The 72,089-nt window shown below is 34.1% G+C and overlaps 1 pseudogene; it reads right to left on the minus strand.

The window, feature by feature from the left end:
* Nucleotides 1-30,069: 30,069 nt before the first annotated feature.
* LOC116810932 (large ribosomal subunit protein uL3-like) lies at nucleotides 30,070-50,914 on the minus strand (annotated as a pseudogene).
* Between the last annotated feature and the right edge of the window lie 21,175 nt (nucleotides 50,915-72,089).

The raw sequence follows: 72,089 nt of genomic DNA on the forward strand, positions 1-72,089 counted from the left end.
ACAGATTACAATACAATAATAGTAGGGGACTTCAATACTCCACATTCAACAATGAACAGATTATCTGGACAGAAAACCAACAAGGAAACATCAAAGATAACCTGTACTGTAGACCAAATGGACCTTAAAGACATTTACAAATCATTTCATTCAACAGTTGTAGGATACACATTCTTTTCAACTACACATGGAAAATTCTCCAGAATAGATCATATGTTAGGCCACAAATCAAGTCTTAAAAAATTTAAGAAGATGCAGATTATATCAAGTATCAAAGGTATGGAACTAGAAATCAACAACAACAATGCCATATACTTTACACATACATGGAAATTAAACAATGTACTCAAAAAATAACCAACGGATCAATTAAGAGGTAAATTTTAAAAATTTATTGAGACAAATTAGAACAGAAACTCGTTGTATTAAAAGCAATGAGCCACAACAAAAGCAGTTATAGGAGGGAAGTTCATAGCAATAAATGCCTATGTCATAAAAGAAGAAAGATTTTTAAAAACACAACCTCATGATGTGTCTTAAAGAACTAGAAAAAGAGAAACAAGCTAAACCTAAAATTTGTACAAGGAAGGAAACTATAAGGCTCAGGGAAGAAATAAATTAAATGGATCTCCAAATTTCAAAAGACCCCAAAAATGAAGAATTAGATTTTTCTGAAAAGATAAAGAAAATGGATAAACCTTGAGCTGGACTAACTAAGAAAAAAGAGAGTGAAGACTCAAATCTCAAATAAGTAAAATCAGAAACAACAAGGGAGATGTTACAACTGATACCACACAAGTACAAAGGATTATAAAAGACTGTTATAACTAACTGTATGCCAAAAAAATGATAACAGAAAAAGTGGATGAATTCCTGAACACACGCAACCTACCAAGATTAAATTATGAAGATATAGAAAATCTGAACAGACTAATAACAAGAAAATTGAATCAATAATAAAATGTCTTCCATCAAGGTAAAGCCCAGAACCTGATGGCTTTACTGCTGAATTCTATCAAATATTTAAAGAAGAACTAATACCAATTATTTTTTCAAATTATTCCAGGAAATTTAAGAGAATAAAATACTTCCAAACTAATTTTAAGTGTCCAGCATTATCCTGATTCCAAAACCAGACAAAAATACAACAACAAAACTATAGGCTAATACCTCCAATGAGCAAAGATGCAAAAATTCTCAACGAGATATTAGCTAACTGAATTCAATAGCACATTGAAAAGATCATTCATGATGATCAAATGGGATTCATTCTAGGGATGCAAGGATGGTTCAAGAAATGCAAATTAATAAATGTGATACCCTGCATTAACAGAAAAAAAGACGAAGGCCGCATGATAATTTCAATAGACAGAGAAAAGGCATTTGATAAAACTGAATATCTTTTATGATAAAAACTCTCAACACATTAGATACAGAAATTATGTACCTCAATATGATGAAGGCCATATGTCACAAACCCACAGTTACCATTATACTAAATGAGAAAAAGTAAAAGCTTTTTCTATAAGATCAGGAAAAAGACAAGGATGCCTACTTTTACCACTTCTAATCAAAATAGTACTGGAAGTTCTAGCCAGAGCAATTAGGTAAGAGGAAGAAATGAAAGGCATCTAAACTGGGAAGGAGGAACTCAAATTACCCTTTTGCAGATGAAAAACTCCACCAAAAAACTGTTAGAACAAATAAATGAATTCAGTAAATTTGCAGGATACAAAGATCAACATACAAAATTTTATATCATTTCTGTATGCTCATAGTGAACTATCTGAAAAAGAAATCAAGATAACAATTCAATTTACAATAACTACAAAAAAAATACCTAGGAATAAACCTAAAGAAATTGAAGAGGACACATAAAAAAATGGAATGATGTTTTGTGTTGATGGGTTGGAAGAATTAATGTTGTTAAAATAGCCATACTATCCAAAGCTACCTACAGATTCATTGCAATCCCTCTCAAAATACCAACAAAATTCTTTATGTAAATAGAAAAAAAAACTATCCTAAAATTTACATGAAACAACAAAGGACTCTAACCAAATAGCCAAAGCAATCTCCAGTAAAAAGCTGGAGGCATCATCATCACACTACCTAACTTCAAAATATACTACACTACAAAGCTATAGTAACATAAACAGCATGGTACTGGCATGAAAACAGATGCATAAACTAATGGAATGGAATTGAGAGCCAAGAAATAAATTCTCACACCTACATCCAACAGATTTTCAATAAAGGTGCTAAGAGAACACACACTGGGGGAAAGATAGTCTCTTCAATAAGGGGTGCTGGAAAAATCAAATATTCACATGCAGAAGAATGAGACCCAATCCCTACTCTCACCATATACAAAAATCAACTCAAAATGGATGAAAATTTAAATGTAAAACCCCAAATTATGAAACTACTACGGGAAAATGCTTCACAATGTTGAGCCAGAGAAGGATCTTTTAAGACCTCAAAAGCACAGGCAACAGTAAAAATAGACAAATAGAATTACATCAAACTTAAAAGCTTTTGCACAGCAAGGGAAACAATGGAGTGATGAGACAGCATACAAAATGGGAGAAATTATTTACAAACTATGTATCTGACATGGAATTAATGTTTAGAATATGGAAGAAACTTAGCAGCCAAAAAACACATAACCTGATTTTAAAATTGGTTTTAAAAAAAACCTTAAAAGGCATTTCTCAAATAAAGAAATACAAATGGCAAACAGGTACTAATATATTAAAATGCTCAACATTACTACTCATCAGGAAAATGCAAATCAAGACTGCAATGATATACTACCTCAATCTAGTTAGAATGCCTATTAGAAAAAAAAAGATGAAAGAAAACAACTGTTGGCAGAAATATGGAGAAAAAGGAACACATACACACTGTTGATGAAACTGTGAAGCAGTATAGCCATTATGGAAATCAGTATCAAAGTTCCTCAAAAAATTAAGAGTAGAACAACCATATAATCTGGCAATCCCATATTAGGCATATATTCAAAGGAAATGAAATCAGTATGTTGAAGAGTTATCTTCATTTCCATGTTTATTGTAGCACTGTATACAACAGCCAAGATATGGAATCGACTTAAGTGTTCAACGACGGGTGAGTAGATAAAGAAAATGCAGTATATATACACTATGGAATACTATTTAGCCATAAAGATAAAACTTTGTGATTTGTGACAACGTGGGTGAACATGGAGGACATCAGGTAACATGAAATAAGCTAAACAAGAAAATACAAAGACCACATAATCTCGCTCATATATGGAATCTAAAAAAAGTTTATATCATAGAAGTAAAGATTTGAACAGTAGTTACCAGAGACTGGGGAGAGAAGGGAGAATGGGAGAATGGGGAGATGTTGGTCAATGTGTACAAAGTTAAAATCAGATGGAAGGAATAATTTCTGGTGTTCTATTGTACAGTAAGGTGACTAAGGTTAACAGTAAAGTACTACACATTATAAAATAACTAGAAGATAGGTTTTTGAATGTTCTCACCACAAATAAATGATAAATGCATGAGGTAATGAATACACTAATTACCCTGACTCAATTATTGTGTAACATACACATACATGTATGGAAACATCAGATTGTACCTGTAAATATGTATAATTACAATGTGTCATTTAAAAATTAAAAAAATTAAAGAGAAGTCTTTCACTAAAGATATTTTTTAGTTACCTATCCCTCCTCATTATCCAAATCATTAAGAAAAGAAACAAACATCTTTGAGTGTATTGGCACACTGGCACAAACACTAGTTATCTAAATATGTTTGAGTATTTGGGAAAAAAAAGAGAATAGCACTGGCATTCCAAGAAGTTAATTTGCTACATGCTTTATGGCAGAAGCACTATTTCTGGGAGGAGAGGAAAGATGATTAGTCCTTAAATTTGGCATAAATATAAGCTGTCAAATTACCAAATGCATCTAGAGAAAGACTGCCTTCCAAAAGATGGACAAAAGAATGAACTAAAATAATGAGGTGTGACTGACATTTCATACTGGGATTCATCATGTTGTCACTTTAACAATCAAAAGTTGACTCTCTTGAGTATATGTCGGTAATTGTTCAATTGCTGGTCGATTAGCTTCTACAATTTATCTTGGAATAAACAAGGAGAGATGTGGAGGTATTCTGTCCAGCTCCACCTTTAGCATATTTGCAACCCTAACTGACCTTATTAAACATAGGCAAACCATCTCTAATTGCAAGCTTTTAGCTTGGAAGTTGAATAGTCAGAAATAATGGTGCTTGACCCATTAATTGACTATATAATTTGAACTTATCCATAAATACAATAAAAACAACATCTTCCACAGCTTAACCTATTCACCCACTTCTATAACATAGTCACAGTTATTCATGAAAAAGAAAAAAAAAGCCACCTAAAATAGTTTCAAGGTGATTCAAATATTAACTAGGAGTCTGAACAAAAGTTCCTCAATTAAGGACACTATCGCCTTTAAATAAGCCTGTCTATAATATTTTGAGTACTGCTAATATACTCTAATAAATGAGCATGATATAAAAAATACTGTCAAAAGAAAAAAATACAGTATTTAAAGAGACTGAATCATCTTTCTCTTTATTGCATTATAACCTTGAATATGAATTCAACTAAACCTTAAAGTATAATTTATTTTTGTCCAAATATAAAGCACTCAGAAATGTTTTTCCTTTGTTAGGTTAATATCTCCATAGTTGACATCCTTTCAGATAGTATAGGGCTTTGCTCCTGATTTGCCAATGAAGGTAGGCAATCAGTGCAATTATAGTTCAGTGACACTTTTGTGGTATGGAGAGATGTAGCTATTATTTTACTTAATACCTGGAAAAATTAATTATCTATTTCACTAAAAGGGTTTCCAAATCATTTCCAAATGTAGACACCATTTTTCTGTAAGCCTCACCTTTTCATTTCTGACTCTATTTCAGTGCATCTACCACGAGAATAAAAAAAAGCTGTTAAAGATAAAAAGATCCTCAAATATGCACTGAACTTCTATCATGTGCCTTGGACTATACTTTAGCTCCTTCTGAAAATAAAGAAAAATATGAGATAATTATGTGAAATATTCAAGGCTCAAGAGGCAAAATCAGTTATAAAGAAATATTTTAATAAATATTTTGATATTTTAAAAATATTTAAAATATTCTAATAAACTCTCTAATACATGCATTTTACATTATTGTTTATTTGGTGATTGTCTTTATAAACACAAATTAGTAAGAAAATACATCCCAAATTGCAATAACATATTCACAGTGATTCATGAAAAAAAAGGAAATAATTTTTATCGTACCTAGTTTTCTTAGTTTTATTGTGTACCAAATGACTCCACAATGTAGTGGCTTGAAACAACCCATTATATTGTATCCATAGATTCTGTAGGTCAGGAACTCAGACAGGGCATAAAGGGAGTGTTTTATCTATGCTCCCTGGTAGCAGGGGTTTCAGCCAGAAAGAGTCTAACATTGTGAGTAACTTGATGGCTGAGGCTAGAAAGATCTGAAGTTCATTCACTTACATGTCTGGCACCTGGGCTGGGATAACAGGAACACCAAGACTGCTGTTCAGAAGATCTGCGTGTAGTACTTTTATATGGCTTGGCTTCTTCACAGCCTGGTGTCCTAAGAGTAGTAAGACTTCTGACATAGCAGTTCAGGGCTCCAATTGTGAATATTACAGGAATCAATGAAGAAGGCACATCACCTGTTTTGATCCAGCCGCAAAAGTCACACATCACTTTTACTATACTCTAGTGTGTGAAACAGTCACAAGCATACCCGAATTAAAGGGAATGGGACACGGACCTTACCTATCTGTAGATATGTTAAAGTATTTGGGAACCATGGTTTAAGATTGCCACACACCTGTGCTCCTGGAAATGATTATTCATAGTGCCCTCTTGCAGTCACAATAAATTATATGGTCACCCTATGAATGACTAACACACTTCTCGAAAACTGATAATTTGATAATTAATTTTTAAAAATATATGCTCTCAGAGGTGTTTACGGCATATTTGTTTTTAACAAGAGGTTTATTATTCTCAAGAAATGGTACTGCAAATTAATGTCTGCACTTATATCCATATTGCTATCTATCTATCCATCTAACTCTCTAACCATCATCTATCATCTATCAATTTAGTATTCAGTATTTTCCTTGAATTGATTAATTCAGTTAGTAAAGGTTTTTTTTTTTATTTTTATTATACTTTAAGTTTTAGGGTACATGTGCACAACGTGCAGGTTTGTTACCAAACACCGCATGTTCTCACTCATAGGTGGGAATTGAAAAATGAAAACACATGGACACAGGAAGGGGAACATCACACACCTGGGCCTGTTGTGGGGTGGCGGGAGGGGGGAGGGGGGAGGGATAGCATTAGGAGATATACCTAATGTTAAATGACGAGTTAATGGGTGCAGCACACCAACATGGCACATGTATACATATGTAACAAAAGTTTTTATTATTATTATACTTTAAGTTCTGAGATACATGTGCAGAACATGCAGGTTACATAGGTATACATGTGCCATGGTGGTTTGCTGCACCCATCAACCCGTCATCAACATTAGAGATTTCTCCTAATGCTATCCCTCCCCTTGCCCTCCACCCTGTGACAGGCCCCATTGTGTGATGTTCCCCTCCCTGTGCCCATATATTCTCATTACTCATCCCCCAATTATGAGTGAGAACATGCAGTGTTTGGTTTTCTGTTCCCATGTTAGTTTGCTGAGAATGATGGTTTCCAGTTTCATCCATGTCCCTGCAAAGGATATGAATTCATTATTTATTATGGCTGCATAGTATTCTATAGTGTATATGAGCCACATTTTCTTTATCCAGTCTATCATTGATGGGCATTTGGGTTGGTTCCAAGTCTTTGCTATTGCAAGTAATGCTGCAATAAACATATGTGTGCATGTGTCTTTATAGCAGAATAATTTATAATCCTTTGGGTATATATCCAGCAATGGGATGTCTGGGTCAAATGGTATTACTAGTTCTAGATCCTTGAGGAATCGCCACACTGTCTTCCACAATGGTTGAACTAATTTGCACTTCCATCAACAGTGTAAAAGCATTCCTACTTCTCCACATCCTCTCCAGCATCTGTTGTTTCCTGCCTTTTTAATGATTGCTATTCTAACTGGTGTGAGATGGTATCTCATTGTGTTTTTGATTTGCTTTTCTCTAATGACCAGTGAGGATGAGATTTTTTAATATGTTTGCTGCATAAATGTCTTCTTTTGAAAAGTGTCTGTTCATATCCTTTGCCCACTTTTTGATGGGGTTTGTTTTCTCTTGTAAATTTGTTTAAGTTTTTTTGTAGATTCTGGATATTAGCCCTTTGTCAGATGGCTAGATTGCAAAATTTTTCTCCCATTCTGTAGGTTGCCTGTTCACTCTGATGATAGTTTCTTTTGCTGTGCAGAAGCTCTTTAGTTTAATTAGATCCCATTTGTCAATTTTGGCTTTTGTTGCCATTGCTTTTGGTGTTTTAGTCATGAAATCTTTGCCAATGCCTATGTCCTGAATGGTATTGCCTAGGTTTTCTTCTAGGGTTTTTATGGTTTTAGGTCTTATGTTTAAGTCTTTAATCCATCTTGAATTAATTGTTGTATTAGGTGTAAGGAAGGGATCCAGTTTCAGTTTTCTGCATATGGCTAGCCAGTTTTCCCAACACCATTTATTAAATAGGGAATCCTTTCCCCATTGCTTGTTTTTGTTAGGTTTGTCAGAGATCAGATGGTTGTAGATGTGTGGTGTTATTTCTGAGGCCTCTGGTCTTTTCTACTGGTGTATATATCTGTTTTCATACCAGTACCATGCTGTTTTGGTTACTGTAGCCTTGTAGTATAGTTTGAAGTCAGGCAGCATGATGCCTCTAGCTTTGCTCTTTTTGCTTAGGATTGTCTTGGCTATATGGGCTCTTTTGTGGTTCCATATGAAAATAAAAGTCGTTAAACATTACCTTCATATACACAGACAAGAAATATACCACATTTTCGTCAACTAAACCATCCAGATGATCTGGACCCTTAGTACAAAACACAAATCACCTATGCAGTTATTCAATTCAATCTTGCTAAGAGCATCAGCTATGCACTCCAATCAAAGCAATGAGCTATCATGTAGAAAAAAAGAATTTTCTGTTGTATTAAGTGGTATTATAACTCACACACATAGTTTTTATGAGCCTTTTATTTTTATTGTTCACAAGGGTCATCAAGTAGTAAATGTTGCTTGTGTTCCTCAGAATGTTGTAATTTCTAACCAGGACTTCCATAATTCTTGCAAGGTGGCACAATACATTTGACTCAAAGGAAACTTATTCTCAGCTTGGCGGTCACACACAATTAACCTGAATATAACTTATACAGGTTTAACTCCTGTTTTATTTCTGACTGATAGGATTCACAATTGTTATGCTAACAAAATGCACAAGAAATTAAACATTTGAAATGATACCTGAAAATGTTTGCCAACCATATATATGTATAATGTCTGTAATAAGGAAAAGGGCAGACGTTTGTTTTATAACTACAATTTCAACTAGCCCTCGGTATTCATTTTCTACTAAAACACCCGTCCTCACCTCAATGTTTGTTCACTCACAATACTATCTGTAACTATATCTGTTCTCTCTCACCAGTTTAATACTTTTACATTTCATTTATTATTACCTCCCATTATATCCTAGTGTTTCACTTTGCTTATTTAATTATAATTGGATAAATAGAAAATAAATAGCATGACATCTTCAGTCATACAAAAACATAAAACAATAAAACACACAAACTGTCCCTTGAATATTCCAAATTCCATGTATACTTGTTATTTGCTCACTATATAAGTTTGTACACTTTTATCTTCGTTCAAATTTTTCCCTCTATATGGAAGTGTCCTTTGGTATTCCTTGGTTTTCTAGAGGGGAACATTAATCATTACAAATTAATAAGCTAGAATTATAATTTTAATAAGTCACAAGTTAGTGTTGTTGCCTTCAGTCAAAGCTGCAGTTTGGGATCATTTTGTGTGAGCAGAGGATTAGATCCCGGGCTCTGAGGTAATACCGTCAACTAAGTAACACCTTGTCAAAAGCAATGGCTTCTTCTGTGTTGTCATCTCTATGTATCAATACTCAAACTGCTACAACAAATCAGAAGCATGTGTATTGGGAATATATAGCCAATCTTTGGAAATAATTTTTTACTTAGACACTTCCTCATGTGCTTTACTCATCATCCACATATTCTTTTTAGTAACTCCTCAGTTACTTATTACACACAGAACAAAATCCAGTCTCTGCCACTATAAGCCTAAAAAGCCATGTGTGTGTTGTTATAGTTTATCCTGCTTGTTGATATTTTTAAATAGTTTTACCATTTGTCTTCATGAATTGACTACAATGTCCACAAAAACTAGGACTTTTCGGAGTTGTCTATTGTCTTATCCCTAGTCCTAAATTAGTACCTGTTTTGTGGAAAGAAATAAATATTATTTACATTAATTAATCAACAATGTGTAGGCCAACTCAAGAGAAGATCAAGGCTCTATTACCTTTAGGGACTGCTTATCTGTCAGAAGCAAAAACATATTGTTTTTTGAGTGTGTAACGGAAAAAGCTGATTATGCATGGCAAATAAAGCTTATGGGTGGCTGAAAAGACACTGGGCCAGATTTTCAAAGGAATTAAGTATAAAAATGTGTGTGCTCAGCCAAATTAAAAACATGGCTAGCATTATCGTTATAAAATCAATCTTGTGCTAATGTTCCCAAGAATCAAACAGTAGCTATTTAAGGGCACTTCTTGCAGATATTTGATAATAAATTGAGCTTTGGTGACAGTATTTGCAAAAAATTTATTTAGGCATTCAATGTTATAATAACATTAAAAAAAGAGATGTCATACATTAAGAAGATGGAGCTAAGCTTAGAGCTAACACACACAAAAAATTTAGCTAGTTCTGATGCATGCATGAGATTGAAGTGAGAGAAACGGAAAAAAAATAAAATAAGAGGCCAGGCATGGTGGCTCACATCTGTAATCCCAGCACTTTGGGAGGCCAAGGCAGGGAGATCACGAGGTCAGGAGATCGAGACCATCCTGGCTTACATGGAGAAACCCCGTCTCTACTAAAAATACAAAAAATTAGCCGGGTGTGACGGTGCGTGCCTGTAGTCCCAGGTACTTGGAAGGCTGAGGCAGGAGAATAGCTTTAACCTGCGAGGCAGAGGTTGTAGTAAGCTGAAATGGTGCCACTGCACTCCAGACTGGGCGACAGAGTGAGACTCTGCCTCAAAAACAAAAAGGAAAAGAAAAACATGAAGTTTAGCCCAAGAGTCCAAGAGACTATCTCTTAGAGTGGTTATGTTCACAGAATGGGAAAGCCAGTTCAAGAAAGAGCCAACTTTATACAGAACATAATTAATTTGGCTTAGAATTATTGATTTTAGGGGGAATATTCAGGTGGCAATATTCCATTGAGAACTGAAAATATTTGACTGCTCTTGGATATTGGGCTAAAGATACACATAGCTGTTATAGTAAAATTTCAAAAGACGTGCTCCCCTACGCTTCCCTGTAAGATTCCTGTTCCCTGGTTATTTAATGAAACAGTGATCTAGGTATTGTAGTAAAGAGTTTTGAAGATAGAATGAAGGTTGCTAATCAGTTTCATCTTGAGATAGAAAGAATATTCTGGATTACCCCAGTAGGCCTAGCATAATTACATGAGCTACTAATAGCAGAAGTCAGAAGAGTTAGAGAAATTTAACTGAAGAGAGAGGCAGAGGAGAGCTGAGGCACAAGGGGAGGTCAGAAAGGTTTGAGCCATTAGAATGACTCAATCTACTGTTGCTGACTTTGAGTATGAAGGAAGAAGGTCATAATGCAAGGAATGAGAAAGGCCTCTAAAAGATGAAAGTGACCCTACCCAACAGCTAGCAAGGAAATGAGAACATCAGTCCCACAATTGCATGGAACTGAATTCTGACAACAAACTAAATGCGATTAGAAGCTGATTCATCTCAGAGCTTCCAGGAAAAAAACAACCATGCTGACACATTGATTTTGTGAAGTCAAGAGCAAAGAACAAGCTGATCCACATTATGCTTAGATTCCTGACCTACAGAACTCTGAGACAATAAAATTGTGTTGTTTTAATCCCCTAAATTTGTAGTAATTTATTATGGCAGCAATAGGAAATTAATAAGATTGTTAACATAGAAGTAATTCAATGAAGATCACTGAAGTGATAATGTAACTGAAGCACATAGAAAAGAGAGAAGAATTTATCGCTTAAAATTAAGCTTTGCTGGGTGCAGTGGCTCGTGCCTGTATTCCCAGCTGCTTGGGAGGCTGAGGTGGGGAGAATCACCCGAGCCCAGGAGTTTCAAGCCGCAGTGAGTCACATTCGTGCCACTGCACTTCAGCTTAAGTAACAGAGATCCTGTCTCTAAAATAATAATCATAATAATAAGCTTTGGAATAAAGTGAGAAGATGATGGAAGAGAGTGGGGCCAGTAAAGCCAAACCAGGCAAGATGGAGGCTAGGGAATGCATGGGCTATCAGTGAACAAAAGGGCCATTTGACAATTATAGGAACTCTTCAGGGTCATCAAATAGAGTTAAAACTGCAGTGAATGGTCAATAAGTTCAATTCTACAGAAAAGTCAAATAAATAAGATTGAAGAAAATATCACTATTTGAGGAAATCATTGGAGGTGGAAATCATATTTCAGGAATAAGAAGGGGGTGGCAAGAAAATGGTTCTGACAAGTATAGAATGCTTTGGAGTTTAGATGTGAATTTTATAAAACAGTGAGTTTGAAAGAACAAAGACTTAAGTAATAACTGAAATAAACATGATTTTAGTACAAAAGATGACCATTCTTAAAGAAATGTCAATTTTAATTATTAAATGTTTACATTATGCTTTTATATATATATATTTTTATTATACTTTAAGTTCTAGGGTACATGTGCACAACATGCAAGTTTGTTACATATGTATACATGTGCCATGTTGGTGTGTTGCACCCATTAACTCGTCATTTACATTAGGTATATCTCCTAATGCTATCCCTCTCCCCTCCCCCAACCCCACAACAGGCCCCGGTATGTGATGTTCCCCTTCTTATGTCCAAGTGTTCTCATTGTTCAATTCCCACCTATGAGTGAGAACATGTGGTGTTTGGTTTTTTGTCCTTGCACATTAGGTGAAAGTGAACCCTGTTGATTCTCAAGTGGTCAGACATGTACAGGAGGAGGTATAGTAGAGGGAACAGATACTGGGGCTAACCTGGACTTTTCAACCTGAGCAAGTTCCTTAAGGTCCCTATGTTTCAGCTTTCTCAGCAAATATATAACACTAATGATACGTGCTTCATAAGCTTGTCATGACAATTACATGAGAAAAGATGTGCAAGTCACTTAGCATAGATTCAACAATCTAAGCCAACTGCAAAAGTCTCAAACTGAATACCGCTTATATAGTAAGGGAAGGCTTAATGTCTGTCCCAGAAGGAGTTTGAGAATAGGGGATATTAAAGGGGTCTACAACTGGATAGAAAGAAAATGTTTGGTCTGGATAGCGCCCCTACTCTTCTAATATTACCTAAAAAATAAATGGGGATACTCCTCCTGAAGCACAGTGTCATAACCACCAGCTAGGCTGATCCATCTTTACATTCATTCTTTTTCTCTCCTTCGTTTTGGTTATGTGAGTAAGCTTTCTCTTCATAAAGGGTGGCCTTGAGCAACTGCTCAGGGAAAGCCTCTTTTAGAAACCATCATTGTGGAGCCCACAGATGTACAAATACGAGCAATGAAACTCATGTCATCATATGAGGAGCTCTACATTGTGAATATATCAAGGACTGTATTTCAAAATGTTAAATAGATATGAAAATATCTATTTCCTGAAAGATGTTAGCTTTTTGTCATATACTATCAAAAAACCTCCATTAACATTGTGATAACTCTGTAACACATTTAAAATTAAATAGTGATTATATATTTCAAGTATTTTCTTAAAAAGATGATTTATTTGATTTCAGATATTCTAGGTTTAATTGTCTACTCAGGTTTTCATTCTGTAGGATATCATTTAGGGTTCACTATTAAAATATCACTCTTTGATTAAGAAAGAATTTCCAGTAAGAGGAAGTTTATGCTGTTGTGTTTTGTTTTTAGGTTATCTTTTATTGAATATATATACATTAAATTAGATTATCCAAAATATGTACATTATATTGTACCGTTTTAAGCTACAGTTAACCCTATATGAAAGAAACTGCTTTTGCAAAAATTATAACAGTGAGAAAAATCTGACATAGAAGATTATGACAGTGAAATAAATCCGACCTAACTGATTCCATCTTGCTTTTAACTCCAAGCTTCCCTTGTTCATTTCTCAGCAGCGACCAATGTAATTATAGGAGGAATTTAGTTTATTGTTTAACTTTGAAACAAAGACGATAACAGCTTTTTCCTGAAACAAAAACCCTTCTACCCTGGAGACCAGACTGCCTTTGTAAAACTAATAAATTAGCCACAAGATTAGAAATTATGGCTCAGGAGTCATGTAGCCAGAGGTCACAACATTCACAATCTCCCCAATTGCTCCTATAGATAAAATTCCTGTCGTAAAATGTAAGGTGGGTGTTTGAAGTATTTTTCAGACCCCGCATTCTGATGGACCAGCTGGCACCACCCAGACTGCTAAACCTGGTTATCTGGTGTTTGGTCCTTACCCAGGAACTGACTCGGGACAAGAAGACAAGCTCTGACACTCTATGATTTCATCCCCAATGCAACCAATCAGCATTTCCCATTCCCTAGTCCCCTGCCTGCCAAACTGTCCTTATAAAAACCCTAGCCTCCTAATTTTCAGGGAGAGTGATTTGAGTATAAAACTCAGGTCTTCTGTTTAACCAGCTCTGTGTTTATTAAACTCTTTTCCAGTTGCAGGAATACTGTCTCAGTAAATTGGCTTTATCTGTGCAATGGATAAGAACCCATTAAAACATGAATTTTATGTAAGCAATTATGAATGTGATTTGCCTATTTTAGCAACTATGATTGTTTGTATGCCATTGAACCTTCTGGTATTCTGCTGTTTCTAGAATTTTAATGAGTCATGTTACAAATTTTTTTTGGGGGGGCGGTATGAATATGTTAGTTCAGTATTGCTTTACCTTACTGTTTAAGGCATCAAAATCCAGAGTGAAACTTTATAGATTCTCCATAGTTTCTATAATGACATGAACTGATTAAAGTCTCTATATTTCATTGTTTTTAATCTATATATGTAATTATTGTACTGCATTGATATAAGGAGGAAAAATTCAATATATTTTAAAGTAACTGGCATGTAATAAAACTTCAATAAGCATTAGGTATTTAATAATAGTAATATTTACTTTTATTAAATAATTGACAAAAATCTAATATAAACTCAGCTCAGCTCTAGTCCTAAAAAAGCAATGCACTAAGCTCATTGTAAAAAATCAAAAAACAGAAAAATAACAACAATAACAACATTTTATTCTGTGTAACTAGGTGCATATGCTAGACTGACCTGACATACATGTGCCACTTCCCCATAGCAAACACACAGCAGTGTTGGATAAAACACAAAACTAAAAGTATTTACATGTATAACTGCCATTGAAGAAAGCAAGCTCATTTTTGGGTGCTATGGAAAAACAAACAATTTAAAGCCAATGTCATTAATGGAATTTCCATCATGAAATCCACTTTGTGAAGCCAACAGCATCAAAGGACTGCTCTCTACATGAAAACAAGACAAAAATAATTATGTACTTGGACAAAAGCATTGCAAAAAATACTGTCATCTTCACAGGATTCTAAGAGTAAAAGAATAACTCATGAGATGATAAACATAAGAAAGTATCAGTTGTGAATGTGAGAATGCAGCAACAACTCTAAATAAAGGCTAAACATAAAATTTGTTCTAGAAACAGCAAAATCAATAGGGCATGAGAAGAGGCAAATGCAAATTTATAAAAATTATTTCACAATCCCAAAACATAGTATTCTTTCAGAAAACAAATCGTTCTTAAAATGACCTGACAACTTAAAATTTAACAACAGAAAAGTATCAGACCATCATAAAGAAGAGCCAACAGATGCATTTAAGAAAAATTAGCATGATAATAATATGTATAAACATTTAAAAAGACAGTTTAAAATAAGTACACTTATAATGCTTAGGTAATAAAATCTCATTTATAAAAATAATGCCAGATCACACAGTATGAAACAGAAAGAAAAGACAGATTAGAAAGAACCCAATTATAGCTTCCGGAAATTGTAGATGTACACAGACACATGCTTATTGTCATTAAAATTTTGAAGAAAAATGCAAGATAGGTTGTAAAATAGATTAGATAAGCAAAAAGAGCATTACTGAATTATTTTCTCTAGCATCTGTTAGGATAATAAAATTTTATAGGATCTTTTGTCTCCCTTTCCTAAGTCCAATCCTGCAAAGAAAAAAAAAAAGGAAAAGGAAAACTAGAGGAAATCTGAGGAGTCCTTTTTTAACATAAAAACTGTAAGAAACACTTAAATTAATAGAAAGCAGATGGGTTGTGCTAATGTGGAGAGAATATAATAGTGTAAAGGATAATTTAGTATCAATAAAAATATGCAAAATTAAAAATACAATAGTGAAGATAGTCTATTTGCTAAAAAAGGAACAATTTTAAGAAGTTATAATAATTATAAATACGTATGCAACGAACATTACAGCCTTGAATTATTTAAAAATACTGATATATAAAAACAGACAAACCAATAATTTTAAATGAAAAATTTACATTAATCTGGAAACCTAATATATTAAGAAAAAAATGAGTAAACAAAATAGAAATAATAAAATCAATAAGTAATGCAGAAATAGAAAGCAAATACCATGAGCACTAATATACCTACGCATACATGTATTTTATGGTGTTTATATATATGTTATGAACTATATATGTGTATTATACATATACATATATAAACACACACATTCACAAAAGTCTTGAGGAATAAAGGCAATCAAAGGAGCCAAAATAATTTTAATAAATCAGTATTATGCAGAATGTTATAAAAACGCAACAAATGATAAAAACAAAACTGAAGAAAGTAAAAAGTCCCTGAAATTTAAAAGCTATACATTAACCTATTTGTACTAAAATAATGAAAGAAATAAGAAATATTTTACAGTAAGTCACAGTAAAATGACTAACACCCTAAATTTGTGAGTCAGAGTTAAAGAAATGCAGGGAGAAAACTTCATACTTTCTCATAGATTTATCAGAAAATAAAGAATGAAACAAATGAACTTACTGTTCAATTCAAGATCTAGAAAAAGGCCAGACACTGTGACTCACACCTGTCATCCTAGCAATTTGAGAGGCCAAGGCGGGTGGATCACTTGAGGTCAGGAGTTCGATACCAGCCTGACCAAAATGGTGAAACCGTGTCTCTACTAAAAATATAAAATTAACTGGGTGTGGTGGCACATGCCTGTAATCCCAGCTACTTTGGAAGCTGAGGCAGGAGAATTGTTTGAACCTAGCAGGCGGAGGTTGCAGTGAGCTGAGATAGCTCCACTGCACTCCAGTCTGGGAAACAAAAGCAAAACTGTGTCTCAAAATAAATAAATAAATAAAAAATAACAACAACAACAAAGAATCTAGAAGGAGAGCAACAAAAACAGAAAATAAAAGTAAGAAGAAAAGGGAAAAGGAGAAAGAGGAAGAGGGCAGAGGCAGAGAAAGAAATAAAAACTTCTAGCCAGATATACATAAAACCTCAGACTTGTACCTCAGTTCCTTCTACCCAGCACATCATGCCCTGCTTTCATAAAAAACAGAATTACAAGACATATTCAAAAAGAAAAAAGAGACAGAGCAAGCATCTGACTCAGACTCAGGTATGACAATTATTTTGAAATTATCAAACCATGAAAAGAAAAATGTTAGATAACATTCAGTAGTGTGATGTTTATTTTTTCCCAAAATTCATAAGCTGAAATTTTTACCTCCAAGGTCATAGTATTCAGAGATGGGGACTTTGGTAGGTAATTAGATTGCGAGGTTTGAGTCCTCAAAAAGTAGAATCAGTGCCCCTAACAAAGAGGCCCAGGAGAGACCCTTTGCCCCTTCTACCATGTGAGGCTAGAGTGAGAAGATGGCTGTGAGACAGCAGGACCTCATCAGACAGTCAGTCTGCCTATACTTTGATCTTGGACTTCCCAACCTCCAGAACTGTGAGAAATACATTTCTACTCTTTATAAGCCTCTCAGTCTATGATATTTTGTTATAGCAGTCCAAATGATCTAAGAAAGAATAAATGAAGGTAAGATAAAATCTTTTATTTTTGTTATTCTTAGTTGATAAGAAAAATAAAATTGATCTGTGTCTATTCTTTCACCAGTATCACACTATCTTCAATATTGCTACTGAATTGTTAAGACTTGAAGAAGGTAGTATCAGTCCTTTGAATTTGTTCTCCTTTAATACTATGCTGGCTATTTAGAGTCTTTTTTCATTTCTATATATGCTTTAGAATCAGTTTATCAACGTGCACAAAATAGTAAGTCAATTACTTTCTTATATTCCAGCAATGAATTGGAATTTGGAATTAAAAGCACAATACCATTTACATTAACTTCAATAAAATAAAATAATTAGGTATAAATCTAGCAAATATATACAAGATCTATCTGAGAAAAACTACAAAACTCTGATGTAAGAAATCAAAGATCAAAGTAAATGGGGAAATAGATACATAAATAGGAAAATTTGATATTGTCAACATATCAGTTATTCACAACTTGATCTATAGATTTAACACAATCCCAATGAAAACCCAAGCAGGTTATCTTGTGTACATTGAAAACCTGATTCTAAAGCATATGTAAAAAACCAAAAGACTCTAAGTAGCCAGCAAAATATTAAAGAAGAACAAATTCAAAGACTGATATTACCTACTTCAAGTCTTACAATTCAGTAGTAATATAGAAGATAGTGTGGTACGGCTTTAAGAATAGACACATGGATCAACAGAACAGATTAGGGAGCCGAGAAAAAGACTCCCACAAATTAGTCACTAATCTTTTACAAATGAGCAAAGACAATTCAATGGAGAAAGGATAGTTGCTATGACTGAACTATGTCCAACCCAAATGCGTATGTTGAAGCCCTAACTGCCCATGTGACTCTATCGGTAATAAGACCTTTAAGGAGGAAATTAAAGTTACATAAGGTCATAAGGGTAGAGCTCTGGTAGGATGGGATTCATTTTCTTATAAGAAAAGACACCAGGGATTTTGCATGCTCTCTCTTTCTCTCTCTCTGCCTCTCAGCATGTGTATAGAAGAAGTCATGTGAACACATGGCAAGAGCTAGTCACTTAAAGGAAAAGAGGCCTGACCTGAAACCAACCATGGTGGCATCCTGAACTTGGAATTCCAGCCCTAGAACTATGAGGAAAACAAACATCTCTGGTTTCAGTCACCCAATCTGTGGTATTTTGTTATGGCAGCCTTAGCTGTGTAAGACAATAGCCTTTTCAGTGAATCAGTGAATAATGCTGGGAAAACTGATAATCCATAAACACACGCACACACACACACACACACACACACACGATTCTAAACACAAACCTTACAAATTTCACAGAAATTAATTCCAACGGTATTATAGACCTAATGTCAAATGGAAACCTATAAAATTCCTATAAGATAACACAGGAGAAAACATAGATGACTTTCAGTTGTTGAAGATGTTTCAAACATAACACAAAAGCACAATCTAAGAAAAGTTGGATCTCATTAAATTAAAAACCTCCTGTTCCACAAAGACACTATTAAGAGAATAAAAAGAACTCATAGGCAGAAAGAAAACCTTTGCAGAACAAATATTTGATAAAAGACTGGTATCCAAAACACACAAATAATTTTTAAAAATCAACAATAAGAAAATAAACAATCCAATTAAAAAATGGGGAAAAGATCTGCACAGACATCCCACCAAAAATATACACTAATGGCAAATAAGCATATGAAAAGACATTCAACATCATATGTCATTAAGGAATTGCAAATTGAACTAATGATGACCACTATCTACCTGTTAAAATAGCTAAAATCTAAAACACTGGCAACAGCAAACACTGGCGAGTAGGTGAAGCAGCAGCTCTTATTTATTGCTGTTGACAATGCACAATAATACCACTACGTAGAAACACATTTTGACAGTTTCTTATAAAACTAAACATACTCTTTTCATATGATCTCACGATCTTACTCTTGCTATTTATTTAAGTGAGTTCAAAACTTTGTGTCCACACAAAGACCTGAAAATGATTGTTTATAGCAGCTTTATTCACAATTGCCAAAACTCAGAAGAAGCCCAGATGTCCTTCAGTAGGTGAACAGATAAACGGTGGTTAAACCACATAATGGAATATTGTCAGTGATAAAAAGAAATGTGCTATGTGTAATTGCTACAAGAGAGAAGCCAATCTAAAAATGCTACCTACTGTATGATGGCAAATATGTATGGCATTCAGGAACAGGCACTACAGAGACATGAAAAGATCAGTGGCTAGCAGGGGTTCTGGTTGGGGAGAGCGAGAGGCATGAGTAGGTGATTTCTAGGGCAATGCTACTCTTCTGCATGAGACAGTAATAATAAATAAATGTCATTATACAGTTGTCAAAACCTATAGAATGTGTAACATAAAAGTGAACCCTCATATAAACTATGAACTTTAGCTAATAACAAGGTATGTATAGTTAATCATTAACTGTAACAAATGTACACTAGTGAAAAAATATTAATAATATAAGAAACTGTGTGTTGGGGGAGAGAAGTGAGGTTATTTGAGAATAACTTATATTTTTTTGTTAAATTCTTCTGTAAACTTTAAATATATTGCTATTAATTAAAATAATTAATTTGAACTGAAGTATGGCTTATATAAAATGAAGATTATATTGTACCATTAATTTAGGAATAAAATGAACTTTATTCTCTGCATGTGATATTAAAAAAGGACAAGGATATCCTAAACGAATAGGTTAAACAGGTGATGAGGTATAGATTGAAATAGACTTAGTAAATAGTAAAATAGGTGAGAAAGTTACTCAGTACTCAGAATGAAGCACAAATATATGAAGAGATGTAAGAGGTGAAGGGTAGAATATTAAAGATCATTCTATGCTTAGTTACATTCACATACAGAGAGTATCAGTAATATAGAAGTGAGATATTGTTGCCAAGATAATGGTAGACATTTACTAATGTGAAGGCTCTGATTACTGATAGTGGAAGATCATACTAAAAATGAAAGAGAGAAAAATAAAACAGAGGAGCTACACTGAAACACACTGAAAGCACGATCACATTAGCAAGAATAGATACCAAAGATAGTTGAATAATTTTTAAAAGATTGAGAGATAATAAATTATAGTCAGCCTAAACATTCTATAACTAAAATGATCACTTAAGGTTTCAGGATGAATTAATGATATTTTAAAAGATACAAGAAAATGGCAAGGCTCGGTGGCTCACACCTGTAATCCCAGAACTTTGGGAGGCTGAGGCGGCGGGCGGATCACGAGGTCAGGAGATGCAGACCATCCTGGCTAACACAGTGAAACCCCGTCTCTACTAAAAACACAAAAAAATTAGCTGGGCATGGTGGTGGGCGCCTGTAGTCCCAGCTACTCAGGAGGCTGAGGTAGGAGAATGGTGTGAACCCGGGAGGCGGAGGTTGCAGTGAGCCGAGATCGCACCACTGCACTCCAGCCTGGGCGACAGGGCAAGACTCCGTCTCAAAAAATAAAATAAAATAGGTACAAGGAATGAATTAACTACTCAGAATCTTCTGCTGCTAGAATTAAATACTATGTTTCAGTAAAAAGAAATTAAACTAGTAAAACTAAATAAGATTAACTATGACTTCATTTGAGGGAACGAGTTGTTAAAAAATGAGAAACCTAAACTTCCAAAAATATTGACATGAAAAGCTAGACTGGTGCTATCAGAGTTCAAATATATTGATTACACTTAGACTTTGTAATGTCAAGGAAACATATTAAAAATGTAACTAGAGTTACTAAAAAGTAAAAATAAAATTAAAATTGTAGCCAATACACATATAACAGGAAAAAACAAAGAGCATAACTGATCAAATAGAAATCCAAAGAAAAGAAAAAAGGCACAAAGAAAAGCCATTTAAAAAATCACAGAATAAGAGACCAGGAATAAGTCTAAATATACCCATAAACATAATAAGTGTGGTAGATTATATTATTGCTCAAAATATTTTCTTCCTCTTCATGCTGACATCAGCCTTGGCCATATTATTTGATGAATAACACAAAGGATTAAATTGTCAAGTCAGACTCAGATAAGTCAGACATCACACCCGATATCAAGTTCTACTAGTAATTTCAAAGATACACACACAAAGAAGCTCAGGTAAAGCAGAGAGAGGTCAAGGACATGCTAAGCAGCTCCCTAGGTGCCTCCTTCCCATATTAAACATGCGTTCTTGATCAAGAATACACAAGTCTCTAAATGAGGTACGTAAGTTACTACTCCAGACATCAGGGAGTATTTTGTTTATGAAACATCTCCAACTTACCACTAGCTGGTTATTATATTTTCCTCATAAATCTATAGATTCTGGTTTTATTTTCTATAAGCCATCCTCAGCCAAGGACATCCTATTATGAACTTTATTCCTAGATAAAGACTCCATTCCTAGCAGACATTATCCATGTATTTACCCAGAGGTCTAGTTATGATGTTGCCAAGGAGGTATGACTGGGAACCTCCACTTGGTAAACAGAGTAATTAATCACAGGCTAGACATTTTAGCACCTTCCTCCATACTTACGCTGTTTGTTGTGAGATTATATTTTCCTGTTTCACTGAATTCAGAACTGTCCATGTGCCTTGCTTTGGCCAATAAAATGGGGGTGAAAGTGAAGCATGTCTGAGTAAAGGTTAAAGATCCAGCTTGTGATACGCTTTTTTTCCACTCTGCTAAGAATATAGCAATGTCCCAGGTAAAGGTTACTCTACCTTCCTTGGTCTCAGGTGAAAAAGACATGATAGATACTTAGAGTGTGCAAGAATTTAATTCTGCTCTAAGTCACTGAGCAGGTTGTTTGTCACTGCATCTGATTAGAAAGAGTGAACCCGAGAAAAATCTTAGCATACTGGAGCCTATAAGGGAAGACTAAGAGAAAGCCCTCATGGTCACAAAACTCCAAAAGTATTATTTTATCTCATGTAATGTTAATTTTTTTCTGAATTCTGCTCTAATGCATCTGGTTATACTCATAATGTTAGCAAACTAGTATATTGATAGTATCATAAAGATACTAGTATAGCCTGAAAATGATTTGTTGGGCAAGAAATATTGATTACAAAGCCACTATTATTTTAATAAAAGGATTAATTCCAAATATTTAAGCTCTTGCATGTGAATCTATAAAAATCCTTAGAAGCAAATCAATATATATTAAAACTGAGAAAATTCCCATAAACACAAAAAGATGGCTCTCGAACGTTCAACCAATTTATTTTTTTCTTTAGTTATATAACCTTATTTTTAAAATTTGGTGGTATAATTTGTATTTCTATTTCATTTATAATAGAAATTTTAAGATTTTTAGAAATAACTATGTTTTAGATGTATTCATTTTAAATATATATATTTAAAACATATAGATTAAATATATACATTTAGATTTATATAGATTTTAAAATACATACTGTTTTATATTAATATAGTATATATTTATATATTATATTTATGTACACACTTATTTCAAGTTTTATTTTAGATAGATTTAAAAATACAAACATTTGTTATATTAATATAGTAATATGATATTTAGTTATATATATTATATTTATATACACGTTTATTTCAAGTTTTATTTTAGATACAGGGGTTACATGTGCAGGTTTGTTACATGGTTATATTGCACCCAGGTAGCAAGTATAGTCCCAAGTACATAGTTTTTTGATCCATTCCCCCTGCATTCCTCTCCTCTCTAGTAGTTCCCAGTGTCCATTGTTCTCATGTTTATGTCCATGTCCATGGGTGCTCAATGTATAGCTCCCACTTAAAAGTCAGAAGATGTAGTATTTGATTTTCTGTTCCTGCATGAATTCGCTTAGGATTAAGGCCTCCAGTTGCATCCATGTTGCTGAAAAGGTTATGATTTCATTCTTTTTTTTTTTGTCTGCATAGTATTCTACGGTATAAATGTACACATTTTCTCCACCCAGTCCTCCATTGATGGGCACCTAGGTTGATTCCATGTCTTTGCTATGGTGAACAGTGTGGGGATAAACATACAAGTGTATGTGTCTTTTTAGTACAAATATCTATTTCCCTTTGGGTATATACACAGTGATGGGATTGCTGGATTGAATCGGAACTCAGAACTGTAGTTCTTCGAGAAATTTCCAAGTGCTTTCCACAGTCCTGAACTAAATTACATTCCCACCAACAGTGTATAGGTGTTCCCTTTTCTTTGCAGCTTTGCCAATATCTGTTGCTTTTTGATGTTTTAATAATAGTCATTCTGACTGGTATGTAATGTTGTCTTGTAGTTTTGATTTGCATTTCTCCAATGATTAGTGAAGATAAAGATTTTTTCAATTTTGTTTGCCTTTTTTTTCTCTTTTTTAAAATTATACTTTAAGTTCTGGGATACATGTGCAGAACGTGCAGTTTTGTTACATAGGTATACACGTGCCATGGTGGTTGGCTGCATCCATCAAACTGTCACCTACATTAAGTATTTCTCCTAATGTTATCCCTCCCCTAGCCCTCTACCCCCCGATTATATCTTCTTTTGAGAAGTGTCTGTTCATGTCCTTTATCCATTTTTAATGGGGTTATTTGTTTTCTGTTTGTTCATTTATTTAAGTTTCCTATAGATTCTGAATGTTATGTATTTCTTTGTCAGATGCATACCTTCCAAATATTTTCTCCCATTCTCTAGCTTTTCTGTTTACTTTGATGGTTTCTTTTGCTGTGTAGAAGCTCTTTCATTAGCTCCTACTTGTCAATTTTTGCTTTTGGAGACTTAACCAATTTTTTTTTTTTTTTTTTTGCCCAAGTCCATGTTGACAGTGGTGTTTCCTAGGCTTTCTTCTAGGACATTTATAGTTTGAGGTCTTATATTTAAATCTTTAATCCATCTCGAATTAACACTTCTATATGGTAAAAGGTGAAGGCTCAATTTCATTCTTCCACATATGGCTAGCCAGCTATCCCAGCACCATTTATTGAATAGGGAATCCTTGCCCCTTTGCTTGTTTTTGTTAGCCTTATCAAAGATCAGATGTTTACAAGTGTGAAGATTTATTTCTGAGTTTCTTATTCTGTTTCATTAGTCTATGGGTCTGTTTTTGTACTAGTACCATGCTGTTTTGGTTACTATTGCCTTATAATAAAGTTTGAAGTTGGGTATTGTGATGCCTCCAACTTGTTCTTTTTGCTTAGAATTGCTTTGACTATTTGAGCTCTAAGTCCCATATGAAACTTAGAATAGCTTTTTTTCTAATTCTGTCAAGAATGACATTGGGAGTTTGATAAAAGTAGTGTTGCATCTGTAAATTGCTTTGGGCAGTATGGCTACTTTAATAATATCGATTCTTCCAATACATGAGCCATGCTATGTTTTTCTACTTATTTAAGTCAACTCTGATTTCTTTCAGCAGTGATTTTTAGTTCTCCTTGTAGAGATCTTTCACCCCCTTAGGTGACTGTATTCCTAGTTATCTCATTTTCTTTGTTGCTATTGTCAATGGGATTGTGTTTTTGACTCGCCTCTCATCCTGGGCGTTATTGGTATATAGAAATGCTACTGATTTTTGTACAATAATTTGTATCTGAAACCTTAATAAAATTGTTTATCAGCTCTAGGAGTCTGTTGGTAGATAATTTAGGGTTTTCTAGGTATAGAATCATATCATCAGTGAACAGAGATAGTTTGATTTTTTCTTTTCTCTTTGGATGCTTTTTCTTTCTTTCTTTTGCCTGACTGCCCTGGCTAGGACTTCCAGTACTATGTTGAATAAGAGTGGTGAAAGTGGGTACCATTGTGGGTATCCTTGTCTTGCTCCAGTTCTCAAAGGGAACTTTGGCCTATTTAGTATGATGTTGGCTATGTTTGTCATAGATGGCTCATTATTTTGAGTACATTCCTTTGATGCCTTATTTTTTGACGGTTTTAACTATGAAGAAATGTTGGATTTTATTGGAAGCTTTTTCTGCATCTATTGAGATGATCATATGGTTTTATTTTTAATTCTGTTTAAGGGGTTAATCACAATTATTGATTTGTGTGTTGAACTAGCCTTCCATCCCACAAATAAAGCCTAGTTAATCATGATGTATTAAATTGTGATGTGCTGCTGTGTTCCATTTGCTAGTATTTCGTTGAGGATTTTTGTGTCTATGTTCATCAGGGATTGAAGTTTTCTTTTTTGTGTTGCGTCTCTGCCAGATTTTGGTATGAGGCTGATGCTAGCCTCATAGAATGAGTTAAGGAGGACACCTTCGTCCTCAACTTTTTTGGAATATGTTCAGTAGGATTGGGTACCAGTTCTTATTTGTACATCTGATAAAATTCAGCTGTGATCCATCTGGTCCAGGGATTTTTTTTTTTTTTTTGGTTGGTAGGTGTTTTATTACTGAATCAATTTCAGAGCTCAATATTGGTCTATTCGGGGTTTCAACCTCTTATTGATTCAGTATGGGGAGATTGTGTGTTTCCAGGAATTTATCCATTTCCTCTATATTTTCTAATTTGTGTGCACAGAGTTGTTCGTAGTATTTTCTGAGGGTCTTGTATTTATGTGGGATCAATTGTAATATTATGTTTATAATTTCTGATTGACTTATTTTTCTCTTTTTTTATTAATCTAGCTAGCAATCTATCAATTTTATTTTTGCAAAGAACAAACTATTGGTTTCATTGACTTTTTTATGGATTTCTGCATCTCAATTTCATTGAGTTCTTCTAAAATTCTCATTATTTATTTTCTTCTGCTAGTATTGGGGTTGTTTTGTTCTTTTTATTCTAATTCTTTTAAGTGCAAAGTTAGATTGTTTATTTGAGATCTTTCTAACTTCTCGATGAAGGCATTTATGCTATAAACTTTGCTCTTAACACCGTTTTAGCTACATCTCAGATTTGGGTGAGTCATGTCTGCATTTTCAATAATTTCATTTTTTAAACTTCTACCTTAATTTTGATGTTTACTCATGAGTTATTCAGGAGCAGGTTGTTTGATTTCCATAAATGTGTGCAGTGTTAAGAGTTCTTCTTGAAACTGATTTCTATTTTAATTGCACTGTGGTCCAAGAGTATGCTTGGTATGATTTTAGTTTTTCTGAATCTATTGATACTGGCTTTTTGACCAATCAATATGTTCTCTGTGCCAATGAGAAGGATGTATATTCTGTGATTATTGGGTGGTCTGTAGATGTCTATTAGGTCCAATTGATCAAGTGTTGAGTTTAAGTCTAGAATTTCTTTTAAACCTATTTCTTTGCTTTGGAAACATATGGGCACCAACAGTGAACAACTATTCTTTCATACTAAGCTCTTTGGTTTTCCATGGGAAATGTTCTGATGTATCTATTCAAGTTGAAAGGAGATCTTTTTGATTTCTTAGATGAAATCTTGACTCTACATGACCACTCTCATGAAAAGGATAGGCCTTGACATGTATTTATATTACAGATATAATCTGTTTGTTTTCAAAATCTAACCATCTTCTTTAAGGCAAGTTTATCCCACCATCCCAAGAATACAACTAAGTGTAGAAAATAATTGCAAAAATGGAAATGGAGTTTTTCCTCTTAAAATTAAACTTGACTTAACTCAGTCATAAAAAAAACCCAAAATACTATTGTCTAAGAATAAATGCTTATTTTTTCATACATAATTATATGAAAAAAAGAGTTGGTGTCTATTCTCCATAATTATCAACAAGAGAGGCCTATATTATTTTTCTTATTTGTCTGCTTTAAATGATGTCATCTACCTTATAGCCAAGACTAGCTTCTCCAGCTGCAGCTGTCACATCTGCATTATAACCAGAAAGAAGAAAAGACAGAAGAAGGACATTTCTCCTTCTTTTAAGTATATTTCCTGGAAGTTAAATGCACCTTTTCTTCTGCTCAGATACCATTGATCAGAACAAATAGAAAATCTAGTTGCAAGGGAGGCTGGAAATACAGATTCTATACTTTGTAACCACACATACAGCTATGCTTAGGGAGATCAATTGCTGCAGAAAAAGGAAAGAATATGTGAAGAGAAAACACTGTCTCTCTTAGGAGGCTCATTTGACTTTGAGAATTTGGACCAGTTCCTTGTCCAAATAACCTCACCAGAAAAAAAACTTACTAAAATTATTTTGAACATTAAAAGAGACTCTTGTAAATTTACAGCACTTTTTTGATGCTGGTAAGTCCTATATGGCTGTAATTTTACAATTAATTTGTAATGAGTATGTTTTATGGACATCTCAGTGTCTATTGGTATATTCAATAGTAAGCAAGTTAAGAAAATGTCTTCTTTACTTACCATGTATTCAATAATAACGAATACATTTTCAACATTATTCACAAAAATTACTGCAGTAACTTAATGATGAATTATCACAACACATTCCTTACCTTGGCTAACATTTACCAAATTTTTTTTTTCAAACTTGTGCAGTTTAGGATATTATTAGTTCTGGTGACAAACATAAAATGATAAAGGGATTCAAACCACACAAAAATGTCAGCAATAACTAAAATGTTATCATTACTACAGTGCCACAATATCTCCTGGTGCCTATAAAAGTATCCCAGGTTGCCTAGTTAATAAACTTGCTCGTCTTTCACGGTGTCAGAATTCAGTAAAAATCTTTCTTTTCCCAAAAAAAAATCACATGTTTTAATAAACACATTTTGACGTGTCTGGCTTCATAGTATGCTATGTCTCATCTCTCACTTTTTAGCTTGTCAGATATTGTCACAATAGAAAATATACAGTACTCAATTTTAGCATCAATAGGCTTTATGTATTTATCAAAAATAGTGCACACCTATGAAGACTTGGCAGGCCACCAAAGTGGCCTGGAAACCCTTCTGAGAACCACTGGCACCAAAAACATGCAATCTCATCTGTTCCTGTGGCTAAATTTGAAAGTGGTAATACTCTATAGACATATTTTTGGTTTTTCAATATGAATGTATTTTTTATTATTCTTATTTTTTAACTTAGTTATCATCCCTCTTATTATATAAGCAGTAAGCCTGTTAGTATGTTTATACATATTTTAATATGATTTTATGACATGTGGCATACCTGGTATTATATTACATGTTACATGCATGAAGCAGACACTGATAGAACTCTGATTAAGCCTTTGCATGCTGCCATTTTTATGTCCACCTGAGGGCTTCTGAATCCTATTAATTGCATTTCTACTTCTCAGGGTTTTTTTTTTTTTTTTTTTTTTTCCTGAAGCTATGGAAAGCTAATCTATCCCAGCATACAGCAGGCCCGAAGTCCTGCATCCCCTGGAAACAGTCTAACTGGTGATCGATGGTAATGTCTCAGCTCCCTTGCTCTTTTGTTGGGATAATTTTGAGGCACGTGTGTTATACCATCCTCCAGTGTTTCCCTGTAAGAATGAACTCCAGTCACCCATGCTGATTGCTGGCTTAGTCACTCACACAATATTGGCTGCCACCATTTCCCTGTGTCATTTTCTTTCTTTTCCCAGAAACTCTGAAAAAAAAAAAATGCTGCTTGCATTTGTAATTTTTACTCAAGTATTTTCTCCTTAGTTTGGGGAAACCACATTAAGCCAATATGATAAATGTCTCCCTGAATTTTCCTTTGCATATATAATTTTATTTTCTTTGTCTTAATATAATATCTCACATTCTCTTGTTTGAATTGTTACAGTAACTTCTCACCTGATCTCGACTCTGATTCACAGTCACTGGTTTTCTTCCTAAATCCCAAGGTTGGGCTTGACTCAAACCTATTCAAAAATTTTCATTGCCTACTCTATAATGGCCCAATATGCAAAAGCTTCCAAAATTTTGCCTGGATATTTGCTTTCAACCTTGCTTTTCACTTTATCACCCAACTCTACTCTAGTGAGAGCAGAGAGGTGGCTGCCTGTAAACATAGCGTCCCATGCTCTCTCAAGCTTCAGTACTTCTACATAAGCCAGTTTCTCTGCCTAAAACTGTGTTGTTCAATATAGTAACCATTAAATTTAAATTAAATAAGTTTTAGCATTCTGTTTTAAAGTTTCATGTTTTTAATAGCTACAAGTGGTTCATGGCTATTATATCAGACGCTACGGATATATAACATTTCTCTCATAGCAGAAAGTTCTATCAGACACCACTGGTCTGGACCAAACTTGCTTTTATATTTAATGTTTAAAATACTTCTTTTTTTCCCTTCTCAGTTGCGTCTCAAAAGCTAAGATTTTTGTGAGAAATGCTCCCGGTAAAGTCATGTGACTTTACTGATTTATTTATCTTTGCTTCATTCAATCACATGGCAGATATCATGTATTTTACTTAAGAATATTTGTGCATTTAAACCTGTTCCCACTTAGGCAGATACCTTAAAGACAGGATTAGTGCATTCTCATCTTTGTATTTCTGGAGACACTTAACACAGTGCTTTACTTATCAACAACTACTTGTTTAATTATTGTGAACCACTCAAATCAACCTAAACTCTGTAGAAATTATTTATATAGGGTTCTTTTGAAGTACTTCTTTCCAAATTCTATATTTTTGCCATCACTATTTAGAATCTAGTTTTGTCTGTTAAGTTTTGAAAGACTATCTAATTTTTTTTTCCAGTGGAAAATAACTTTTATTGAGACCCCATCAGCTGCAAAATCTGTTTCTGGCATTAAGCTCCTTCTTGCTTTGCAATCTGGTCTTTTTTAGTGGTTCCATGAATGCTTTCTTCTCCTCCATGGTCTGGAAGGGGCCAAACCTGGAAACAGTGTTGATGAACTTAAGGTCAGTCTTCTCCAGAGCAGGACGCTTAGTCTCCACCACTAAAGGCTTGCGGAGGTGAGCACTCACTTCTTGATTCCCACCACACAGCCTTTCAGCATGACAAAGTCATTGTTCACTTCATTATAGTGGACAAAGCCACCCAGAGGGTTGATGCTCTTGTCAGACAGGTCATCATCAGTGGAGGCATTGTTCTTGATCCATTTTTCGTCCTTCATAAGGTAGCCATGCCAATGTTATAGATCTTCTTGTTATTCTCACTGCAGTGATGGTAGCCTTTCTGCCCAGCACATGCCACAGAGAAGGCCACACAGGTAGGATGCCACATCCTGACACAAGGAGCCTTACACAGCCTTTGGTGGGTCTTGTGGGTCAGCTTCTTGGTGTGCCAATGACTGGTGACCCCTTTTGTAGCCTTTGCACTTGGTCACCTCAATGGCATCAATTACCCTGTCCTACCCAAATACTTGGTTCACAGGTATCTGCTGCTCTGGCATTTCCCAGGCCCAGCCACAGTGCCTCAGTTCACCTCGATCTCCATCGGGGTGCCTTCTTCTGGCACAGAGGAAGCAGGCACATCTGAGTATGGGCAATGATACAGATGACTTGGCAGTACATTTTCATGCTATTGAATTCCTTCTCCAGCTGCTTGTTGCCATCCTCATTCTGCCATTTCTTGCAGTACTTGGTAAAGGCCATCTTTATAGATTATGCCAGTTCTTACAGAAGCACCTTTGCATTCATTGCTGATGTGCTCAGCAAAGACAGTCTTGAAGGTCTGGAGGCCTTGAGGGGTTTCCATATAGCCACTATGCCCACAACTACCATGGGCGGTGTCTCCACAACTGTCACAGCCTCTACCACTTCCTTCTTGTTCACCTTGGATCCTAGGCTGTCAGTTTCTCACATGATGTAGGCCATACCAGCCTTGTATCCCAGGAAGGCTGTGAGGTGGAATGGCTTGGAAGGTTCATCCTTAGGGAAGCTCTTCGCCTTCCCATGAAGCCTGCTGCTGTGCTTCCAAGGCAGGAAGCCTAGGGACCCACGCCAGGGAACAGTGAACTTCCAGTGAGACAGCACACTGTCACATCCCGCTGGTCATAATTGTAAATCTTAATTGTATCATCTGTCTCGATTCATTCTGTCAGTTGTAGACATAACTGACAAAATACAAATACATGGTTTATTTATTTCTCAGAGCACTAATTTTTTATTGCTCTGCTGGCATCTAAATACACTGATGTAAGTTTCTGGTTGCTCTTTGGGATTATAAAATCCTAGAGAATAGATGCCATATTATCTAATTAAATTCGCCTATATTCTTGCATAGAATTTTGCTTATTGATTGCTTCATTTTGATGTTTGTTGCCACTTGCAGTACCTATTTGCAGAGAAAATCCATACATACAAGTGGATCGCTCTTCAATATTGGGAATATATTCTGGTTGAACTTCTCTTCCATTTATTTAGCTAAACATTAATAGAAGTTTTGAGTAGAGTTGGCCAAAAATAACCCTAGATTCTTTCACTGGAGATTTAAATCTTCCTTGATGTGATTCACAGACATTCTTTATGTATTGCTTCTTAACCTGTTGCACATCTAAATAACAGTACTATTATCTTCCTCAAATTTTATGATTTTCTATGTATGGATTATAAGGAGGACTTACTAAGCTGATGTTTATCTTTGCAGAGATCGTATGGACTCTAAATTATCACCAAATTATCTTAAAAATTCTGTCAAACTATGAAAGAATATAGTTTAAATGAACCCAAGATAATCTTTCATAAATATGTTTATTAATTCAGGCCACGTATTTTTAATACATTTTTACTTTGAGGTATCAAACAATAGTTTCATTTTCTTTTGAATAAAGATACCTAAAATCCTTAGTCAAATATATGATGAGCTTTTATTTATAAAGTGTTTGCTGAACTATGACACTCAAGAGTACACCACATTTTCTTAATAAGGGTGAATAAACAAAGTTTGAACACAAATAATTTCCAACTACTGATATCCATTGTTACATTTCTCAAATTCAAAACAAAAGTCTGTCAGGAATTAAAGTTCAATAAATAATACCTAATCATTAGTTATTGAATGTTTAAAATCATATGATTCCATACATTTTGTTATTCATGTCTACTAACTTTAGATTTTTAAAGTTTAAAATAGAAAATGTAATCTTACTTTCTTTAAGCTTTAATTAAGGACAGAATATTCAGAAGTGTCTAACACCTGCTTTATAATAAGTACCGCATTATTTCAAATGCCAGATGGACCAATTAAAATATTCTTTCAGATGATGCAAAATCTTATGATGTAGGTTGTTTTTTTAATCCAAATTTAAATATGCACTATAAGAATGTAAAATTATCTAAGTACATGTTAACGAAATAACTTCATTTTTACCATGAAGGGAATGCAAAGGACTGAGTCTTTTTTTTTCACTCCTCCATGATGACCTCCCCATTCTTATCTTTCAATTTCACTAATGCTTTACTACCTGAGTTCTTGCTTCCCCATGATTACTGCTGCTAGAAACAGCTAATATTTTACGTGGCAAATGAACACCCTAAAACAAAGAGAGAATTACAGGCTTTTAATCTACAATTAACCAGAAATTTAAACTGAGGAAAGATAAAATGTATAGAAAAATATAGACAAAAATTTGTATATACTTTATAAAACCTATAACTTCAGCCAGCTCCTATGTTTATACCGACTATTTAGTTACCATTTATTTCATTCATGTAATAGGAACCCTATTAGTAGCTCCCATCTGGATCATCCATCTAGTACATATTTTCCACACCCTGAAGGTGTAAGTTTGGTGGAATTTCCTCAAAAGCATTATTCACAGTCCCTAACACCTTTTTTACACCCATTATTTGTAAATAGCTGATTATGCATAAAGTGATTGGGTTTCCCTATATCTAGTCACTGATTCAGAAAATAATTTCACAATTTTATTATCATCAGGCAAAGATAATAGCTTTATCCTCTGTTTTGGTGATTTGTTTATATCTAGTTGATAGCATTTAGTGCCTTCTTTTCCATTTTCGTGTTATACACCTTTCTTTTCCAATAACCTCTAAAGTCCTCTGGGGTTGAGGCCTGGTATCATCCGTCTTTGTATCTCTGATGCCTGGCACCATGCCTAGAACACTAAATGTTTCCAAGCATTTGGCTGTGGGCTATGGCATATGTGGCTCTTAGTCTCATCAGTATGTAAGGCTCCATCTTTTCATACAGACAAATACATTTAGCAGCATCACAGGGGGCAACCTTGGTATGGAGCAACGAGAGCTACTGCCTAAGCCCATGGCTTGGGGAAATTCACACTACTATTCAGCAGTGACCCAGAAAGACCAAATACTGGTTGATTCATGTTTAAACAAAGCCTTTTGACTTCTGTATACAACAAAAGCAGCCTGTCAGATGAGATGTTATCATGTTAACACAGCACTGCGTAGCCCCTGTGTTCTGTTTCTTCTTTCTACATAAAAATTTCATTGAGGTTCTTTAAACACACAGTTTGCCTTTATTTGGTTTGAATACATCTATTCATCTATGTATTCAAAACAACCTGAGATCACAACCTGAGGGCTATAAATATGTTTGTAGACTCATAGGTATCTAATTTCATCTTGAAAGCATCCCATATGTTTTAAAGTCTTTGAAGTCTTTGTTCATACCCTTTCTGACATTAGGAACACAATGGTCAAATCTTATATCTAATGGTCTAAAGCTACAGCCAAATAGGATGCTCAATGACACATTTAGTTACAGAAGCTAGTAATCTCCCAACGAGATGGGAGAGAAGGAGATCACTTTTTAAGTGAGATCTTAATCAGGAAGTTAGCTTTCCCCACAAAAGATTCAGGACAGATTGGAGAATGCACAGTGCAGTTTACAGAGCATAACACTGAGTTCTAATAAGATAGAAAAGAAGAAACTCCATTTTCTCCTAGATATAGAGACAAGTCATTCTGAATAATAGTAAGTCAATCAGACAGCAAGATTTTTTCTATCAATTGGAAATAAGAAAGGGCTATATGCCAAAACATGGATAAAATTTCAGGACTCAGAATGAACACTAAGAAACCTTATGAACAAAAATAAAATTTGCATAAAACAAGTGTGTGTGTGTGTGTGTGTGTGTGAAAGTGAGAGAGAGAGAATGCCAGAATATCACTTGATATATAGTTGTTCCCACAGAAATAGAAGAACAATATGAACCAGGTGAGAATAAAGACTACTTATTTAAAAACATTTCAAGAGTTCATTAGCGTGGAGGCATAGAAGTTTATATATCACTTACCATTAAGAGTTCAGGACAGATGCGGTGGCTCACGCCTGTAATCCTAGCACTTTGGGAGAACGAGGCAGGCGGATCATGAGGTCAGAAGATTGACACCATCCTGGCTGACATAGTAAAACCCAGTCTCTACTAAAAATACAAAAAATTAGCTGTGCGTGATGGCACATGCCTGTAGTCCCAGCTACTTGGGAGGCTGAGGCAGGAGAATCACTTGAACCTAGGAGGTGGAGGTTGCAGTTGCAGTGAGCCAAGATTGCCCCACTGCACTCCAGCCTGGGTAACAAGCGAGACTCTGTCTCAAAGAAAAAAAGAAAGAAAAAAAAAGAGTTTATACACACACACACACACACACAAACACACACACACACTCAATTTGTTTTCTTTTATGAAAATTAGTTTTGTTATTATCAACCTAAATTCCCATCAATGGTAGACTGGATAAAGAACATGTGGTACTTAAACATCAAGCAATACTACGCAGCCATAAAAAAGAATTAGATCATGCTCTTTGCAGCAGCATGGCTGGAGTTCGGAGGCCATTATCCTAAGCAAACTAATGCAGTAACAGATAACCAAATACTGCATGTTCTCACTTATAAGTGGGAACTAAACAGTGAATACCCAGGGACACAAAGAAGGGAAGAGCAGACACCAGGGCCTACCTGAGGATGAAGGGAAGGAGGAGGATGAGGATAGAAAAACTACCCATTGGGTACCATGCTTATTACCTGGGTGATGAAACAATCTGCACACCAAGCACCCATGACATGCAATTTGCCTATACAACTAACCTGCACATGTACCCCTGAGTCAAAAACAATAGTTAAAAAAATTTTAAAAAGCATGTGTTGCCCTTGACTTACAACCCTCGACTAAAGAAGTCCTTCAATAACTTTTATAGAAAATGTTTCATACTGAATGGACTTTCCCTGACTAATGCAGGTGGGAAAAGTGGGCAAATCTGGATGCAGCACTCTTGAGAATCTTGTTTTACTAGAACATTATTATTGGGAGTACTCTACATTATACCATATCCTGTGGAGTAGGAAGACTTAAAAACATGTAGCACCTTATTTCTATAGGTGGCAGTGTGAGGCAGATACACTCAAGAGTGAAGTTTAGATGCATGCTCTTCTTCATTCATTAGTGACCTGGTTTATTTCAGCAAATCTGTTGAGCCTCAAAAAGTTTTGTTAGACTATAACCTGATAAGCAAATAGAACTTAAATTTCTATTGAAGGTGATGTTCCTCGATATTGTATGTACTAGAATACGTGATCTGTGAGGCTCTTTTCGGGTCTACATTTTCATAGTATATGCACATTATATTTATATGTATGTATGTGTGTGTGTATGTGTATATATATATATATGTATATGTGTGTATGTATATATGTATATGTGTCTATGTACATAGTAGTTTCAAAATTATCCCCAGAGACAGAAGCTCCAGCAATAATGGCAATTCTCTTAGTGACCTTGAAAGAGGCCACTCTAAGGACTTGTACTGACAATCACAATGCCAAGAATCATCAGCATAACTTTTAAAATCAGTTTTATTTATTGAAGCTAGAATCAATGCCTCAAAAAACACCTTAATTTATTTTTTCAAATTCACATGAGGGAATTTAGAAACTATTCCTCCTGCTGAAATTAGTCCATGTAAAAGAATAAAACCCCTAAACTTTCTGGTATAGAATTATTTTCCATAAGATTAGGATTTATATTGATAGAAATCCAAGGAAATTTCTTCCTTCTGTGTTATTCTTGCATCTTAGAGGCCCATTCAGTAAACCATACTTCTTTTAAATTTATCAACCCTACTGTCTGATAGCCTAAAGTTTTCACTTTTTATGTATTTTAATGTATTTGTTAGCAGGCATATATTTAGCATCAACTATGGGCAAGGCTGTATTCTAATGAAAATGATAGCTATATAGACATTTGATACATAGCACTTTCCTAAAGGTGCTTAAAACATGTTTATTATGTTAAATTATATAAAACAAAGTAATAATATATGCAATGTATATATCACCAATGTATTAATGCATACACATATATGATACTACAATCACAAAAATCTGTGTTTTAAGCACCAAATAAATAATCACGAATGCAACATAGTACGTCAGATTTTTTTCACCATGAAGTGAAGTAGTTAGGAAAAGCTTTATAAACAATGTGGGAATTTAATTGTGTGTTGTATTAGTCCATTCTCACACTGCTATAAAGATCCTACCTGAGACTGGGTAATTTATCAACAAAGGAGGCTTAATTGACATTGACTCACAGTTCTGCTTGGTGGGAGAGGCCTCAGGGAACTTAGAATTATGGCAGAAGGGGAAGCAGGCATGTCTTACATGGCAGCAGAACAGAGACAGAATGAGAGCAAGAGCAGGGAAAACTGCCTTATAAAACCATCAGCTCTCATGAGAACTCACTCACTATCAACAGAACAGCATGGGGGAAACTGCCTCCATGATCTGGTCACCTCCCACCTCATTCCTCCCTGGACATGTGGACATTGTGGGGATTATAATTTGAGATGAGATTTGGGTGAAGACACAGAGCCAAACCATATCATGTGTTAAAAGTCAATAAACTTCAAATAAATTTAGAACTTCAGTAGATCTAAAAAATAGCATAATAAATAGGCTAACATATAATGTGTCTAAGACACTTTGAAGTGACAAGAATAGACTAGATTTGTGGGAAAGGGAAGAACTGAAAGATCCATTTGGTGAGGTAAGTTAAACTCAGATGCTGAAGTTTTTTGTTTCCAGATAAGGAATCTTTGACTGTATTATTTTATAGAAAATTAGAAGTCATGGTAGGTTTTTCCCAAAATAAATTATTTTGAATACAATTTTATGAGGTTTAGTCATAGATGAATTCATATCAGAGTATTAGAGAGAAAGAAACTGGAGATAAAACACTTGCTCAGGGGCTTTTTCAAAGCCTGTGCCTGATGTGATTTAGAGCCTGACCTATATATTATTAGAACAGGAGGGAATGAACGCTTTCAAAAGATGGCTTTTTGAAGAATTGGCAGGTCTTGATAAAGGATTTGTTGTGATGGGGCATAAAATATAGAATAATTCAGGTTTAATCCTGGGTAATTGAAAGGTACTTGTATCATTAATAGAGAAAAGGATATTTGTTTTGAGGAGTAAGGATATCTCCATTATACAAGTTGAATTTGGGGTAATAGTGGATCATCCAAATGGATATGATTATTGAAATATGAAGACATAAAACTTGAGATACATATGGATAACGATGCCTGAACAAACAGTAAGGAAATTTACTAATGAGAGATCATTTGTGATGATCAAGACTGCAGGCTTCATGGAAGAGTAAAAAACAAAGCAGATTTGGGGCAGTAAGAAGAGAGAGGGAGGTATGTAGATCAAGTGTATTTAAGAAACTTTACAATAAAGAGAAGAAGAAATAATAAAAAATATGGGTAAGCCAAGATAAGTTTTCTTTTCTTTTCCACAAAATTCTCTATATGTAGCCAAGTTGTTATTCATGAGTGAAGGCAAAATTCATTCTCATATATGCGATGCCTTAGAATATCTGTCACACAGATACTTTGCTGAATATATCACTTGAAATTTCAGAACAAATAAAGAGTACCTGAAATCCAGGTTTTAAGAATACAGAAATATCAGGAAAAAAAAAAACACTCATAAGTACTGAAACTTTTTAAACCTATAGAAATATGTGTAAAAAAAATATATGTGTGTATATATGTGTGTATATATATTAATATATTTTACATATATATATTTGTGGGTATGCTGTATCAATACCTCCAGGGCTTTTAAGAGAAATATGAAAAATTAATAAAAAATTAAATGACATCTATCATGTGAGTATAAGAAGTGATATAAATTTTTAAAAGATACTCATCAGAAATATTCCTGAAATGTAAATGTGGGACTCTTTGGACCTAAGGAGCCATTCAACATGGCTTCCTAGGTTAACCTGCCTGCCCTTAAAGGAAGCTCTTCTAGAAAGGGTTGTCAAGTTCTCAGCAGAAGAGCCAATTCCTTTGAGTGAATGTCATGTTTCACTGAAGTAAAAGAATGAAGACAAAATCGAAAAATCTGAGGTGTGGACTACAGTTTACTCTAATTAGACATTCAACTAGAGCCCTAAAAAATAGTAAGATCTCAGTTAATAACCTTTAAATAGAATTAAAGGACTGGGCCTAAGGTAGTCACAATTTATAGCGTGTTTGCAAATGTGTCATGAAATTCATTCTTTCTATTTAATAGTTAATTAAAACTTTAAAATTCTCTTTGTAAGGGTTTTATTGGGTGATGTGGCTATCCCACAGGAAATATTTACTCAGAGAATTTAATGGCATAAAATTAATTTCCACTGAGATGATTTTGATTTAAAATTTAAGAACATCTGAACAGTCAGTTTCTGAAAAGGTGTTAAAGGCCTTCTGGCTATTTCTTTCATCAACTTTTGTTTTGCTTTTACTATCCTACCTCATATCTAGCAGGCATGCTATAACATGTCCAGGAGTCTGAAAAATAAATGATTGCAGCTGTCAGTGCCTCCTGCCTGAATTCTTGAGTTTCTTTATGAATATTCTGGCTGTGCTGTGTTTTCCCCTAGAAAGTTATTTCTAAAGGAAGCATGATGGCTCTTTCATGTAAATTAATTTCTACAGCTGTAACTTTTACGCTTAGCCCGGGGCTCCTCTTTGTGACTTTTGCATTTATTTAAAACATAGCCTTTTGAAAATTATAATTTATTTTTATTGAGTTTAAGCTTTACTGGAGACAGCTTGAAATTATTACTGGAACTGCATTTTAAAAACAACTAATAAACATGTCCCTCTTAAATAATTGCTTGGTGACAATTTTGCCACTCTGGCATTCTTCATTTGAACAGGCTGCTTCCAGTGCAGCCTTCATCTGTTTGCCCTTGTCCTCACCACTCTTCATTCTCTTTGGTGGCTTTTTTTTTTTTTTTTTTTTTTTAAATTAGCCTAAGGAAACTTTTGTTCAAACACATGCTTTAGCCCAAATTAAGAAATGTTATATTTTGAGTATTTTGGAAATTCAGGCTTTCCAAAATTGCTGTGATCATCCAAGATACTTTATTCTGGCAAACTAAACGTTCTTAAACTATAATTAAAAGAGTTTTTTTCTGAGTTATCAAAGTATTCTCAAAATTTTGTCAATGCTAGTCACTTTGAAAACTATACTCTGGTTTCACTAAGTGTAGAAACTGCTACAGTCATTTTATACTCTTTATCTTCTTGATATAATCTTAAATTCTACCTAAAGTCATAAAACCTTGTTTTATTATTGATTTTCTGAATTCTATTTGGAAGGAATATTTTTTTCAGACAGCCAAATAATAGATATCATTGGGAAATCTCTCTTTAGAATTTATATTCATCAACACTGCAGAAATGACAATATTAAAGACAGTGATTATTCTTTTTATTAAAGTAAACAATTATTTTTTGACACTCCACATATGATAAAAACTTTACTAATAACTGGAAAAAATAGATTACATAGGAGTACGGTGTTTAAAAAAGAATATTTACTTTTAGGCAGCTTACATCACATCATGAAGTATAACTTGGCATCTAGAAGTCAGAGGGAACAAGGTTCAAATCCTAAGTCCTCTACTTATGAGCTGTGTGGCATTGGATGACTTCACTAACATCTCTCTACTTCAGTTTTACCATCGAAAAAATGGGAGCTATAACAGTACCTACTTGAAAAGGCTGTGGAGAAGATGAAATGACAAAGTGAGTGTAAAGTGGCTGGGGTAGCACCTGGCAGAGTAAGAAAGCTGCTACAGATAGTTGTGGAATTACTACCTATATTGACTTTTTTCGGGTAGTGTTTTCAAATCTGTGTAAAGATACACCAGATATATTTACACAATAGTTTTCTATTGAGTATTCTGCACACATACATCTCTTTGTATGAATTTATTAATGGTAAACAAATACGAGGTCTGAATTTTGGAAAACTCAACTCTGGAAAAGAAATCTTCTTATTAACATTGAACATTTGGGTAGGTATAATTGATATTTCATTGTTAACTGGCAAATCCCCTATTTCTTACAGATTCAAGCATTTCTGTTTACATTAGTTGACCACTTGGATTTGTTATTCTGTGTAGTGCATATTTATGTCCTTTATGTCTATTGTGCTACTTGTTTTCCCCACCTTTTTAAAAGTTTAACAACGTGTACAAACTTTTTCTATTACACGTATAATAACCCTCTATCTGTTTTTTGGTGGTGTGAGCAATGTTCCACAAATCTGTGATTAGCCTACTGACTTTGCTAAATTTTTTTTGTTTTTATTTTTATTTTTTGCTTCACAGAACTTCCTAGTTAGAAGTTCCTAGCTGTAGGGTGACCTATGTATTAATATCCTTGTCTATAAAACAAAGGTGATAATAACTACCTTATGGCCATTGTTATAAGAATTCATATAAGTAAAGCACTTTTTAAAAACAAATCATTGACACATCGTAAGTGTTCTTATGACTTCCTAAAGAAGATGTCATCAAATGTGTTTTTCTTTTCCCATATACATTTTAAATTTTCAGTTCTAAACCCAGAATTATCTTATCTCTATATTGTATATCAAATTTTCTACATGTTCTTGCAAAATTGCTAATGTCTGTTTTTTATTTTATATTTTATAGGACTTTTTAATTCTCTGATACTAGTATTTTTCAAGATTTCTAGTTGTTCTAACACTCTTTATGAAATAATCCCTTATTTTCCCACTCAGTTGAAATGCTTCCTTGTCATTTAGTACATTTGTATGTTCTGAGATGTATTTCTGAATTTTCCTTTCTGTATCTCTAACCCTAAGCCAATACTCTCTTGATTTCATTACAGTGGCTTTACAGTTTTTTGTGATACTTTCTGTTGTTACAGCTCTCTTCTCTATTGTTTATTTGAGAAGCTTTCTTAGGTATTTTTGGCAATTTATAATTTTATATAATTTGCCCTGCTTTATTTCAAAATCTAATTTGTATCCTAATTGAAATGGTATGGTATATGTATATTTATTTTTTAAATGACTTCTGAATTTTACCAGGTTCATTTTCATCAATTATTGATATAATCGTATGCTATTTACATCTTTCAATCTGGTGATATAATGGATTATATAGGTTTCCTGATACTGAAATACTCTTGTGTAACTGAACAGTCTAGCCTGAAAATACAATTTAAAACTTTTTTTTCTTTTTTCCCTAGTCTCAAGATGTAACCTTGAAGCTTAGAGCAGAAACCTTTTTTTCATTTTCCCTAGTCTTCAAATATAGCCTTGAAATGTGCTTTCTTTGAAACACCATTTCCCTCCCTTTCTCAACATACACTCCCTTACACTATGAACATTTGTCTAACTGTATGCTTCTACGTAATTATGTGCTTACTTAGAAGTTCCAGGAACTAATCTTGAAACAGACCAAGCATAGACAGCCAGCTACAAAAGTCCAGAGATTACCTCAGGGCAGTTAGTCAACAACCCAGCCATTGTTCAGATGACAGCAGCTCACACTCCAGGTGGACCATGGCTCGAGATAACCACCAGAACAAGACACTCCCACCTTGTACTCAGCAGCCTGCCCCCATGCCTCCCATTGCAAGTTCCCCTTTTTAAGCTCTCCTCCCCAGCCTAAAGTGTGAAGCGGTTGCTTTGGAAGAGAATCTGGCCGTTTCTCCATTACTAGTGTTGGTTAATAAAGTCACTTTCTTTCTACCATACCTCACTGTTGTCACTGGACTCTGTTTAAGTGGTGAGTAGCCAGACCTGCATTTGGTTATAATATTTATTATTTATATTTATTTTCTTGTATTATGATAGACATATGTATCTTGGAAAACATCTACTTTAAAAAGATTTAGGTTGCCATATAGTTAATAAATATTTAACTATTAATATTCAATAGTTACATAGATATCATAAAATAGTCCTAGTTTCTGTTGGTAAAAGAGGCTCTAAATGTATCCAGATAATCAATTTTATTCATTGTATTATGCAACTTCTTTATCTTCTCACTTATGTTTGTCTCTAGCTGTCACCTCCAAATGTGAAATATATTGAAGTCTCCTAGGATAATTATAGTTTCATCAAGTCCTTGCATTTCTAATAGGTTTTGTCCTGTTATTTTCCTGCTAAATTGTGTGCAGCCTGCAGAATTTGGATATATATATATTTCTATCTTTTATCATAATCTAGTGCTTTCTGAAATTATTTAGTTCTATTAACCTTGAAAACTACCTTCTCTGGTAGTAATACATCAATTCCCACTTTCTTTCTATATGAATGTTTCTGGAAACTCTTTGTTAACTTGTTTTCAACCTCAGTCTATAGCACTTTGCCTTAAATATGTTTCGTGTAAACAGCTTATAGTTATTTTTTCTTTGTCTTTATTAACCCATTGTGTCTTTTATATTTTTTTAGTAATCTGAAAGTTCATCTAGCTGTAGTCTGAATGCAGTGATGACCCACAGTCAGTGAGTTCAAAGTGCTGAAACTTTCTTGGCACATGGTAGGAAGAAGGGGAAAACATTCATATATGTGTGTATACACACACAAACGCATGCCTATATATATATATACCCATGCCCCAACCATCTATATCTCTAAAATCTCAGCCAGAAAACATTGGACAATGGAGAATGTTTCATTTTGAAAAAGTCTTGTATTTGTACAAATACAGTATTTTACAGAATCATTAAGTCTATCAAATAATCCTGTAATAAGGGAAGAAACAAGTGTGCATCAGATAATAAATAAATCAGCCTGAAGATTGTCATAAATACTTGAAGAGTAACTAGAGATATTCTTTTTTTATTGACAATGATTTTCCTCTTTAGCCTCATATATATGTTGTGTATATCTATCTCTCTATATATAATCTATTTTTAATTTTGTTATATTATTCTTGACCAAAGGAACCTCACTCCTAGTTCTGTCTTAACATGCTGTATAATATTTTATTGACTTCATTTTTGTTACCAATTTTTGCTTATTTCATCTATTTTATTTCATAAGCCTTAACTTGCCTTAAAGCGTTGAGAGAAAACAGGAATTGATGCATAAACCTTTGCATATATATTTATATACATGAAAAGACATGACAGTTTGATAGAGAATTCAACTGGATTTTTCATGTATCCTTCCATAAAAATATATTTAATGAAAGATAGAAATTTTCATTGAAAATGGAATATAAGAATCAAGAGTATCTTCAAAAGGTAGTTATCAGGGAAGGGTGAAAATGCTAAATCTAAATCTGTGATAATAACTTAATAACTGGAACAAGATACAATGCAGTGTGGATTATTTAATAATAGAATCAATCTGGTGGTTCTGACTGAATTTCATTTATATCTGGGTTCTATTATATTTAGTTTTAGATTATATTTTAGAAGCATAGAAAAGACATATTTTTAAGAAACCCCCTATTATATATTAAATATACACATAATCACCTATTTCAGAAGTTTTCAATCTTTATATGCACACACACATGTACACACAAACATCGCTAGAGAGAGAGAGTTTAAATCATCTAGTAAAATTTCTACTATAGCTTTGAAAATTGCTCTCATTAAAGGAAAAAAATTTGTATAAGAAGAGACAAATTCGCTAGACCCTTCCTCAGAAATGTGAATTCAGTAGATCGGCTGTTGGAGCCCAGGAATCCACATTTTAAGAACTCTGATAATTTGGATGCAGTTTAGTGCAACTATACTTTGATAAATATCATATTGTTTCAATCACCTGATGAGCTCAGTTTCGTTTTTTTTTTCCTAATACTAGGTATTTGTTTTTAGCTCTGTAGCAGATATAAAAATAGTGTAAACGTCTCATCCTGTGAAGATAAAACAAGAAACAATATATTTAATTAGTATAATAGCAAGCACATAGTATGTGTTCACTATGTGTTAACTTCTGTTTTAATCAATCATTTTCGATTATAGCAATGTTAACATTACACTATCATTGTCTAGTTATGACTTGTTCCCCTTTGAACTATAATTGCCCTGAGTGATGAGAATGCCTCTTTTCTGCATATGTACCTCTAGAATCTGGCTTAATGTCCAACATGTTATGTGTTCTCAGTTTATTTGTGTTAAATAAATTAACAAACTGAAGTGTGCACACAGAAAAACCACGGAAGCTAACAGGAGAGCTCAGACTACGCTAGAAGGTAAAAGAGTTATAAAAGAGCCAGCTGATAATTTGACATAACAATGTGAGAAGATGAACATCCTGAGGCAATGCTTCCCTCGTCTCCTTTCATAATCTGGTTGAGTCCCTGGTTGTCTCCTCTGGGAAAGAACAGCAACCTCATCTGCTCATACATGGACCCCATTCACTTTGCAGCTCTATCCTTGTCTCTGTTACCACCCACTTAGACTACCCCCGCTCCCTACCTTCGCTACTCATTGGATTTTGTATCCCTCTACTGAAATAATTATATGGTATTAAACCAAAGATAATACCATTGTTCTTTAAACTAAATTCCTGATAAAAGCACATTAGTGGAAAATTTCTGTAAGAAAAACATGTTACTAGATATGTTTCTACAATTTTATATCCTGCTTGTTTTTTTCTAAGAATATCCTCTATGATACTTTCTTAAGAGTACAAGCACAATTAAAACATTTATTAAAATGCATTAAAATAACAAAAGCAGCTATTGAAACAACACTAAATATCCTCATCTATAGAAAAATATTAAAAAATATTTCATTCATAAGCCCTGTTTTAAAGCTAAACACAGCCAATTTTAACTATTTCCACTAAATAACCTTAAATTCAAAGATATATCTATAGATTAAAACATACATTTTAAAATAATTATGGTGTTTATATCATTTGAGGCAACAATGGCAAGTTTACTAAGAATTAGAGTTTGCTTCTAAAAATGTTACTACTAATAAAATATCAGATAATTTGGGTATATTAAATAAGTTGCCACTTAATTATTGCTTTATTGCACTCAGTGATAAATTGAAAGAATTATTGCAACTTCCCAAAGTAAATTATCCTGAAGCACATATTATAGTTTAAGAGTATAAGATTTAATACATATTAAAAATCATTTATTATAATTATCATCTTCCTTTCCATGATGATAGCTGCTTGAAGAAGGTAAGCTCAATGATTTAATCTCTCCTACAGAAATGATATTTTCTAGCTTCTTGCTATATGCATATTTTTGTTGTCATGTTTTTCACTTTAATTTACTCTAACTGACACTACGTGATGTTAATATTTAGTCAGCAAGAATTTTCTCAATGTGCATTTTTAGAGGTTATGATAAATTAAGGCACTGAACATACGCATGTCAGTTTTCTTGGCAGATTCAGCTTCTAGATCAGCTCCCAGGTATTAACACAAACAGAGTTGATGCGGGCATCATATTGGTGATACTGTGATACAACGTGGTAACACATTAGCTATGCTGTGAAACTGCATAACAGATGCAAAGCAAGATAAGAGGCTCTGAATTTTAAGTTAAATATTACTTCCAAATCATCTGAAAATGACTTAAATTATGAACGGTACAAAATTATGTTTGGAGCAGAATACATTCATTAAACAAATGTTTATCAAACATCTACTAGGTGCCCAGCCCTATCCACAATGCTCGTAAATCAAAGTTGAAATATCACTGTCTCTTTTCTCAACACAGCTCACTGTCTAGCGACTACCAGGGAATCATAATATGGACATAAATACTAACTTAGGAGTCTGCAAGTTGGACGGGCAAGGTTTTTCATCCACCTTGGGAAATCAAGGAGAGTTTTCTAATAGAGGTAGTATTTGGACTGATGTTTGGAGACTGAGTGTAATATCAGGTAAACTGAAGTGTGCATGACTTGGAACTGTTAAGAGCATTACAAGAAAGTGAATGATATGCACAAAGTTTAGAGAGATGTGCCAGTTAAAGAGGATGTTAGGAATTTGCTAGTAGTTCAACACGGCTGAACTTCATGCTGAGTGTAAGACAGCAGTGAGATATGAAGCTAAATAATTAGGGTCAAAGTACAGAGGGCCTTATGTGTCCAACAAAGGAGTTTGTCTTTTATTCTGTAAATGGTGGGGACACATAAAGAGATTTTATAAAAAATAAAAATAGATAACATTTATTAAGCACTTAGAAGATGCAGGCACTACACTATGTTGTATGTATGCATTCCCCATTTGTCCCATAAAATGAGCTATAAAATAGGTATTAAATTATATCAGAAAACTAGAACCTAGAAAAAAAGATACTGGCCCAAAGCCACTTCATTTATTAGCAGATCTGAGCCTGAACCTTAATTTTTTAAATTCTAAGTTCTCTTAACCAGTGGTATTTTCTGACCCAAAGAAAAGTCAAACAACCCATTAACAACATGTGAATTGCCACTGTGGCAGCAATGTTGTAGAGGGACTTCAGGAGTATAGGAACACAGACAAGAAAGTCATCAAGGAAGCTTCTTCAGTAGTAGAGGTGATGACTAATATGCATTTCAATCAGAGATGGAGGAGAAAAAAAAAGATTTAAGATACAGATTTAAAAAAAGAATACACTAATCAGGGAAGGCCCTGACAAACAGCAGAAAGCATATGGCACATTCAGACTACATAACAGAAAGCTTAATAAAGGCACTCTTTACAAAGATATAGGCAAGTTTAGGAAAATCATCCAAGGGTTTGGAATCCAGAGCTTGCAAAAATAGGGGTGGATTGCTACCCATAAGTCTTGAAGAGCAAGGGGATGCTGCCAATACTGGAACTCAGGAAAGCAGCAGGGAGAGGGCTGCCCCAGGAACACTGGCATTTGGTAAAGGGACACAATTAACTCAGTGATCTCTCAGGAAGACAGGAAAAATCCCATTATTCTATATGCTGCCTGGGCCTCCTCCAGAAGAACCTAACCTGAAGCCAGCAAGCAAGGATTATCACTGATTCAATCTAGGAGCATTAGCCTCTCTGGCAGAGAGCAGGGTGAAGGAGGGCAGAGTAGAGAAGTAGAGAGGCAAATGGAAAATACCTAGTTCAAGCTAGAATATGAAGGTTAAGGTGATTGGGAGAAGATAAGGAAAACAGGGAAATGATAAAGGTAAAAAAACTGTTAAAGAAATGGTTTGAGGTTTGATAGTAATAAATAAAATGAGTTAAGAAGATAAAGTTGGTTTTTTCTTTTTTTTTCTGGGTTGGGCTTATTTCACTTAGCATAATGTCCTTGCATGTTGTTGCGAATGGCAGGATCTCCTTTTTTTTAAAAAAAAAAAAAAACCTAGTAGTATTCCATTGTTTATGTATATATAATATAATTTCTTTATCCATTCATCCACTAGTGAACACAGGTTGATTCTATATTACTGTGAATAATGCTGCAATGAACATGGGACCACAGACATTTCTATGAGGTGCTGATTTTATTTCCTTTGAGCATAAACCCAGAAGAAGGGTTGCTGGGCCATACACTAGTTCTGATTTTTAATTTTTTGAGAAGCCTCCATACTGTTCTCCATAGTGGGCATATCAGTTTATATTCCCACCAACGATGTTCAAGCTTCTCTTCTCTCCACACTCCCACCAACACTTGTTATCTCTTGTCTTTTTTATAACAGCCATCCTAACAGGTGTGAGGTAGTATCTCATTCTAGTGTTGGTTTGCATTTCTCTGATAATTAATGATATTGGGTAGTTTTTCATATATTTGTTGGTAATTTTTAAGTCTTCTTTGAAAAAGTGTCTATTCGTGTCCTTTGCCCACTTAATTGGGATATTTGTTTTTTGTGGGGTTTTTTTGTTGTTGTTTTTTGCTGTTGAGTTGTTGGAGTTCCTTATATATTTTGGATATTAACCACATATCAGAGTTTTTTGCAAAGATTTTCTCTCACTCAGGAAGCTGCCTCATCATTTTGTTGTTTGTTGTTTTGTTGTTTGTTTCCTTTGCTGTGCAGAACCTATTCAGTTTAATATAGTTTCACTTATTAATTTTTCTGTGTGTTGTCTGAGTTTTTTACATGATATCAAAAAAACCATTGCCAATGCCAATATCAAGGACTTTTTCCTTATGTTTTCCTTTAGGAGTTTTGCAGGTTCAGTTCTTATGTCTAAGTCATAATTCATTTTGAGTTGATTTTTGTGTATGATGTAAGGTAACAGTCCAGTTTCATTATTTTGCTTATGGATATTTAGTTTTCCCAACAGCATTTATTGAAGAGACTATTTATTCCCTAGTATGTCTCTTTGATAACCTTGCCAAAGATCTGTTGATGTATATGCTTGAGTTTATTTCTGGGCTTACTATTCTATTCCATTGGCCTATGTGTCTATTTTTATGTCAGTGTCATACTCTGCTGATGACTATAACTTTGTAATTTATTTTGAAATCAGAAATTGTAATGCTTTCAATTACAATTTTTCTTTCTCAAGATTAGCTATTCAAGAGCTTTTGTGATTCTATACAAATTTTAAATTTTTTTTTCTATTTCTGTAAAAAATGCCATTGTAATTTTCATAAGGATTGCATTGAATCTGTATATCACTTTCAATAGTAAGGCAGTAACATGGTTGAACCTGGAGGTCATTAGGCTAAGTGAAATAAGCCAGACAGAGAAAGTAAAACACTGCACGATCTTATCTGTGGAATCTAAAAGAATGTTGTATATGTAGAAATAGAGTAGAATGGTGGTTGCCGGGGGCATAGAGTTGGTAGGAAATGAGAAGGAGGTCAAAGAGTACAGACTTGCAGTTATGTAGGATGAATAAGTACAGCAATCTAATATGTAGCCTGAGGAGTATCATTAATAATACTATATTTTATACTGAAATTTTTCTAAGAGAGTAGATTTCAGGTGGTCTTACCACATATACAAAAAACAGCAACTATGGAAGAATATAGGTTAGTTTTCTTGACTGTAGTAAGCATGTCTATATGTACATACATATTTATCAAAACATCATATTCTATACCTTAAATATATACAATAAAGATACATTTTTGAAATGGAAACAAAACTAATTAACAAAAAGTTGGGAATACGTGGCCATTTATAAAGTACTTTCAAATAAGTCGTCTCATTTGATCTTCATAATGATGTAAAATATGCCTTGTATTTTATTATTGATTATTTAATGTTATTTAATTAATTATTTAGAAATATTACTTTTCCAAGATAACTGATCAGCCAAGTCAACTGATTTCAAGATCCTTGCCCTTCCCAAGCTCCTATCAATATTACTCCTGAGGGAAATATACTTGGTCTTGAATCTTATATTAATAATGTGAAAAAAAGTATTTTTAAGATTATAATAATATTTTAAATCCTATATATAGAAAATAATTCTTCAGTAATTGGTACATCCCATAGCAGGAATAAATACCAAATCTGAAGCCCTACTATTCTAATAGCTTCTATGGAATTCTAAAGTGATGTTTCTGCCATCCATTGACATAGATATTGCAGCTATGGAAAAACATTAAATATTTTTTGTAACAAAATGGAACATGAATATACATAGTACTAAAACCAATTTTCTATTTTTCACATAACTTATTTTATGGAATTATAACAACTAATTTTATTAAAATAACATTCTTACATCTGTTCCTTTTACAAACATGCCCAGATGAATATAAAAAGTAAAACAATAAGCTCTGTTAAGGTAAGGACTGTAGCTCCAATTTATGTTAGAAAATAATCTTTGTATAAATGATGGGTGATCAATAAAAGGTGATGACGGTTCTATATTGGTTAGTTCATATTTACACTGTCTCCCCAATGTACCAGTCACTTTACTTCACAAGATACATGGATACTTGTCTAGGACCAAGCCCTCTGCAAGTTTTGATTTGAGTACAATCATGCATTTAGGGGAGAGTATGTGTGAAGATACACACTTGCACATACACACTCTCACACACACACACACACACACACACACACAGAGGCACACATACAGAGAGAGAGAGAGAGTCTTTGTTGTTCTATATCCATCAGGAAGTTAAGTATTTTAACCAGTGGGGATTTGAAATCAGAATTATTACCATCAACATCAGAGATCTTAAAGAGAAAAACAATGTTATTTTTGTGTTTACCATACAGAAGATTTTAATTGTAGGTAGCAGCTATGTACTAGGACTGAGGGGAAAAAATAGGAAGAGGAAAATTTACCATAAACTAGAAGCTTGGTGCCCTGAAACCTGGTACTTAGACCACAGATGAGTCTGCTCAATTACTGCTGCTGCCTCTGAGGAGCCCTGATGACACTGATACTGAGATACTGATGGAAGCTGGTGGCCGGGTCCATGGCTGCTGCTAAAGTGATACTGATGGTGCCTGGAAAACAGGTAGAAAATACTATCTTCCTTCATCTTACCTTCCAGCGTCCCTCTAATATGTCCTATTGGCATAACTGTACAAACTATCAGCTGGACAAAGAGTTGGGGAAGGGAAGTTTGTAGACTGCCAGCCCCACTACCACGAAACAGAAGACGGAAGAGTATATTTGGAGTTAAGAGACAATAGGTAAATAATCGGCACAGTCACCCTTTTGGCTACCCAGCATTCATACGCATTCTCCCACACACGTTAGAACTTCCACACAAGAAAAACAAATTCTTATCTCTGCCTAACAAGACACAACTACATTTAATGCAAAGTCACTCTCACTCTTGCCCCAAAATGAAGAAATACAAAGTCTCATCATAACTGTCTCTAGGAAATAAATTATTTTTCATATTCATTCACTGTCCTATCTTTTTATTCTGTAACATAAAGCCAAATTGTAAAATTAACTACTAACAACAATTATTTTACTAAATAACAGAGAAACAAAGAAGGGACAAAACATCAATATATATAAAATATATTATATATGTATATGTAATCAAAAATATATCAAATATATATTTGATACATGTCAAAATTATATATAAATATTTCTATATATATATATATATATATACACATGCACAGTATGGAATGGCTATATCAAACTATTTAACATATGCTTTCCCTCACGTAACATTTTTCGTGTGTGGTAAGAATTTTTAAAATCTATTATCTTGGCAATTGTCAAATATTACAATATATTGCTATTAACTGTAGTCATGATTTACAATAGACCTATTGAACTACTTCCCTTGTCTAACTGAACTTTGGTTAAGATTTGTTAATATTATAGATTATTTTATTACATCATATATATTATATATACATATAGTTTTAATGAACATTGAAGAAAATATGCAGATCTGTTACAGAAACAGAAAATCCTCTTTCTGTAATTGGTCACAAATCTATAGGTTTTCTTTTTACATTCTTGTTTTTCCTTATTTATTCTATGTTCCTGTTGCCCTCCACTGGCACCACGATTGTTTAGCTTTCTTTAGTTGGTGGGCTGACTCAAGCTTTTCTAACAAAAGGAGCTAAATACTGAGTGGTCTTGACTTTAGCAGGGTTGCATTTACTTTCATTAATTTTTACATTTGAATATAGACAAACTAAAGAGAATCCCAGAGGACCGACTTAGTCCCAGACGTGTGCCTTCATTCTAGAGCAGTCATTGAATTTCCTCTTGGTTATCTGAATCTATCACAACATCTAGTAGAATTTCTTCCTTGCCTATTGACTCAATGGTAGGAGAAGTCCAAAATGGCTGTTGGCTTTCTCAATTTCCAATGCAGAGAAAACATTTTTATGTACCTATGAAAGAATTCTTCTCTTGAACTGAGTCAAGGTCCCTATTTTAAAACTGATCTTTAAACTAACAGAACCCCAAATTGCAAGAAGAGGAATCAACAATGTTATGGGTGATGTTCTAGCTTCTAGCTTTTGATTCCTATGCCACTGCATTATAGCTAGTTGAAACTATGTACTGTATCTGTTAGAGAATGTCCCAGATTTTATAGAGAATATATTTTATAGAGTTAAAAAGTACTTGTTCAATCACCACAGCACCCTATAATTGATTTGATGTTTTTCATTCTCAATTGCCAAAACGATTAATTGTTTTGGTGATATGTACATGAAGCCTTAAACAGTTGCCTGGGCTTTCTTACATACTTTTTCTTAGATACACACAGTAACCTTACTGCCAGATTTTCCCTGTGTTCAGATACAATGGAAAGAACAATCTTGAAAAACTTTTTTCTCCCCAGGCCTTGCAGAGTAGAGGTATAAGTTTAGATACATAGTTTTAACTTTCAGAGAGGTATGTACCTAAGCATCCACAGTGAAAGTACCTGTGCATTGTCAGTTTTCTCCTTCTTTTTCTCATTCTCTGCTGTGAATTCTCTCCATTTCTTTCTCTTTAACAACAACAAACAAAACCTCCATTTCTCTTTATCCCCTCATCTCTGGTTTCCACTTTAGACCTGCCAGTTAACAGTCAATGATACTCATAAGCTTTGCCAATGTTTAAAAAAATGGTAGTAGGCCAGGTGCAGTGGCTTGCACCTGTAATCCTAGCACTTTGAGAGGCCAAGTATCTGAGCCTGGTAGAGCATGCCTGTAATCTCAGGTACTCAGGAGGCTAAGGCAGGAGAATCGCTTGAATCCTAAAGGGGAAGGTTGCAGCGAGCCGAGATCGCACCGCTGCACTCCAGCCTGGGCGGCAGAGTAAAACTCTGTCTCAAAAAGAAAAAAAAAAAGTTTAGTAACTAATACATTGTTGCTTAATTTTATATTAATAATCATAGTCTCGTCATATGTAATGAAGTTCTTTTTATGACCTTTTCCCTACACTTTACTGACAACAGAATCTTGAACAAGTTTTTTTGTGTGTGAAATCATGCTACCTTGGAATGTTATATGTAAGCTTTGCTTGCTGTCGACTTTAGCTAACTACATCTAATGATGTATTGCATAAGCCTAGTGATCCGTCAGATTATCTAGGAAACTCACAGATAAGTAGGCCTCTGTTAAATATATATTGTAAAAGACAATTTTGTACTATTGTCTATTATAATCCATGATATGATGGGAAAACACCAAAGGTAAAGGGTGGGTTACTTCACTAAATGATGAAGGTTTTCAATTTTCTTTAGGAAACATTCAGTCTATGTGCATTGCTATTTTTAATGCATTTTTCTTTTAATTATTTCTTCAAACTCCAGAGAGGTATATTTAAATCTCATATCTGATGAATCCTATGGACAAGCCCATAGCCAAGTTATTTTAGCTTCCCAACCTTCTATTTCTTCTTTTTATTTTTGATTAAAAAAGGAATGGTTATACTAGTTAAGTAATAAGCAATGGGGGATAGATTTCCATACTGTGTGTCACCACCAAAGCAACTATGTTGTAATCTTTTCCATTCCACACATCATTACTACTCTCTGAGGATCAAAGAGTTTAATTTAGACATAGAGTATATGTGAACACTGAACAATTCAGACTTGAGCTCAACAAAGTACTGACACATAGGCCCACATGATATACTGGTGGCTCTAGAATGTCCCAGCCTGAGAATGGGGACAGCTCGATCAGGTTCAAAGAGCAAGGGCTGCTATTTAGACGGTTGACTGGTTTCCAAGAACTCCCTAGACACCTCTTGTGGGTGATTCCCTCCATTCCGCTTAATAACACCCCAATTATTTAGATCCTTTTCCCAACACTATCTTCTCCAAAATTATGCCGTTTTTCTTTCCATCTCGTTGAGCAAAAAGCACACAGACAAATGTTTATAGCTATGTGGAATAGAAAATAGAATGTATTAGATAAAAGTGTACAAGTAGAAAAGTAGCCACGTACTAACCATCACTCTCATTCTTGCTTTCAAAAAGAGAAGTATGCCTCGGTGAGATTCATCTGGAATAGTCATACCATGAAACAGAATCCTGGTGCGGGACTATGTTAATGTTCTTCATATCGATAAGCACAAGTGAAGGGAACATCTGGAAGACTATGTAATAACGGAATTTTCCTGGTTGAGGAACTGTCCTCATTTGAAAGGTGGAGCCTCTGAAACAAGCAACTGGAATCTGCCAGTGCTTCCACTGAGCTAACTCAAACCTGCTGAGGTGGATTTTTACTAAGATTCTAAAAGAGAAAGAAAACGAACTTCCAGGGTTCTTCATACTTATTTCTCCTAACTATTCTAGTATTTCAACCCTCATTTTCTATAGGTTGAGGGAGGGGATAGGAAAATGAGGGTTGTCATCATGTTCTCTATGGAATTTTATTTTCATTTCTCTTTACCAACTTAATTTGTGGACTACTTTTTGATTCTTAGGAGCCCAATTAGAATTTTTTAAAAACACGAGCACCAATAGTTTCTTTTTCATTGCATTATGAGATAACAACCCCTCTGGAGACAAGGCTGGAAGAGGCTAGAGATTCTGTAAATAAGCAAAGCATGAAGATAAATAGGTCAAGATCTTATCTTTCTATGTCTATTTCACAAGGTTTTTTTGTGAGAATTAATGAGATAAAGTATGTAAATCATTTATCATAACATCTGTTTAGCACAAAGAGATTGATTTATTGAGCTACATTTGGATAGCTATTAGTGGAAGTTAAGTTTGTCACAAAATGTCCAGTATATATAAGTTGAAAATGAAGATAATAGCACAGCTAAGGCTCATTTAAACATAGCAGTTTGGTCATGATTATCTATTTAAATTCAATCATTTGAAGATGGTTAGTTGATTTGGGGTCCATCTATTAATTACCAAATGAGACTGGCTTTGTTCATTTAGTCTCTAATAAATACCATCTGTTGTCATTGAAATGTAGAGAATGTATGGGACCCAACATAGAAAAATTCATAAACCATTTAAAACTGTGTATTAGCAATAAATAAGACTGATACATAAAGTAAATCAAAATCTAATTTATAATAATACATAGATCTAATAACAATCTCCCTGATTTTTGAGGATTATAATTAGGATATATTCATTGTCCTTAAAAAATCCTAAATATTAGATATATTTAGCCCCATTTCTGGGAAAAATAATTAAAGGTGAGAGAATATAACCAGCCCAAATTCCACCTAAGTAACAAGTGTGAATGCTAAAACTTGAGTCTAGATCTATCTCATTCTCTAACTTAATCTGTCACTGTTAGACCAAACTGCTCAAATCATCCACTTCTCTTTTGTCTAGAATGAGTTGGTTAAACAAAATTTCACTGGCTATTTGTATAGTATACATATTTTCTGAGATTTATTGTGGAATGTCTTATCCTTAGAGTTCTTCTAATGGAGAAAATCAAGTGGGATTATAATGGCATGAGAATACTGAGGGATATTTATCTTAATTATTTCTCAGCTTTTTTGGCTAATAAGTAAGCAAAGTCTTTCTCATCTAAAATAAGATTTAAGCATCGGGTTATGATTTAAAAATAGCAAAATGATACCTGAGTCTTAAAGAAAATTAATGAAGCTCCCTAATTATCTGACTTATTACTCAGTTTCAACACGGCATGACAAAATCTGAGTCAAATTTAGGCGAATTTCTATTGATTACTAGAATGGCAACATTCTGGGTTATTCTTCTTCTTTTCCTTTTGAGCTATAAATCCAAATGTTAGGTGGCCTATAATTTTCACACTGAATAAGTCTTACATTCAAAATTGTCTCTTGATTTTTACTTTCATAAGTAAGCCACAGAACACCTGTGAGGTTACTAATAATAAAACATTTGGCACTGGGATTATTTTAATAGTTTCTACAGCATCAGACCTAACACTGCCACTGCACACACTGAATAGATAGAAATAAATGCCTGGAAATATGGTCCTGTATATTGGTATTTTCAAAGCAAGAACCCTTGTTTCTGTCAAATTGACACATATTACACAAGTATTAAACCATTTACATTGCCTCTGTTACAATAAGTTTCTATCCTGAGTCCTTCAGCCTAAGCTTTATAGAGAGTAGTCTGAATCAGTATAATAAATAACTATATATAACTATATAGATGATAGATAGATATATGGATGACAGATGATAGATAAATAAAATGCATAATTATACATCATACCCAGATATAAACCCATATGCACATTTGAGTTACTGCATTCCACAGTCTTAATTATGTCATTTCATCGTCATCATCATCATTATCCACTTATAAAGCACTCACAATATACAAATTGTAGAACTGACTATTGCTTTTCTTAATTTTTGTTAAAGTTCGTTTTTATTTGTGTTTAATGTAAGAAGAGTTCAACAGTCCCTTTTGGAATAGAGCACTACAAATTCGACGTGAATCTTGTCACTTTCTATGCATATAGATTCCTCTTTTACCCATGCTTATTATTTCCAGATGAAGGTGCCTAGAATATATGCCCCAAACTCCAATTCCCCCATTAGTAAAATAAAGATGATAATAACAGCTATGTAATATATAACAAGGATGAGCAAGCCTTTACACTCAGCCCACCAAAGTACTTGGAAACAACTTTAATTGTAAGATTAACTTCACGGGTGTTCAAAGCTGGGGAGGTACACAGACAATATGCTTCAGGAGAAAGGCAATCGAGAAGAGCTAATTCAGTAGGAACGGTGGGTTTCTCTTCCACCAATCTTTTTATAGTTATTAGAATTGTCTAAAGAAAATTCCAATTGGTAAAAGACAATTACACAAAACTCATCCAATCCAAGCTGTAAGTAGTCTCATAATCAGGGAGCAAACTAATAGCATTAAACATCTTAACAAAGATAACAAAATGAAAATTGTCTTCTCATGATAAAATAATAGGCTAAAATAAAAGAAATTCTAATTCCAAATCTGCGCCAAAGAAGCACAGCATTTCTTTCTATTTCATATATTCATTCATCTATGCCTTCATCTAACAAAGATTTATTTAGTTTATCTAATTTTTTGGAATTGTCTTAGGTGAGAGAGAAGTGGAAAAAAAGATCTCTGGATTAAGGGAGCTTACATTCCAGAAGGGGGTCCAGCTGGGAGACAAATAATTGTATGCCAGAGAGTGATACATGATAGAGAGAAAAATAACCTAGGGAGGGATCATAGAGAGTGGGGTGATGGGGGTGGGAGATTCCTCCTTGAACTTGAAACCATCTAGAAATGGGATTGTGGGAGATGAAGATGACCTGGGAATTCTTGGCTTCTTGAGATGACTGATAGAAAGACGAGTAAAGAATGAATCATGTTAGTTTTGATGACTGCAAGATTATAGTTCTGGTAAAACTGTGAATATTGGGGTAGAGGAGCAGGAGTAAGGGCCAAATCAAATTGTGCAGAAGTCTGAGCGCCTCCTTATCTTTCTAAAGTTGATGTAGAGGCTCAGAGAGAGACAACAGTCACTTCCAGATGGTTAGAAAAATCTTAATAATCAAATACTTGGATAGATAAGAAGAAGGTTAAAAACTACTACTTGAAGTTATGTAAATCAACAATACTTGAGGGGAACAGATAAGTGTTTAGAAATGTTACAATTAAGAGGCTGGCTGGCAGGAGGATAATCATTGTTAAAACTTTTACTTTGAAGGATGAGTATAGTTTGGATTTAAGTCAGAAATAATGCAAGAAATTAATGGGCATACTTTAAAGTAATAAAGTTAAATTTTTTTTGAGGAATGTAATTTTAGTGAACATGCAACCTATTATATAAAAATAGAGTGAGTTGGAGTTCCTCTCAGGATTTTTACAATTTTTAACAAATCTCAACACAAAGAATATAAAATACGTACCTAAAAGAGCAAATGAAAATTCATATCTCCAATCCACATGTTCTTTCTATTCTTAGAGGGAAAAAGCACATTAAATAAGGCTCCCACTCCTCCCTGTCACTGCTATTTATTAACACTACATGAGCTTGGGCTAATTTCTTATAAGCTGGAGGAGGTAATCATGGAATCCGGATTTACTATTTATGCTGATTTGCAGCTACCATTGAGAGAGGTTTTGAAGACTTTAGAAGGATCAGAGTGACAATATGCAATTTCCTGATTAAAAACAAGTAAGTAACTATATTTCAAATCTCCTACTTCACTGTTGACATTATTCACAAAAAGAAACATTTTAGAGTAATCCAAGAAATAAACCAAATAAATCAAGCGATATATTTACTGAGAACCCTGTACACCGATGGACAAGAAAACCACAAAACAAATAAGCAAACAAAACAAAATTAACAGAAATACACACAAAGCCACACACAAACATACCCCAAAACACCCCTTCTTTTGCTATGCTTAGATATTTTATATTCTGTGCACAATACTCTTCCAAATTCTAGTTAATGCATTTAATGCATTGGTCCTTGAAATTTTGATTTAATGATAGGATTTGGCATAAATTAAAAGAAATCAAAGTTCTGAAAGAGTATATCGATGTTTCAAATCTTTCAAGATAATATTGGCATTTATTGTACTTCTCCACTCCACATATCGTAAAGTTGTTTTTTAGATAATGAATTACAGCCCCATAGAAAATATGTTAGATTTTCACACAGAGAGCATTCTACTACTGTGATTCTGTCAGAACACATTTCATCTGTTGTAGTCAAAAAAGAAATGACAGATTGTTAAAAGAGGATGAACTTTTGATTAATAGAAATGCACACATGGCTACAGAAAAATGATTTGTTGAGAAATCTAAATCGAACTAACAGCAAAAATATTAAAAAATACAAGAAATGTCAAGTTATAATAATTTGTCTGCACCCATTCAAATGCACTGATTATAATTTATAATTTTACAAATATTCGAAATCTTTAATAATTGAGACAGTTTAAGAAATAATGATGAAACTAAAATAAGTATTTAAAATGCCAATTTTTTTTCCTCGTGATTGTCCTCTCCTTTCTGAATTTTGTGTAAGTTATTATCTGCCTTCCCTTTGTAATTTTACTGTATCTGTATGTGCTCCTAAACAACGTATCATTTAGTTTAGCCTTATTTTTAAAAATGAAATCACTCAGTATGTATTCTTCTGGTACTTTTATTTCAATCAACATTATTTTTTTGAGATCCATCCAGGTCGTGTACAGTTCAATCATTTTCAGTGTCATGTAGCACTCAATTTTAAGAATGTATTGCAATTTACTCTTAGTTTTACTGTCAATGGATGTGAGTTGTTTGATGTTTTTTGGTTTTTAACTTTCTTTTTACTTACAATGATGCTATAAACATGTCTATATTTCCTGACATTATGTGCAAGAGTTTCTCTAGAGTATTTATCTATGGAGTGGAATTTTGGACTTGTAGGGTGTGTGCATATTTAAATTTATCAGGTAATACAAATTTATTTTCCTTAGTGTTGCTAGCAAACTGTACTCCTTCCTACAGTGTGCATCTTTCTTTCTTTACATCCTCACCAACACTTAACAATGAAAAACACTGTTTCGACAATCTGGTGAGGTAAAGTCAAACTTTTCATTATTAAATAGCATCATTACTATTAATGAGCCCAGGCATCTATTCATTTTATTAGACTTCCGTGTTTCCTTAGTGACTTGACTATTTGTTCCTATGTCAATTTTCTACTGTCATTTGCCTTTTACTGATTGATTAGTAGAAATATTTTATATATTTTGGGTACAATACTTTGTCAGTTATTACCATTGCAAGCATCTTATCCCAGATGGAGTTTTGTTTCGTAGCTTTCTTTATGGTATATTTTGATGAGTAGTTGTTCTTAAAATTTTTTTGAAATTAAGCTTTATATGTTGAGTTAGCTTTATTTTAAAATACAGTTGAAGAAATGAAGCAAACAGAACATTTGTATCCTTCAACCAATTTCCCCCAATGGCAAGAACTTGAAAAACTATAATGCAGTTTTTATATACAGCCAGTATACTGACATTTTTATGGTTAAAATACAAAGCACTTTCAGCTATACAAGAATCCCTCCCTTTTATAGCCATATCTATCTCCTTTTCCAACACCCTTAATCCCTGGCAATGACTACTATGTTATCCAGCTCTATGATTTTGTCATTTCAAGAATGTTGTATAAATAAAATCAAACAATGTGTAATTTTTTTGAGATTGCCTTTTCACACTTAGCTTAGTTCTCTAGGGATTCATCTAGGCTTGTTTGTACAACCATAGGTCATTACTTTTTAGTACCCAGTGATATTTTATGATACGAGTGAACCAAAGTCTATTCACACATTAATGTTTCCACATTTTGGCTATTATGAGTGAAATTGCAGTAAATATTTCTCTACACATTTTTGTGGAAGCATAAGTGTTCATATCCTATAAATACCCAGGCTTACAGCTGCTCAGCTATATAGTAGTTGAATATTTAGTTTTTAAAGCTGCCAAAATGCTACCCGAAGTGTCTATACAATTTTATATTTCCACAAACAAGGTATGAGTAATCCATTTTCTCCACATCTTCACGAGTATTTGTCATTATTACTATATTTTTTTAAATTTCAGTCATTTTAATACATAGATCGTGATCTCTCATTGTGGTTTTAATTTACATTTCCCTAGTGCTTAATGACATTGAGAATCTTCTTTTATTTGCCATTTGGAATGTTTCTTCACTGAAATGTCTCTTTTATCTTTTGTCCATATCTAACTGAAATTTTTACAGTTGAGTTTTTTTTTTTAAAGCTTTATTTAATGTGAAGTTGTAGTAAAATAAAATTGCGTATGTTTAATGTATTCAATTTAGTGGCTTTGAATACATGCATACACCCATGAAACCATCACCGCAATAAAGGCAATATACATCCCTTACTTCCAAAAGTTTTCTCATGCATCTTTTTTTTTTTTTGGTTGTTTAATTGTGTATGTGTGTGTGTGTGTGTGTGTGTGTGTAAGAATACTTGAAATCTACATGCTTAACACATTTTTAAGTGTACAATATAGTAATGTTAAAATACTGGTAATACGATATACTACAGATCTCTAGAATGTATTCATCTTACATAACTAAAACTTTACACCCATTGAACAACTCCCCGTTTCCGCCTCCCCTTTAGCCCTTTCTCACCATTCTAACCTCTGTTTCTATGAGTTTGACAGTTTTAGATGCCTCATATAAATGGGATCATGCAGTATTTTGACTTTCTGTGGATAGCATATGACTAGTATAATATTCTCCAGGTTCATCCACGCTATTGCAAATGGCAGGATTTTCTTCTTTTTAAGGCAGAATAATATTCCATTGTATGCATATACTGTATTTCTTTATTTGTTCATTTGCCCATGGACATTTTGTTGTTTTCATATTTTGGCTATTGTGAATAATGTTGCAATGAATGTGGGAGCACAGATATCTCTTCAAGATACTGACTCCATTTCCTTTGGATATGGAATTGTCAATTCATATAGTAGTTTTGTTTTTAATTTTTTGAGAAACCACCACACTGTTTTACATAGTAGGGACACCATTTTATATTCCCGCCATGTACAAGGGTTTCCATTTCTTCCCATGCTTACCATCACTTATCTTTTGACACACATATTTGCTGTTGAGTGTCACAGTTCTTTATATATTTTAGATATAAACCCTTACCAGATATATGAACTTAAAATATTTTTCCCATTCTGTAGGTTGCCTTTTCACTCTCTTGACTGTTTTCTTTGCTGCGCAGAAGCTTCTTAGTTTGACATAGTTTTACTTGTCTAGACTTGCTTTTTTTTATGTTTCTGGTGTTATGCCCAAGAAATCATTGCCAAGACAAATGTCAAGAAGCACTTCCCCTATCTTTTTCTCTAAGAGTTTTATGGATTCAGGTCTTACTTTTAAGTCTTTAGTCCATTTTGAGTTGATTTTTTTGTATGGTGTAAGTTAAGGGTCCAATTTCATTTTTTTTTTTGCATGGGGACATTCAGTTTCCCAATACCATTTGTTGAAGAGAATATCCTTTCCTCATTGTGCATTCTTGGCAATTTCACCAAAGATCTCTTGACTGTATATGCATGAGTTTACTTCTTGGTTCCCTATTTTCTTCCACTGGTCACTATGACTGTCCTTATGTCAGTTCCATACTCTTTTAATCACTTTGGCTTTTTAGTATATTTAAATTTTTTTATTTTTAATATTTTGTGGGTACATAATAGGTATAAATATTTATGAGGTATATGAGATATTTTGATACAGGCATATAATGTGTAATAATCACATCAGGGTAAATGGGGTATCCATCACCTCAAGTATTTATCCTTTTGTGTGTTATAAACAATCTAACTACAACTCTTAGTTATTTTAAAATGTACAATAAAATATTGTTGACTGTAGTCACACCGTTGAGCTAGATCTTATTCATTCTATGTAAGTATATTAATGTATTCATTAATCATTCTTACTTTTCTCCCACCTCCCTCACTACCTTCCCAGCCTCTGGTAACCATCCTTCTCTCTATCTTCATGAGTTCAAGTTTTAATTTTTAGCAACCACAAATAAGTGAGAATGTGTGAAGTTTGTATTTCTGTGCTTGGCTTATTTCAATTAACATAATGACCTCTAGTTCCCTCCATGTTGTTGCAAATGACAGGATCTAATTGTTTTTTTTTTTTATGGCTGAATAGTATTTCACTGTGTATATGTACTACATTTGCTTTATCCATTTAACTGTCGATGGATATTTAGGTTGCTTTCGATCTTGGCTACTGTGAACAGTACTGCAATAAGCTCAGGAGTGCAGCTATATCTTCAATATACTGATTTCCTTTCTTTTATGTGTCTACCTAGCAGTGGGATGCTGGAGCATATGGCAGCAGTATTTTTAGTTTTTTGATGAACCTCTAAACTGTTCTCCATACTGTTTGTACTGATTTGCATTCCCACCAACAGGGTACAAGGATTCCTTTTATATAATATCCTCACCAGCATTTACTATTGCCTGTCTTTTGGATAAAAGTCATTTCAATTGGAGTGAAATGCTATCTCGTTGTAGTTTTGATTTGCATTTCTCTGATGATCAGTGATGTTGAGCACACTTCCATATACCTGTTTGTCATTTGTACACCTTTTCAGAAATGCCTATTCAAATCTTTGCCTAATTTTAATCAGATTATTAGATTTTATCTTACTGATTTGAGCTCGTTATAGATTCTAGTTATTAATCCCTTGCCAGACAGATAGTTTGCAAATATTTTCTCCCATTCTGTGGGCTGTCTCTTTACTTTGTTGTTTATTTCATTATACAGAAGCTTTTTAACTTGATGTAATACTATTCATCCATTTTTACTTTGGTTGACTGTGCTTGTGGGATATTACTCAAGAAATCTTTGCCCAGACCAATGTCCTGAAGAGTTTCTCCCACGTTTTCTTGTAATCGTTTCATAGTTTGAGGTCTTAAATTTAAGTCTTTAATTCTTTATGATTTGATCTTTACAAGCAAGAGATAAGAATCTAGGTTCATTCTTCTGCATATGCACATCCAGTTTTCCCAGCACCATTTATTGAAGAGACTGTCTTTTCACCACTGTATGTTCATGGCAACTTTATAAAAAAATTAGTTCACTGTAGGTGTATGGATTGGTTTCTGGGTTTTCTCTTCTGTTCCACTGATCTATGGGTCTGGTTTTATGCCAACATCATGCTATTTTGGTTACTATATCTCTGTAGTATAATTCGTAGTATAATGTGATTCCTCCAGTTTTCATTTTTTTTTTTTTAGTTTAAAATGGTTTTGGGTATTCTGAGTCTTTTGTGATTCCGTATACATTTTAGAATTGTGTTTTACTATATTTTATGGAGAATATCATTGGTATTTTAATAGAGATTGCATTGAATCTTTGGTATAGATAGTTTTACAAAATTTATTTTTCCAATTTATGATCATGAAATATCTTTCATTTTTTTGTCCTTTTCTATGTTTTATAGTTTTCCTTGTAGAGATCTTTCACACCTTTGCATAAGTTAATTCCTAGGTATTTTATTTTATTTGTAGCTATTATAAAATGGAATCACTTTCTTGATTTCTTTTTCTGATGGTTCACTGTTGGCATATAGAAATGCTCCTGATTTTAGAATGCTGATTTTGTACCCTGCAAATTTACCGGCTTCCTTTATCAAATCTTATAATTTTTTGGTGCAGTCTCTAGGTTTTTTTAAAATACAAGATCATGTTGTCTGCAAACAAAGATAATTCGACTTTCTCTTTCCTAATTGTGATGCCCTTTATTTTTTTTCTTGTCTTCCAGTACTATGTTGAATAACAGTGGTGAAAGTGGGCATCTTTTTTATGTTCCAGATCATAAGGACAGGCTTTCAGTTTTTTCTCATTCAGTATGATGGGCCTGTGATACATGGCATTTATTGTGGTGAGGTATGGTCTTTCTACACCCATTTTTTTTAGAGTTGTTATCATAACAGAATGTTGAATTTTAACAAATGCTTTTTCAGCATCAATTCAAATAATTATATGGTTTCTTTCGTTCTGTTAATATGATGAATCACATTGATTGATTTGCCTTTGATGAAACTTTCTTGCATCCCTCGAGTAAATCCCACTTGGTCATGTTGAATGAACTTTTTAATATGTTGTTGAAATCAATTTGCTAGTATTTTGTTGAAGATTTTTGCATCAATGTTCATCAGTAGTATTGGCCTGTAGTTTTCTTTTTTTTTTTTCATGTGTCCTCATCTGGTTTTGTATCAGGGTAACACTGGCCTTGTAGAATGAGTTTGGAAGTATTCCTTTCTATTCTATTTTTCAGAATAATTTGAGTAGGATTGGTATTAGTTTTCTTTAAATATTTGGTAGAATTCAGCAGTGAAGCCCTCAGGTCCCAGGCTTTTCTTTGCTGGGAGACTTTTTATTACAGCTCCAATCTTGTTACTTGTTATACTTCTCTGTTCAGGTTTTGGATATTTTCATGGTTCAATCTTTGTAGGTTGCATGTATCTAGCAATTCATACAGTTCTAGATTTCCCAATTTATTGGCATATAGTTTCTCAGTAGCCTCTAATGATCCTTTGAATTTATGCAGTACCAATCCTAATACCTCCATTACGATCTCTCAATGTATTTATGTGGGACTTCTCTCTTAGTCTGGCTAAAGATTTGTAAATTTTATTTATGTTTCCCAAAAATATCCTTTCAGTTCATTAATCTTCTGCATTGTTTTCTTCATTTCTATTTCATTCATTTCTGCATTGTTTTCTTTTTCATTGTTTTTCATTTCTACTTCATTTATTTCTCCTCTGAATTTATAATTTCTTTTTTCCTGTGAATTTTAAATTTTGTTTACTCTTGCTGTTTTTGTCCTTTAAGATGCCTTGTTAGGTTGTTTATTTGAGGGTTTTCTACTTTGTTGATGTAGGCTCTTATAAACTTTCCTCTTAGTACTGCTTTTGGTGTATCTTAAAGGTTTTGGTAGGTAGTGTTTCCATTAACATTTGTTTCAAGAAATGCTTTAATTTCCTTCTTATTTACTTTATTGACCCATTCAGGAGCATATTGTTGAATTTTCATGTGTTTGTATAGTTTCCAAAATTTCTCTTCTTAATGATTTCTAGTTTTCATTGTGGTCACAGAATAAGATACTAGATATAATTTCAAGTATTCTGAATTTTTTAAGACTTGTTTTGTGATATATCCTATGGTCTACCCTTGAGAATAGCCTGGGTCCTAAGGAGAAGAATGTATATTCTATAGCCATTAAATGAAATGTTCTGTATATATCTATTAAGTCCATTTATAGTGCAGATTAAGTCTACTCTTTCTTTGTTAATTTTCTGTGTGGATGATCTATCCAATGCTGAAAGTGGGGTGTTGATGTCACCCACTATTATTGTGTTAGAGTCTGTCTCTATGGGTCATGGGCCTCTATTAATAATTAATAATGTTGACCCTGATATTCCTAATTTGGTGTTGGTCAACTCAGATTGAATGATTACCAAGGAAGGAAGGGCCCAATAGTCTTCCCCTGCTGAGTGAAAATGGTGTATTCAGTATCATAGCTGGCTTAGCTTCAGCAGCATCTTGACCTCACGTGAAAAAGTGGCAGCTATGTTTTTATGAGAAAATATGGCCCTTACTCTATTGTCTGAAGTAAAGCCAGTGGATCAATGGGAACGAAAGCTGATTCCATTGTCACTAAGTGAAAGGCCACATTCCATGGGCCTGCCTCTGTCTAGTCCTAGCAGATTGACTATTCTTAGCAGATTGACTATACCAGACCTTCGATATTTACTTGTGGCTATCAAAAATTCAAAAAATCATCTGACATTCCTGGGAAACATTGTTCTTTCCTCCTCCTAACAAGAACCCCAGGTTGTCCTGATTCATATTCTGTCTGAGTGATAACCTAGCAAAAGGGAGCCTAGATAATCAAAAATTAATTTTAGGGCAGCCACCTTGATTGTCCTGTTGAATTCATATAGTAGCAGGTCATACGTATAATGACCCGTTGGTTAAGCACACTGCTCTCAATGTCAAAGAGAGGACACTTTGGCCCTCTGTGAGTTTTCAAACAATATCCTTGTCCCTCAAATCTAACTCTACTATATCAAAGCAATGGGTGTGTGCAGAAGATGGTTGGAACTGTGAAGTTCCACTTCATGAAATTAGAAACAATTTTGGGGTATCGGTAGGAAAGCAACCACTCTGGCCCTTGAGAAGGCAACCCATCCGGCCTTTGAGGGGTAGACTGGGAAGGCACATTAATAATAGTTAGATCTGGCCTGCCTCCTTCCATACCAAGAAAAATATCTTGGTAAGGACAAAACAAACTGTTGCACCTACTTTGAACAGTCTGCTGGGTCAGTTATGCTAACCAAACAACTCGAATCGCAATTTATCTACCTTTTCTTCTAATGACACTAAAAGTGTATCTCAAGCAACATGGATTGATTCCAACTTTTGTACCTCCCAAAGAAAAGTTTTGTCAACACCTCTGTAAGTCCACCATCCGTGTTCTCAGTCATTGCATGAGGCAAATGAATAGTGCCCAATGTTGACATAAAATACAAGACAGATTAAACTGTCTGCCTTCAGAGTCTTTCCAAAATCAGGGACTAAACTCCATCCTAAGCCCTACAAGTGGCCCTGGAAGACACATTAGAGAAAGTGTCAGCTTGTGCCCAATACTGACTGTTGGAGGTCCCATGAGCAGGACCTCAGTAACTGAAATATATCTTTTCTCTCCTGAGACAACATATGCATATGCATATGTGTATAGTCCTTGTGTACAAGCTAGAGATTAACTTGATTCACTTACAAAAACATTGTGATTTGAGTCTTGGAAGTGGTGATGAGCCCTTCAAATCTCTAAGGAAACACTACCAGTAAACTATAAGTATAATGAATTTTCTCCAAAATGAGGCTGCCCTTAGTTTTCCAAGGTAGTGTTTTAGAGGGATAACGAACTCCTTATTTATTTGATGCTTTTGGCAGTTATTCCCACAATATGAGTCATCAAATTAGAAAAAGTGGTACAATATTTGTTAGAATTTAGCTGAAGTAAGAAATAAAATTATCACAGAACTGGGAGGAATTCATCTTGGCCTCAACTCACTGATTAGGGATGTTAGAGATACTGGAATTGCTATAGATTTCCTCCTTATTGGTCAATGTGGAGCCTGTGCAATTGCTAATATATCCTACTTTATATGGATGAATGACTCAGGATAAATGGAAATGCCTATTTAGAACCTTAAGGAAGAAGACTTCTGGCTCTCTAAAATAGACTGCATCATTTATGGGTTTGTTTAGCTGCTTGGATCTAGGACATGAGCAGGCATGTTTGAGGTCAATACCACTGAATGACTTCATTTCATCATGTGGAGTCCTACTGATAGTATTCTTAATTAAATGCTATATGTGGCAAGTTGAATGAATTTAGTTTTAACCTCTGTTGGTCACATAATCCAGTGGCCAACAGAATGGTATACTCACAAAAAATATTTTACAGAAGTAGAGGCAGTTTAAAAATGAATGGGTGTTGTTCAAGACAAATATCCATGTATTTCTTGCATTTTTGCATGCCTAATTAAAAAAAGGCATAGTTTTCTTTGTTGCAGATTATTTCAAGAATGTATGTGCAAAAAGGGGCTGTAGCCAGTGTCTTCAGTAACAAATTACCAAAAACTGGGTGGCTTAAAATAACAGAAATTTACTGCCCCACAGTTCTGGGAGCCAGAAGTCTGAAATCAGGTTGTCAGAACTTTCACAAATCCTTTTGAGGCTTTAGGGGAGAATCTGTTTTTTGTCTCTTCCAACTTCTAGTGGGCTGTAAGACATTATTTGATTTGTGGTTGCATTACTCTAATCTGTCTCCAGTATCACATTTCCTCCTCCTCTTCTGGCTGTGTAAAATCTCCCTCTGCCTCTATTCTATAAAGATATTTGTTATGGTGTTTATTGCCATCCAAAATTATCTGGGGTAATAACTTCTTCATAAGATGCTTAATTTAATCACATCTGCAAGTAGTCTTTTTACAAAATATGGTAACATTTACAAGTTTCAGGAATTAAGACTTGATATCTTTGTTGACTATTTTCCAACCTGCTACAGGGGCATATTGTAGCTTTCTTTAAGGATCAACTCCGATAATTTAGGTGAAACACTTAACAAACTCTGAAATTATATAGGTATGTAATGCATAATTTAAATAGTTTGTCAATTCCTGACATCCACTATCCACTATTCTCATGGCTAATGCAATCTTCATTATATATGATTTCTCACATATAGGGTCCATGATAAATTAGTAATTTATACATTTGTATTAGGTTATTATAATATTATTTCCATCCACTCTTCTTAAGAACTTTTTGTCAGATGTGATAAACACTTGTTAATCAACCATCTGTCTGATGTTTGGTGCTCATAGATATTTGGAAGATAAAATTGACCACACTCAAGATCCTGTCCTCATAGTATTACTTTTCTTGTACTAGATTAGCAACCATTGTAACTCAATCTAAAGATTGTCCCTAAATAGATCCACTATCGAATGTGGCTTGGATTAAATTAAGTTTCCTGTATTTTGTCCTTGACATGGTTATCTCTGTCTCTAGTTTCTATTAAAAAGAGGAGGATATAACAGAACAATTCAAAGTTCATCTTGTTCTTAAATTGGTCCTCTGTTGAGGCTTTTATTACTAAAACAAAAAAACATGATGCTTTTAATGCATTCCTGGATTCTGCTTTTCTGAAGATTTTATATAATTTCACATTTATTTTTCATACTTGGGAGCGAGTGTTTAGTCCCTGAACTTTCTTCCTAGTTGAAAGAAAAAAAATCAGTGTTGAGAACTTGCCATCTTTAGTGCTGCAGACCAGTTAAAATAAATGTAAAATAGTGTGCCACCCTGTTTATAGGAATATTGTGCAGAGAAAAAGATAATGCTGTAAAATATTTCACATCATTTCTGGGGATTAAAATATAAAGAGAGTAATAGAAATGAAAGACACACATGACAAACCATTTAGAATGAAATTCAATATTTTCAACACTATTGGGATGTATTTATACATAAGATATTTGTTGGGCTAAACAGCTGAGGATTGATAAACTTACCTTTTGTGTAAAGAATTGCTCTTTTAAAAATCCTTTCTCATGACTTAAGAAAAAATCTGTAATAATAACTCTAGAGCAGTGGTTCCCAAAACACATGTATGGTCAGAATTGAGATTTTTTTTAAATGATAATTTCTATGCTTCACTTCATGGAATTTTTATGTGAACCACAAAACCTGGAAAGTGGCATGGTTTAGACATAATATTTGTGCTTTTTGAAAACCTCAGCAGGTCATTCTGATAAGCAGCCGTGCTTGGTAACATAACCGTTGTGAACAGTGAAGTGTTCTAATCATTTAGTTCTGCTGAACTTTTCCTCAGTTTTATAGGAATACTATGAAAATATCAATATGGAAAAGTAATTTGTGGTCATTTTTTAAAAATTTGATTTCAATAGTTTTTGAGGAACAGGTGGTTTTTGATGACACGAATAAGTTCTTTAGTGGCGATTTCTCAGATTTTGGTGCACCCATGGCCTGTGCAGTGTACACTATACCCAATATGTATTTTCTTATCCCTCATCCCCAACTCTTTCCCTCAAGTCCCCAAAGTCCATTATATCATTCTTATACCTTTGATTCTCATGGCTTTTCTTCCACTTGTAAGTGAGAACACATGATATTTTGTTTCCCATTCCCAAGCTACGTCACTTAGAATAATGATCTCCAACTCCATCCAAGTTGACCAAAGGCCATTATTTTGTTCCGTTTTATGGCCGAGTAGTATTTCACAGTGTGCATGTATGTATGTGTGTGTGCGTATATATATATATATATATATACCATATTTTCTCTATCCACTCATTTGTTGATGGGCATTTAGGTTTGTTCCATATTTTTGCAATAGTTTTGCTATAAACACGTGCGTGCATGTGTCTTTTTCACACAATGACTTACTTTCCTTTGGGCAGACACCCCAGTAGTGGGATTGCTGGGTCGAATCTGTAGATCTACTTTTAGTCCTTTAAGGAATCTCCACACTGTTTTCCATAGCGGTTGTACTAGTTTACATTGCTACCAGCAGTGTAGAAGTGTCTCCCTTTTCACCACATCCATGCCAACATCTATTATTTTTTGATATTTTAATTATGGCCATTCTTGCAGGAGTAAAGTGGTATCACATTATGGTTTTAATTTGCATTTCTCTGATAATTAGTGATGTTGAGCATATTTCCATATGTTTCTTGGCTCTTTGTATACCTTCTTTTGAGAATTGTCTGTTCATGTCCTTTGCCCACTTTTTGATTTGATCATTGGTTTTTTTCTTGCTGATTTGCTTGAGTTCCTGGATTCTGGATACTAGTCTTTTGTTGGATGCATAGTTTGTGAAGATTCTCTCCCACTCTGTGAGCTGTCTGTTTACTCTGCTGATTATTTCTTTTGCTGTGCAGAAGCTTTTTAGTTCAATTAGGTCTCATTTATTAATTTTTGTTTATGTTGCATTTGTTTTTGGATTCATAGTTATAAAGTGTTTGCCTAAGCCAGTGTCTACAAGGGTTTTTCCAATGTTATCTTCTAGAATATTTATCATTTCAGGTCTTATATTTAAGTCTTTGATCCATCTTGAGTTAATTTCTGTATAAGGTGAAAGATAAGTTTCGTTCTTCTATTTGTGGCTTGCCAGTTATCCCCAGACCATTTACTTAATAGGGTGTCATTTCCCCACTTTATGTTTTGGTATGCTTTGTCAAAGATCATTTGGCTGTATTTGGCTTTTACTGTGGGTTATCTATTTTCATCCATTGGCTACTTTTTAAATGAAGGAATATCTTTAATTGGACTACATTTTATCAATCTTGTTCTGCAAACACACTATAATGAATAGTAGATAAAGCATAGCCAAGAAGCAAGCAAAACTTGCTCACAGTAGATTAGCTCTGGACAGACATCCTCCAGAGTTCATGGAATTACGTACTTAGTAGAATCAATCTAGATGTTCTTATACTGACTAGTTCAAACTAGTGTTTTCTTTCATCTGTACAGTTGTTATGATCATTATGAGTTTGAGTAGTATATGATGTGGCCTGTTATGATGGATTTGAATCCCAATGAACCTCAAACTCAGAATGAATCTGAACCCAAGATGTGCATTAGGGCAATATATTGAATACAGGAAATCAACTAGAAGGGCCGTG

Source organism: Hylobates moloch, unplaced genomic scaffold (assembly GCF_009828535.3).
Source record: "Hylobates moloch isolate HMO894 unplaced genomic scaffold, HMol_V3 SCAFFOLD_1, whole genome shotgun sequence".
Classification (NCBI taxonomy): Eukaryota; Metazoa; Chordata; class Mammalia; order Primates; family Hylobatidae; genus Hylobates; species Hylobates moloch.